General features: G+C 45.3%; 1 long non-coding RNA gene across 1 annotated transcript; it reads right to left on the minus strand.

The window, feature by feature from the left end:
* Window positions 1-35,902: 35,902 nt before the first annotated feature.
* LOC119977900 lies at window positions 35,903-53,498 on the minus strand. The gene is made up of 3 exons (XR_005463315.1): window positions 53,414-53,498; window positions 43,413-43,493; window positions 35,903-37,174 (listed from the first exon to the last, which is right to left on the minus strand). It is a non-coding gene; the product is annotated as an uncharacterized LOC119977900 (long non-coding RNA).
* Between the last annotated feature and the right edge of the window lie 18,591 nt (window positions 53,499-72,089).

A 72,089-nucleotide genomic window follows, 5' to 3' on the forward strand; every position in this document is an offset into this window, starting at 1 on the left:
AAGTGTCTATAGGGGAAGGAAGTGGCAGAGTTGAAATCGGCAGGTTCAACAGTGGTTGCCGAGACAGGCCCACTCAAGTATTAGCCCACCTCTGAACTCCCACCTCCGCTTTGTCCGATTAGGCGACAGACCCATCCCTACGCTCATTCAGGACATGGCCGCATGAGAAATGAAATGAAAATCGCTTATTGTCACGAGTAGGCTTCAAATGAAGTTACTGTGAAAAGCCCCTAGTCGCCACATTCCGGCGCCTGTTCGGGGAGGCTGTTACGGGAATCGAACCGTGCTACTGGCTTGCTTTGGTCTGCTTTCAAAGCCAGCGATTAGCCCTGTGAGCTAAACAGCCCCTGGTTGTCACGCCTGGTTCCAGTTTTCCGTATTTCTTGGTTGCATTCCATTCCTTACCGGAAAGAGTGGTCTAGTGACTTGCTCCCATAGTCTCTCAATGTCACTCTAGAACCAGTGTTAACAGATACCTGCACCTGGATTGCTCGCCCTCTGGCTCGAGGTCTCCAATTAGCGTCTCCACTTTTTGGCGTGGCTAATATTAACAAACTCACCTAGCAGGAAACTGTGAGCTTCTATGCCACAGAACATTGGAGCATACATGCTCTGTGTCTGTGCAATTCAAATGCCTGTGACAATATAATTGGTCTAGTGAGGATTCTGGCATAACTCCCCGAGAGTAACCCCTGACCCTCTATCATTCCAACTGAAGTGAATTCTGGATAAAACAAAAATCTGCACAGCCACGAGACCTATCATGCAGGAAATCAACACTTATTATTGTCATAATTAGAGCTATTCCAGCAGACTCCACACAGCACCATTGAAAAGAGCAAGTTACTCAAATATGAGAAAATAGGGTGGGTAAATTAAATGGCGGGTAAATTAATTATGGCAGTGTGCTTTGATTAATTCTTTTTTAACCTGCATCAGGGGAATAGGGACCACATCTAGGTCCCTGATCTCAACAGCAGTACTGCAACACCACATAAGGATGAATCCTGTCACCAGGAGATATGATCCAGTGTTAGATTAGTAAATACAATTCCATGAATGAGTAATAAAAAGAAAACAGTCAGCTGTAGCTACCAGAATGGCTGTGCCATCCTGCAATCCGAGGTAAGTTAGTGGAAATGTCGAATCGCCTATGGATGGCCTACCAATGTACAGCTCGGCCTTGATCCACATTTCAGTCCTACCATCTAGAGCCAAGCAGCAGCCTGACATTGTCATGTCATAAGCATTGAGTAATACCTACATCCCAGACTTCTCCATCATGCCTGAGCATCTCTTGTCCCACCAACAGGACAGACCCACCAGAGGTGGTGACACACAGGTGGTCAAGATGGAGTGGCCCTGGGAGTCCTCAATATTGACACCAGGTCCCATGAAGTTTCTGGGATAAGGTCAAACATGGGCAAAGAAACATCCGGCTGATTGGCATCTATTGATCTTCACAATACAAATGTATGTACATGTGAAATAGGTACACAAGTAAGCCATTCAGCCCCTCCACCTTGCTACGTCATTTGATAAGATCATGGCTGATCTGTTTGCGTTTCAAGTTCTACGTTCCCATTTACCCCCGATATCCTTTGATTCCCTTGTCTAACAAGAAGCTGTCTACCTCCACCTTAAAAGTATTCAGTGGCCCCGCCCCCACTACCTTCTGAGGCAGAGTTCCAAAGCTGCACAAGCCTCTGAGAGAATTTCTCTTCAGCTCTGTCCTTAAAGGATGACCCCTAATCTTAAAATAGTGCCCACTGGTCCTGGACTCACCCACAACAAGAAACATTGTTTCCATGTTCACCTTGTCAAGACCATTCAAGATCGCATCTACTTCAATCATGTCACTCATTACCTTTCCAAACTCCAGTGGAAACAAGCCCAGTCTGTCTAACCATTCGTGCGGCAACCTGCTCATTTCAGGTATCGATCGAGTAAAGCTCCTCTGAAATGCCTCAACGCATTTACACCCTTCCTTAAATAAGGAGACCAAAACTGCACACAACATTCGAGATGTGCCTCACCAATGCCCTGTATAACTGAAGCATAATTCCTCTCATAATATTTCATAAATTTAATTTGCCTTCTTAATTACTTGTTGTAGCTGCATACTAACTTTTTGTGACTCATGTGCATGAATACCTAGATCCCTCTGCACTTTGGAATTCTGCAACCATTCTCCATTTAAGTAATACTTTGGGCGGGATTCTCTGACCCCAGGCCGGGTCGGAGAATGGGGGGGGTAGTGTTTCATACATTGATCAATTGTTCTGGTTCATGGCAAATTTTGTGTTCAGTGAATCGCCCCCCCCCCCCCCCCCCCCCCCCCCCCCACCATCCCAACTCCAGTCCACCTATTCTTCGGTGACCAAAGAATTGGCGGCATTGGCCCCGGCGCGGTTGGCGTGGCGCTGGTTGGGGGCGGCTCTATGCGCCCCCCCGGGCGATTCTCCGTGCGGGATGGGCCGAGTGCCCGCTGAGATAGGCCGAGTCACACCGGCATGTGGTCCTACCCAGTGGGACCTTGGCGTACATCCTGCGCGGGGGGGGGGGGGGGGGGGGGGGGGGCGCGGCCTGGTGGGGGGGGGAGGGGGATCCGACTCCGGAGGGGGGGGGCCTTCACTGTGGCCTGCCACGTGATCAGGGCCTACCAATCGGCAGGCTGGCTTCTCCTGGTGGGGCCTCTTTTACTCCACGCTGGGCCCCTGTAGCTCGACGCCTTGCGTCGGGGCTGGCGCTGAGAAGGCAAGTAGTGCGCAAACACGAGTTTGCGCTGGTCACAACTCACATGCACAGACCTGCGGCGCCCTTTTGGCGCTGGTATCGGCAGCTGGAGCCGTGTGAGTTGCTCCAGTGCCGTGCTGGCCTCCTGCAGGGCTCAGGATCGCTGCTCCTGGGGGCAATTTGTCACCGTCGTAAAATGCGACGGCGTTAATGACGGCGTCAGCACTTAACCTCAGGATCAGACAATCCCGCCCTTTGCTTTTTTATTCTTCCTGCCAAAGTGAGCAAGTTCACATTTTCCCACATTGTACTCCATCTTCCAGATTTGTACCCACTCACTCAACCTACCCTCTTCCACCTGCAAACTCATTCTGTCCACTTCTCAAAATACTTTCTGACTTATCTTTGTGTCATCTGCAAATTTAGTTGCCATGTCTTCACTCCCCTTATCTAATTGATGTACAACATAAAAGGCTGAGGACCCTGCACAGACATCTGAGGGACTCCACTCATCACATCCGGCCAATCAGAAAAAGATCCATTTATGCATACTCTCTGTTTTCTGCTAGCCAATCTCTATTTATGTTAATATGTTACCCATACTCCATGAGCTATTAATTTCCAATATAATGTTTGATGTGGCACCTTATCGAATGTTTTCTGAAAACCCAAGTACAGCACATCAACAGGCTTCCCTTTATCCACTATGCATGTTCCTCCTTCAGCGAACCTGAATAAATTGGTAAAACGTGCGATTTTCTAAGTGCCTAGCTATAACTTCCTTAATTATAGGTTGTAATCCCATCCCCACAACAGATGTCAAGCTAACTGGCCTATAATTTCCTGTTTCCTGCCTCCCTCCCTTCTTGAATATTTGTTACTTTCCATTCTGATGGAATTCAGTTACATTTTCCATATCAAACACCACTCGGAAAAAGCACCGAGGATATCACGGGTAAATAATGTCGCTCTGGGTGGGACACTTCAATGCCCACCAGCAATAGTTTCACCACTAACTGAGCTGACCAAACGTGAAGGAGACAGCTGCCAGACTGGACTTGAGGTAAGTGGTGAGCGAACAACAACAAGGGAAAACCCTACACTACAAAGCATTGGAAAGCATTACAGAGTGTTACATAGTTCTAACTGAACAGGCACAGGTTATTCAGACCAGTCGTCCATGTTGGGGTTTATATTCCACATTAGTCTCAACCTCTCTACTTCATCTCATCAATACGCTCCTTTGTGCGTTTATCGAGCTTCCCCTTGAATGCATTTCTGCTATTCACCTTAACTGCCCCTTGTTATAGCGAGAATCCCGTTCTAACCACTGGAAAGGTAGTATCTCCTGAATCTCCTATTGGATTCATTAGTGACCATCTAATATAGATCCAAGTTTCCACACCAGCCCTCAGACTAAGTGGGCGGCACAGTTGTTAGCACTGCTGCCTCACGCCACCAGGGACCCGGGTTCAATTCCGGCCTCGGGTGACCATGTGGAGTTTGTATGTTCTCTCCGTGACTGCGTGGGTTTCCTTCGGGTGCTCCAGTTTCCTCCCACAGTCCAAAGATGTGTAGGCTAAGTGGACTGGCCTTGTTAAATTACCCCTTAGTCTCCAAAAGGATTCATAGGGTTACTGGGTTACAGAGATAGGGTGGAGGCATTGGTCTAGGTAGGGTGCTCTTTCAGAGAGTCGGTACAGATCTGATGGGCTGAATGGCCTCTTTCTGTACTGTAGGGATTCTATGATTCGATCTATATATCGCAGATATATCTGACAATGGCAACACTGATAGGAGTGATTGCTACACAGTCCTTGTGTAACCAAAGGCCCACCTTCACAATGAAGATGGGCTGAATGACTTATTTCTAAGCTAATTAACTTGATGATTATATTTGCAGCTAGTAAAAATGTTGATGTCAGTGCTGTACTGTGATGAATGTAGAAATTGGTATATATTATTTTTCATATGTACGGCAGTAATGTTATTAAAACTCTGGTTTAACATACAAACAGGCAGTATGTCTGCTAAAGCTGCATAGGAGTCATAAAAGGTGAGGCGATCATTCTTTCCAACCACTTACTTAGTTAAAGATAAAGGCCTAATGGAATTGTGTTTTGATTGCTGGAGATTCCCTGGAGTGGAGATAATTTATGAGGGAGTGGTGTTTAGTCCCAGCTAAGCAGGTCATGGAATACTTTTGTGTACACTTAGTAGGATACAGGTAATGTAATTAATGGAAGGAACCAGGTCCGTCTGTAATTTTGCAGTCTGAATATTTGAAGTGGAACAGCAGTGCGCCATAGTATTTGTACCTGAGAAGACAGAAGTGTACTGGATCTGTTCTTGAAAGAATCTCCCTCCAAAAGTCACTACATAGCTAAGCAAGTACTCTGTTTTGTTAACTTTATTCCTAAGTGGTATTTGAATGATATTGGGTTGCTTAATTGGAGTTGGTAGCAGGTAGAGATAGTAAGTTCAAGTTTTTTTCTTTTTATTTAACAACTGTTTAACTGATAATCGTAAATATATTTATTTGCTATTAATGTGGTTAATTCTATGTTTGCCTATTGGTCAGACTCATCAGTCCTGTGTGAAGTAGTTGAAATATTTTTTCAATTACTTATGGATCCCATCCGATATCCTAATAAATTTTGGAGCCTGGTCCAGTATCCTAACAATACAAGTAATACTGTTAATGTTAAAATACTTCATTTTATCGTTAATTATTTTTTATACAGTGGCTCCCACACCCCCACTACTGATACTTTTAATTGCTTGTGAGCTCCTTAATAGTTATTGTTATTTCTTAATCACAATATATGTTCAGAGCGTATAAGGATGCAAAAATATCACTGAATATTTTATATTATGTCTGAGCAAAACTTCTGTTAATATCGCTGAACTGAAAATAAACAAGTCATCCTGCATTGAGCAGTGATGTATGTAGCTTGCTTTGATATTCTGTTCCTGGCTTAGACAAGAGGTGGACGAGGGATTTTATTTTATTGTTTCACGTCCTCCTCAACCGGGCTTGACCTTTTAAGTCTGCTTGTCATCGAAAACAATGGTTTAACTTACCCTCTTATTGTGCCACCCACTTCCACAAATTTATATATAAACCGGGACAATTCCAGTTAACTGAGATGAAAATTGCCGTGTGAGAGTAGATAAACATTGTAAAGTTCAATGTCAAACCACCGTGAACACTTCTATCTTTAATATTTTGCTTCTGTGATAGAACTGTGGCTGTGGTAGTAGGAATGCTTAACATGCTGTCCAACTTCTTCCTGTTGTCCCTATATTAGATCAAAGAAAAAGACAATCCAAACCAGCTTGGTAGTTGTTTAACATAGCCTCTTAAAGGTACAAATATAAGAAACAGAAGCAGGAATAGGACATTCGGCCCCTCAAGCCTGCTCTGCCATTCAACTGGATCATGCCTGATCTGTTAGCTCAACACCATTTTCCTCACACTATTCACATATCCCTTGATACCTTTAGTGTTTGGAATATGCTATGTATACATATATGTATGTGCATATAAATGTGCATGTGTTTTATATATATATATATACAGGGCGGGATTCTCCGACCCCGCGCCAGTTCGGAGAATTGCCGGCCGGCCGCGCGAATCGCGCTACGCCGCCCCGATGCTAGCACGCGATTCTCCGCGGCGCCATCAGCACCAGCGTGGTTGTTCGGCACCGGTTGCAGGCCATTCTAAGCGGCTGGCCCGCCGATTCTCTGGCCCGGAGGGCTGAGCGGCCTTAGATTCTCCGCGGCGCCGTTCTAACCTGCTCTGGGCCGGCGGGATCTCGGCGTGTAAGGGTCGGGTGGCGGCCTGTGGGAGGGGGTGGGGGGGTCCAACCCGGGGAGGGGGGCATCCAATGTGGCCTGGCCCGAGATCGGGATCCACCGATCGGCGGGTCGGCCTCTGTGGCTGGTGGCCTCCTTTCCTATGCGCCGGCCCCTGTAGGACTGCACCATGTTGCGTCGGGGCCAGCGCATTGAAGGAGGCCATTGCACATGTGCGCGTTTGTGCCGGCTCCACTGCGCATGTCTCATTGGCGCCGGTGCAACTGCGCATGCACGGATACGGCGGCGCCCATTTCATGCCGGGATCTGCAGCTGGAGAGGCGCGAACCGCTCCAGCGCCGTGCTTGCCCCCTGTAGGGGCCAGAATTAGAGGTGGGCACGGCCCATTCACGTCGTCATAAAACGCGACAGTGTTTACGATAGCATGGACACTCTGCCGCGGGATTGGAGAATCCCACCCATAATGTATATCTATGGACATGTGTGCATTTTATACATAATGTATATGCTGGTTTAGCTCACTGAGCTAAATTGCTAGCTTTTAAAGCAGACCAAGCAGGCCAGCAGCACGGTTCGATTCCCATACCAGCCTCCCCGGACAGGCGCCGGAATGTGGCGACTAGGGGCTTTTCACAGTAACTTCATTGAAGCCTACTCATGACAATAAGTGATTTTCATTTCATTTCATTTCATATTATATGTGTGTGTATATCCATATATAGGTTATAGGTTCAAGTCCCACATAAATAAAGGCTAATACTCCAGTACTGAGGGAGTGCTATATTGCACTGTTGGAGATGCTGTCTTTCAAATGAAACATTAAACTGTCTGCTCTGGTGAATATAAAATAACTCGTGGCACTATTTCGAAGAAGGGCAGAAAGGTATTCCAGGTGTCCTGGCCAACATTCATCCTCAATCAACATCAGAAGAACAGATTATCTGGACGTTATGACATTGCTGTTTGCGGGGGGCTTGCCATGCGCAGATTGGCCGTTGTGTTTCCCACATTACAACAGTGGCTACCCTTGAAAGGTACTTCATCGGCTGTCTAGTGCCTCGAGCGCTCCGGTGATCATGGTCCAAATGCAAGTCTTTTTTTTCTCTCGATTTCATGTCTGTGGTGAATGTAATATATGAATGTATATATACTAATTCACACTGTTATTGTAAGCGCAGTAGCGCCATCCTACCACTAGGGGGAGTAGCGCTGGGAGCACTTAGGAACTTGTACTGGGCTCCACCCTTGGTTCCGCCCACGACTCCTCCCCCTAGCGCAGCTGCATAAGTATCCGTGTCCAGAGTCAGCCTGGGTCACTACGAGTTCATCGACAGGTATCAGGCTGGCTCTGAAGTAAGTCGATTAAAGACTAGATTCACATCGGAAACACGTGTCTGGTGAATTGATGGTTCCATCAATGTCCAAATCACATGAAACAAACTGAAAAATAATGTAGTCCTTCCCAGCCAATGACCTATTTCACTGATCAGCATCAATTGAGAATGCAGTAAAGATACGTTGACTGAGCTGGGTGGTTGGAGATGGAAGGTCACATGATGACCAGGAATATGATCCACCAGCATTGGTAACATGAAACCTCTCGATTTGAGACCCGTTTTGAAATGTCAGTAACTAAAAATCTTGAAGTCACTTGGATTCTCAAATTATTCTTACCAGGCAGAATGAAAAGAAACAGAAAAACTGACGGCTAAGTTATTTGTTTATACAACAGGCATTAAAGCTTTTAAAAGAAATTCAAGGGATATGCACCTCACTGGCCAGGCCAGTTTTCATTGCCCATCCCTAACTGCACCTGGCGGTGAGCCATCTTCTTGAACGGCTGCAATCCATATGTAGGTACATCCCCAGTGCTGTTAGGGAGGAAGTCCAAAGACTTTGAACCAGGGACAGTGAAGGAACGGCAATATGGGCGCGATTCTCCGCTGCCCACGATGGGTCGGAGAATAGCTGGAGGGCGTCCCCGACATTTTTCACGCCCTCCCGCTATTCCGCCTCCCCCCATGGCCGCCCCATGACACAAATCGCTGCTCGCCATTTTTTACGGCGAACAGCGATTCTCCCCAGGCCGATGGGCCGAGTTCCCAGGCCTTTACGGATGTTTTTACGGCAGCAAACACACCTGCTTTTTGCTGTCGTAAACAGCTGCAAAATGCCCGTTCTGGGCATCCAGGGCCCCGATTGGCACGGCAGTACCACGGCCGTGCCAAGGGGAGCATGGGCCCACGATCGGTGCCCACCGATCGCGGGCAGTGCGTCCGTAACGGACGCACTCTTTCTCGCCACGCCGCCCCGCAAGATCAGTCCGCGGGGCGACCGACGGAGATGACGGCCCCGCGCATGCGCGGGTTGGAGCCGTCCAATCCGCGCATGCGCGGCTGACGTCATCGTGCGCGTCAGCCGGCGTGACGCTTGGCGAGCGGACTTAGCGACGGTCGCTAAGGCCGCAATGCCGTGCTTCACGGGGCCCCACTGCTAGCCCCGCCCCGGGGAGGGGGGAGAATCGGGTCCCGGGATGGGGCGCGGAGGCTGCCGTGAAACTGGCTGTGTTTTGCGGAGAATCGTGCCCTAGTTCCCAGTCATGCATGAAGTAATGCATATCTTAGCAAATGTTACAGGAATGAGAGTGGAAGCTGTGTTAATTCAGGGTTTATATTGTAAGGGACACAATAATTCCAAAATGATATTAAACTCATCAAGTCTGCTTTGGAAGGATGGTAACAATGAAAGCGTACGTCGGGATATTGGCAAAACATTGCTGCACACTGGTTTCAACCTCTGTGTATTTCTTTTTAAGAATCCATTGCTTCAGGATAATCTAACTGTTTACACGGTCTGTTATGATTTATGCCTTTTTTTCATATTGAAGAACAGCCCAGTCGAGCCCCTATCAGCAAATAGAGTTCAGGGCTGTTGGGTTTAGGAATGCATCATGATGTTCCTGCGTGAATTTGAATGGGCAAGCTCGATGGTCCAAAGATCTTTGGCGCCTGCAATTATGACTATGATCAAATTGCATTTCAACTTTTAATGCCACCACAGTGCATCATTATCTGCAAATGACAGGTGGCTTCACGGAGTGAAAGTCAACAGATTATAAGTGTCCTTGTTTCCCAGGATTGCAACCACTTATGCCGGTGATGGAGTTTCCCAGTAAATCGTCTGCCGAATATTGTTTGAGCAACTTGCAACTACTTCACAATTGGAACGTTTTCATGCATCAATAAGATGGAACACATCATTGATCATTGCTGAGAAATGTTGTTCAGATCGAAACAGCGCAAGAACAGATAAAAAAACCTTTATAATTGATGCAAATTGCAAATGAACTGCGGAGCGAACTGCCCTGTAAAGTCATCAGGGGGAGAAAGAATTACATTTATATAGTGCCTTTCACAAGCCCTGCAAAATCCCAAAACATTTCATAGGAACAAAATACTTTGGAAGTTTGTTGACTGTTCTAAGGTAGGAAATGGCAGCTTGCGTACAGCACAGTTCCACACGTGCCAATGTGATAATGATCTGTTTCTCGGATGTTGGTTGAGGGATGAATATTGACCAGGACCTCATAGATGAACCCTTAACTCTTCTTCAAAATGGTGTCATGGGACATTTTTTTTTTTGAAAGACAACAGGCGGGATTCTCCGTTGCCCTGGGAACCTGGCCATTACAATATTGTAATCGGAGATCGGGCGTAGATTCCACTCCAACGGCCAAATCGGGACTGCTGCCGGTTTGACTCCGGTCAGCCATGCTCCGCCCTCTAGGAAGTGGCCTAATTGCGTTGCGCGCACACGCCATTGCATCGACGTTGGCGCATCATCGGCAGGCCCTCCCGCGATGCTCTGCCCCCGATGGGCCGTGTTCCCGACCCCGCGCGTGACGTGTAGTTTGAGAAGTCTGGAACCCGGTGTGGCAGCCGCGGACTGTGTCCAGCTCTGCCACACTCGGCCAGGATCCATGCCGGGGGGGACTTCCGTGAGGGCTGGGGGACTAGTGGAGGGTGGACAGGGGGTGACCTGTGGGGTTGCGGATGGCGGTTCAGGTCCGCGCACGGCCGGCGCCATGTTGTATGGCGCAACCGCTGTAGGGCGTCAGCCGTGCGCATGCGGGATAGGGACCTGGCCATTCAGCGGCCAATTTTGGCACAGGAGCCGGGTGTTTCACCTTGCGCCAGTGCTAGCCCCTCACCGGTGCCGGAATCAGTGAGCGTTCAGCACGATTCACGCCCGTGAATTCTCTGTTTGAGCCGGCACTTAGCCATTGAAATGGAGAATCCAGCCCAGCATCTGTGACAATCCAACACTCGCTCAGTGCTTGACTGGAAGGTTAACCTTGATTTTAGTTCCCGGCGGACTTCTACAAAAAATTTGCGACAGCGCTGGCCCCGCACCTGCGGGAGATGTTCACAGACTCGCTAGCTAGGGGCACGTTGCCACCCACGTTAGCACAGGCCTCAATCTCGCTGATACCTAAGAAAGACAAAGACCCAACGGAATGTGGGTCATACAGACCCATATCTCTGCTGAATGCAGACGCCAAAATACTGGCCAAAATCCTAGCCAAGAGGCTAGAAGACTGTGTACCTGAGGTGGTCACAGAGGACCAGACGGGCTTTGTCAAAGGTAGACAGCTTACCGCGAACATCAGGCGCCTGCTGAACGTGATAATGACCCCCTCCGGGGAGAGAACACAAGAGGTGATCGTCTCCCTGGACGCAGAAGAAAGGCCTTCGACAGAGTCGAGTGGAAATACCTCATAGAGGTACTGGAGCGGTTCGGGCTTGGAACAGGGTTCACCGCTTGGGTAAAGCTCCTGTACAACGCTCCCATGGCGAGTGTACAGACCAACAATACCAACTCCCAATACTTCCAGCTGCACAGGGGCACCAGACAAGGATGCCCACTGTCCCCGCTGCTGTTCGCACTAGCAATTGAACCGCTAGCAATCGCGCTCAGGGCAGCAAAAATTGGAGGGGGATCCGAAGGGGAGGTAGAGAGCACAGAGTCTCACTCTATGCGGATGATCTGCTCCTCTATATCTCGGACCCACAAAGCAGCATGGACGGAATCATCGCGCTCCTGAAAGAGTTTGGAGCCTTCTCGGGCTACAAACTCAACATGAGCAAAAGTGAGATCTTCCCAGTACACCCGCAAGGGGGGGGGGGGGGGGGGGGGGGGGTGGGCAGCACTAAAGGGGCTGCCGTTCAATCAAGCCCGACATAAATTCCGCTACCTGGGGATCCAAATAGCCCATGACTGGAAAGGGATCCACAAATGGAACCTCACCAGCCTGACGGAGGAAGTTAAAAAGGACCTGCAAAGATGGAACACACTCCCGCTCTCCCTCGCGGGGAGAGTTCAGACGATCAAAATGAACGTACTGCCCAGGTTCCTCTTCCTGTTTAGATCCATTCCGATCTACATCCCCAAGGCCTTTTTCAAAGCGCTGGACAAACTCATCATGGCGTTCGTATGGGGGGTAAAAATGCTAGGATCCCAAAGAAGGTCTTACAAAAAACAAAAACCAGGGGAGGGCTAGCCCTCCCGAATCTACAATTCTACCACTGGGCAGCAACAGCCGAGCGAGTAAGGGGATGGATCCAGGAGCCAGAAGCTGAGTGGGTGCGTGCGGAGGAGGCCTCCTGCATGGGAACCTCCCTCCGGGCCCTCGCCACGGCAGCACTCCCATCCCCACCCAAAAAACACTCCAGCAGCCCAGTGGTGACAGCCACCCTCCAATCCTGGAACCAACTGCGGCAGCAACTTGGCCTGACCAAATGTCGAACAGGGCTCCCATCTGCAACAACCATAGGTTCACACCAGCACTGACTGACGCCACCTTCAAAAGGTGGAGGCAGGACGGGGGGACACTGACAGTCAGGGACCTATACACGGACGACAGGATCGCAACACTGGACGAACTGACAGAGAAATTTCAGCTAGCTGGGGGGAACGAGCTACGGTACCTGCAGCTCAAAAACTTCCTACGAAAGGAGACAAGGACGTACCCACAACCGCCACGACAGACACTACTGGAAGACCTACTGGACGCAAGTGTCCTAGAGAAAGGGAACTGTAGTGACATGTATGACCGACTGGTAGATAGGGACGACACCGTACTGGACGCAACAAGAAGGAAATGGGAGGACGACCTGGGGATGGAGATAGGGTGGGAACTCTGGAGCGAAGCACTGCATAGGGTCAACTCCACCTCCACGTGCGCAAGGCTCAGCCTGACGCAACTAAAAGTGGTACATAGAGCCCACTTAACAAGAACCCGTATGAGTAGGTTCTTCCCGGAGGTGGAAGACAGATGTGAACGGTGCCAAAGAGGCCCGGCCAACCACGCCCACATGTTCTGGTCTTGCCCCAGACTCGTGGAGTACTGGACAGCCTTCTTCGAGGTTATGTCCAAAGTGGTGGGAGTGAGGGTGGAGCCATGCCCGATAGTGGCGGTCTTCGGGGTTTCAGAACAGCCAGATCTATTCCTGGGGAGGAGGGCGGACGCCCTTGCCTTTGCCTCCCTGATCGCCCGCCGTAGAATCCTGTTTGGCTGGCGGTCAGCAGCACCGCCCAGAGCTGCGGACTGGCTGTCCGACCTCTCGGAATCTCTCCAAATGGAGAAAATCAAATTTGCCATCCGAGGGTCGGACGACGGCTTCCACAGAACGTGGGAGCCATTCATGCAACTGTTCCGGGACCTATTTGTGGCCAATGTACAAGAGGAAGAATAGTCGGGGGAAGGTAGCGGGAGGGGGGGGGGGGGCTACAGGTTCGGTACGGGGGTTCGATGGCTAGCTAAGGCCCAAAACCAAACTAAATAAACATGTTGAGGGGGGGGGGGGGGGGGCGGGCGCAGTTACTACTACGAAGATGCTTACCTGTAAATATGTATGTTAATTTTTGCGTGTTTGTTTGTTTTTTTTTTTTTTTTCTCTCCTAACAATTTGTAATTTGTTCAATATAAAATATGAAAACTGAATAAAAACATTTATAAAAAAAAAACCTTGATTTTAGTACTTATAGGACTATAACCTGCTGCCTCTAAAGGTGAGAGTGCGAACTGGCTTAAAATATCTGGCTTAAAAACTTATCGTAAGGGTTCAGGACTTACAACAATTCATCAAAGTCTTTCCATTCCAAATTATGGCGTAGATTAGTTCTTCCATTGGGTTTTTGGGTGGTTTCCAGCAACTCTTTTAGCTCTTGTGGCAGGTCATGGACATTTTGATGGGCAATGGACATTTTAAAAAGTACCTCTCCGGGGGAAACCTACTAGATCTGGGCCTCCAGAATTAAACAAGGTGTAGGATTCAATCAGTGTGCAGGTAATGCACACCTCAAGGTGGGGTACATCACATTTAATTGAACTGTGAGGTGCATTTTATTGATCCTATTGGGCTCAAAAGTGGAATAATAACATTCTGATTTTTGCTGTATGATATCAGTTTGACTTTTACTGAATTAAGACTCAAGATAGCCATTAAAAATTAGCAATAAATTATGCTAGTTTTTTTATAATTCATTAGAACTTAATATGAACTCATTTATTCTGAAACTATTTCAAGTCATAAATGTCCAATTAATTTACATATAATGGAATAAAATAAACCTCCTCGAGTTAGAGCTGATTCAAACTGCAAATCGTTTTTAATTCTTCCTCTGTCCTTGTAGAGATCCATTGACAGCAACTTATCTCCATGTTAATGGGCAATTGTGCAGACTCCAGAACTTGCTGTTACTTTCAGAGGACTGATGATGGAAAGCCCAATAGTTACAGTCATAGAGTCAGAGAATTTTACAGCATGAAAACAGGCACTTCGGCCCAACTTATCCATGCTGCCCAGTTTTCACTACTAAGCTAGTCCCAATTTCCTGCATTTAGCCCATATCCCTCCACACCCATCTTTCCTACATAACTCTAAATGCTTTTCAAGAGATAAAATTGTGTCTGCCTCTACTACTTTCTCTGGCAGTTCATTCCAGACACTCACCACCCTCTGTGTGAAATAATTGCCCCTCTGGACCCTTTTGTATCTCTCTCCTCTCACCTTAAACCTATGCCCTCTAGTGTTAGACTCCCTAACCTTTTGGAAAAGATGCTGACTATCTGCCTTATCTATAACCCTCATTATTTTATAGACCTCGATAAGATCACCCCATAACCTACTACGAACCAGGGAAAAAAGTCGCAGACTATCCAGCCTCTCCTTATAACTCAAACCATCAAGTCCAGGTAGCATCCTAGTAAATATTTTATGCAATCCTTCTAGTTTAATAATATCCTTTCTATAATAGGGTGACCAGAACTGTACATAGCGTACCAAGTGTGGCCTTACTAATGTCTTGCACAACTTCAGCAAGATGTCCCAGTTGCTGCATCCAATATTATGACTAATGAAACCAAGCATGGCAAATGTCCTGTCCACCTTGACTCCACTTTCAAGGAACTTTGAACCTGTACTCCTCAATATCTTTGTTCTGTAACTCTCCCCAACATCCTACCATTAACCGAGTAGGTCCTGCCCCGACTCGACCTCCAAAATGCATCGTCTCACATTTATCTAAATTAAACTCCATCTGCCATTCATCGACCCTCTGGCCCAATTGATTAAGTACTCATTGCAGTCCTAGATAACCTTCTTCACTGTCCACTATGCCACCAAACTTAGTGTCATCTGCAAACTTACTTACGTGCCTCCTAAATCCTCATCCATATCATTAATATAAATAACAAATAACAGTGGACCCAGCACTGATCCCTGAGGCACACTGCTGGTCACAGGCCCCCAGTTTGAAAAACAACCCTCTGCAAGATGGGCTTTTTGGATGGTATGGACCAGTTTGGGCCGAAAAGCCTGTCTCCGTGCCATGGATTCTATGATTCTCACCACACTTTGACTTCTGCCGGCAAGCCAATTTTGTATCTGATTGGCTACCTCACCCTGGATCCAGTGAGTTTAACCTTATGCAACAATCTCCCATGCAGTACCTTGCCAAAAGCCTTGCTAAAGTCCATGTAGACAACGTCGACTGCACTACTCTCATTTATCTCCTTGGTTACCGCTTCAAATCAAATTTGTGACACATGATTTTCCACTCACGAAGCCCATCTGACTGACCCCAATCAGTCCTTGCCTCTCTAAATGCTTGTAGATCCTGTCTCTTAGAATACCTTATAACATCTTACCCACCACAGACATTAGGCCCACTGATCTGTACTTCCCAGGATTTTCCCTGCGGCCCTTCTTAAACAAAGGCACAGCATTTGCGACCCTCCAATCTTCAGGCACCTCACTTGTGACTGTCGACGATTCAAATATCTCTGCTACGAGTCCTGCAATTTCCTGCTTAGCCGCCCACAATGTCCTGAGATATATTTCATCAGGTCCTGGGGATTTATCTACCTTGATGCGCTATAAGACTTCCAGCATCTCCTTCTCTATAATATGTACACTCTTCAAGAGATCACTATTTATTTCCTCAAGTTCCCTAACATTCATGCCTTTCTCAACAGTAAATACCGATAAGATATATTCATTTATGATCTACCCATCCTTTGTGGATCCGCACATAGATTACCTTGTAGATCCTTAAGAGGACCTTCTCCCTCCCTTGTTACTCTTTGATGCGACCATCAATTCACACGAAACAAGGAGTAGAAGTAAACAGTGGCTTTAACCGACTAGAACAGTGCCTGCCTGCAACTGCTCTGCTACTGAGAGCCGCCTACAGGGCTACTGCTCTTTATACCTCCCCTCAAGGGGTGGAGCCAGGGGCGGAGCCCACAAAGGCACCAACATGATACATTCCAGGTAACACCTTACAATGGTCCATAGGTGGAGCCCTCATGGGCAACAGTGTGATACAGTTATATACATGGTGAATGGTTAATGCAATACATTCACCACACTCTTTTGCCCTCTATAATAATAATAATCTTTATTGCCACAAGTAGGCTTTCATTAACTACAATGAAGTTACTGTGAAAAGCCCTTAGTCACCACACTCCAGCGCCTGTTCGGGTACACAGAGGGAGAATTCAGACTGTCCAAATTACCTAACAGCACGTCTTTCGGGATTTATGGGAGGAAACTGGAGCACCTGGAGGAAACCCACACAGACATGGGGAGAACGTACAGACAGTGACCCAAGCCAAGAATCAAACCTTGGACCCTGGAGCTGTGAAGCAACAGTGCTACCCACTGTGCTACCTTGTTGCCCTATATTTATGTATTTGTGGAAGCTCTTTGGATTCTCCTTTGCCTTATCTGCCAAATAAATATCATGCCCCCTTTTTGCCCTCCTGATTTCTCTCTTAACTCTACTCCAGTTGCCTACGCATGTCATATGCCTCCTTCTTCTTTTTGACACGTGGCTCAATATCCCGAGTCATCCAGAGTTCTCTACTTCTACCAGCCTTGTCCTTCACTCTAAAAGGAATGTGCTTATCCTGAACCCTGGTTAACACACTTTTGAAAGCCTCCCACTTACCAGCTGGTCCTTTGCCCGCCAACAGACTCCCCCAATCAACTTTTGAAAGTTCCTGTCTAATATCATCAAAATTGGACCTTGCGCCAATTTAGAATTTAACTTTTGTGCTCGGCCTATATTTCTCCATGGCTGTCTTAAAACTAATGGAATTATGGTCACTGGTCCCAAAGTGATCCCTCACTAACACTTCTGTCACCTGTCCTTCCTTATTTCCCAAGAGGGGGGTCAAGTTTTGCCCCCTGTCTTGTCGGGCCATCCACATACTGAATGAGAAATTCCTCCTGAATACACTCAACAAATTTCTCTCCATCCAAGTCCCTAATGCTATGGCTGACACAGGAATTGTTGAGAAAGTTAAAGTCTCCAACTATTACCACTCTATTTTTCTTGCAGTTATCTGTAATCTCCTTACATATTTCCTCTTCAATTTCCCGCTGTCTATTTGGGGGCCTGTCGTACAATCCTGTCAAAGTGATCTCCCCCTTCTTATTTTTAAGTTCTACCCATACAGATTCAGTGGGCAAGCCATCGGATATATCCTCTCTCAATACTGCCGTGATAGTACCCTCATCAAAAATGCAACTCGTCCTCCTCTTTTACCTCCTGTTCTATCTTTTCTATAGCATCTGTACCCCGGAACATTGAGCTGCCAGTCCTATCCTTCCCTTAACCATTTTAGGGGCTGGTTTAGCACAGGGCTAAATCGTTGGCTTTGAAAGCAGACCAAGGCAGGCCAGCAGCACGGTTCAATTCCTGTACCAGCCTCCCCGAACAGGATGAATGTGGCGACTAGGGGCTTTTCACAGTAACTTCATTTGAAGCCTACTTGTGACAATAAGCAATTTTCATTTTCATTTCATTTAGTAATAGCTATAATATCCCAGTCCCATGTACCCATCCATGCTCTGAGTTTATCTGCCTTGCCTGTCAATCCTCTTGCATTGAAATAAGTGCAGTTTAATCTGGACTTCCTTTGCTCTCTGCCCTGCTTCCTCAGACCACCTGTCCGGTCATGTTTTGTGCACTCCCCCTGTGTTTTATTTCTCTTAGCCTGACTGGACCCATTCACTGAGTTCTCCAGTCTCTGTACTCTGGTCCTTTTTGATTTTTGTCTTTGCTTTCTCTGCCATTCACTTTTCCCCTTACTGCCTTTTGTTTCCGTCCCCATTTTAATTCCCTCTGACTTCCTGCTGCGGTTCCCATTCCCCCAGCCACATTAGTTTAAACCCTCCCCAACAGTGCTAGCAAACACTCCCCATCTTACTACTGCAAGATCTGGTCCATTCTTCCACGAACATACCAAAGAAAGATTCTGCCAGCAGGCTAAAACTCCCATTCTCTTTTGTGTGAATGGCTATGTATGAAAATAAACCACGTAATGCTTGTTTTATCTGCTCCACTGAGTGTGTGGCAATCTGGTTTGCAAATTCTTGACAACGAAATACTATCTGGTGCGGTTTAGACCCATCAGAAAACATACACAACTATTTATCTTTCTTTAATAATAATCGTTGCCGCAATGGTTAGCACCGCTGCATATGGTGCTGAGGACTTAGGTTCGATCCCGGCCCTGGGTCACTGTCCGTGTGGAGTTTGCACATTCTCCCCGTGTCTGCATGGGTCTCACCACCCACAACCAAAAAGATGTGCAGTGTAGGTGAATTGGTCACACTAAATTACCCCTTAATGGAAGCAAATAATTGGGTACTCTAAATTTACAATAATAATAATAACAATCTTTATTGTCACAAGTGGGTTTACATTACCACTGCAATGAGGTAATTGTGAAAAGCCCTTAGTCGGCACATTCCGGCGCCTGTTCGGGTACACAGAGGGAGAATTCAGAATGTCCAATTCACCTAACCGCACGTCTTTCGGGACTTGTGGGAGGAAACCGGAGCATCCGGAGGAAACCCACGCAGACATGGGGAGAACCTGCATGTCTTGTTATGCTCGCGACGCAGCATAAGCTGCTTCCTTGATGTGCACGCTGACAAAGGAAGGTTCCGACTTGGAGATAGCTTTAACACATCTCGAGTCTATCTAGTCTACGTGTATTTACATTAACCCTTTGTGCATTTACAGTGATGCATATCACCACAGTACAGACTCCACACAGACCGAAGCCAAGAATCGAACCTGGGACCCTGGGACTGTGAAGCAATAGCGCTAACCACTGTGCTACTACTGTGCCACTCATTTATAGGAAGCACATTCAATATTAAGAATTAGATATTGGTAGACAGTGTATTTCCAAGTGTTATTCATTTGTGAACTGAGACAGAATGTCACACGGCTATTTTGACTTTGATTGGTACAACTGATCCTGAGTCACTCCTTATTCAGTAGATGCTATCTCCCTGGCTCCACAATCAACACTCAAACACCTCGACAACAAAGACACTTACGTGAGACTGCTGTTCATGGACTACAGCTCCGCCTTCAACGCCATTATCCTGACAACACTTTTTTTTTCTTTTAATAAACATTTTATTGAGGTATATTTTGGTTTTACAGGAAGTGCCTCATCCCCTCCGGCCCCGTTGGGGGTTCCGACCCATACAGCCTACTGTAAAACTCCTTAAACGCCTTATTCACCCCTGCTGAGTCTCCAACCAGGTTCCCATCTCCATCCTTTATTTTCCCTATCTCCCTGGCTGCCTCCCTCTTTCTAAGCTGCTGTGCAAGCATTCTGCTGGCCTTCTCTCCATGCTCAATCCCTATAACTGTAACCTCTTTTCGTGGAAATTTAGCATATCCAATCAACCCAACCTGCACATCTTTCGACTGTGGGGGGAAATAGGAGCATCCAGAGGAAACCCACGCAGACACGAGAACAATGTGTAAACTCCACACAGACTGTCACCCAAGGTCGGAATTGAACCTGGCGCTCTGAGGCAGCAGTGCTAACCACTGTGCCACCGTGCCGCACCGTGCGTTCATCAATAGACACACCAGAACTTAATTTAACCTCAGCATGGTTCCTGAAGTCTGCCCACAGTGGATACTGGGTGAGTCGACATGCCAGATGTAAGGGATGGTGGGTGGGTGGGTTGACATTAAGTTGGAATCCCAACCGCGCCCCCTCCCACTGCCAGAACAAAAAATGGAATTTCCTGAATTTCATTCAGGAGTCGGGTTCATGGAGCTGTGAATTCTCCCCATTCTATGTGAGAACGAAAGTTCAGACCATGCTGTTTTGATTGAATTTAATGCCTCAACTGCAGTGTGCAACACGCAGCTGGCATCGAAGTGGAAACCACAGCATTCTCTTGAGGCTGACTATTCAACGCACAGCTGCTACACCCATTCAGCTGCAGTGTTGCGAAGAAGCATGCAGAATAGTTGCAAGGGGGATTTGCATTGTAAAGTTCAGCGGATTAAATCACTTACTAAATGCAGAATAATTCCCGATAGGCGTGCAAGCCTTCAAGAAGCATTTTCTTCCATGTAACATGTGCACAATCATTCTTCAAGTCTCCAATGGTGGATGAAACGTGATTATAAAGTTACTGCAATTTGAAGCAGGCAATGCAACTTGCAGTTTGCAGTGGAAATTGTGCAGGTTCAAATGTTTCTTGAGATTATTGTGGTTGCTGGTTTCACCTTCAGGGTGGGGGACATACTGGACCGTACCCCTGATTTGTAACCTTCATAAAATTAATCTGAAAGCTACAGCAGGACTGTTCACTAATTAAACTAGATGCGGAAATGCCACCATTATTGAATGCATTTCCTGCAGCCCACAACAAATGTCCTCCTTGCTCTGCAATTGAAATGTGATTGTTTTTAATCAATCAAAGAGGTCAAGGAGCAGCTCCTGTCTACGTTTTTAATGGAGAGGTCAAGTGGGATTCATTTAAATCATTCTGGCTGCCTGTGCATAAGAACGGCCTCTCTCAATGGCAATGTAATTACTTGTATTCACCCAGTTTCTCTGTTAATTCAGATGGCCGTAAATTCCAGTTTAGTTCTATCACGGCTGGCTGGTTTAAAAAATACTATTCACACTTTGTGATTGTTTTAAAGAGGCATTTGTTTAATTGGTGCAGTTTGTCATGGATTCCAGTTGTGACAGTTTTTTTTTTGTAACATGGTGCATTAAGCGTGCATCTCAACCTATTAATGAAGTATTTGGATTTGTACTCCAGCTTAAAAGCAAAACAGTGATGCACGGTCCCCATTACAAGGTGCTTTCAGCGTCCTTTCCAAACTACATGTATGCTATTTCTGCTACATTCATCAAAGGTAGGCAGCACGGTAGCACAGTGGGTAGCACTGTTGCTTCACAGCTCCAGGGTTCCAGGTTCGATTCCCGGCTTGGGTCACAATCCGTGCGGAGTCTGCACATTCTCCCTGTGTTTGTGTGGGTTTCCTCCGGGTGCTCCGGTTTCCTCGCACAAGTCCCAAAGTACGTGCTGTTAGGTGAATTGGATATTCTGAATTCTCCCTCCGTGTACCCGAACAGGCGCCGGAATGTAGCGACTAGGGGCTTTTCACAGTAATTTCATTGCAGTGTTAATGTAAGTCTACTTGTGACAATAAAGATTATTATTATATAAACAGTTTCAAACCTTATAACATAGTTTGTAACTTGACCTCTGTTGCTTAATGATCTCACACAATTCTGAGGAAGACAATGGCAGTGAAATGACCAACAATTTTTCTATATAATACATGTTGCATTTTGCATATTTTGGATGCTGGAAAGAAATGAACTTCCAGTTATCCTAGAGCATCAATCAAGTTTCTTCAAGAAATAAATTATATTTTTTCCACCAAATATTTCTTGTAAGTTTCCTCCTATCCTGTCTTGAATTAGCTTCCTGAAACACCGCCGCCTGCCAGTTCCCCATCCAAACCACTCACCATCCTGTCTTGGGACTATATTGTTGTTCCTTCACTGTCACCGGGTCAAATGCCTGGAGCTCCGTCCCTGACAGCACTGTGGGTGTACCTAAACCACGTGGACTTGCACTGGTTCACCACCAGCTTCTCAAGAACAATTAGGGATAGGTAACAAATGCTGGGCCAAGCAATACATTTTTTAAAATGATACAGATCGAGGCAAGCTACCAGGATGATGCACTATCAATTACGACGAGACGAGAGTAGAATGTAATCGAGGCTTTTTACACAGAGATGTGTGGCCTCCTACAGCAGCTGACGAAATGGCTGCTGTACGGAGAGCACACATATTTATACTCCGCCTACTGGGCGGAGCCTGCAGGCAGGCATCTACCCCCATACCTGCAGTACAGCGGCCTTACCGTAAAACCCATAATATATACAGTATAATACATCAGTGGTGACTACCGCATTCACCCCTTGTTAAAAATGAGTCCAGCGAGGGTGGTGGTGAACTATATACAGACAAGTTGCTTTTAAAAAATCACAGCAAATATTTTTTTTTATAAATGTTTTTATTCAGTTTTCATATTTTATATTGAACAAATTACAAATTGTTAGGAGAAAGAAAAAAGAAAAAAAACAAACACGCAAAAATTAACATACATATTTACAGGTAAGCATCTTCGTAGTAGTAACTGCCCCCCCCCCCCCCCCCCCCCTCAACATGTTTATTTAGTTTGGTTTTGGGCCTTAGCTAGCCATCGAACCCCCGTAACGAACCTGTAGCCCCCCCCCCCTCCCGCTACCTTCCCCCGACTATTCTTCCTCTTGTACATTGGCCACAAATAGGTCCCGGAACAGTTGCATGAATGGCTCCCACGTTCTGTGGAAGCCGTCGTCCGACCCTCGGATGGCAAATTTGATTTTCTCCATTTGGAGAGATTCCGAGAGGTCGGACAGCCAGTCCGCAGCTCTGGGCGGTGCTGCTGACCGCCAGCCAAACAGGATTCTACGGCGGGCGATCAGGGAGGCAAAGGCAAGGGCGTCTGCCCTCCTCCCCAGGAATAGATCTGGCTGTTCTGAAACCCCGAAGACCGCCACTATCGGGCATGGCTCCACCCTCACTCCCACCACTTTGGACATTACCTCGAAGAAGGCTGTCCAGTACTCCACGAGTCTGGGGCAAGACCAGAACATGTGGGCGTGGTTGGCCGGGCCTCTTTGGCACCGTTCACATCTGTCTTCCACCTCCGGGAAGAACCTACTCATACGGGTTCTTGTTAAGTGGGCTCTATGTACCACTTTTAGTTGCGTCAGGCTGAGCCTTGCGCACGTGGAGGTGGAGTTGACCCTATGCAGTGCTTCGCTCCAGAGTCCCCACCCGATCTCCATCCCCAGGTTGTCCTCCCATTTCCTCCTTGTTGCGTCCTGTACGGTGTCGTCCCTATCTACCAGTCGGTCATACATGTCACTACAGTTCCCTTTCTCTAGGATACTTGCGTCCAGTAGGTCTTCCAGTAGTGTCTGTCGTGGCGGTTGTGGGTACGTCCTTGTCTCCTTTCGTAGGAAGTTTTTGAGCTGCAGGTACCGTAGCTCGTTCCCCCCAGCTAGCTGAAATTTCTCTGTCAGTTCGTCCAGTGTTGCGATCCTGTCGTCCGTGTATAGGTCCCTGACTGTCAGTGTCCCCCCGTCCTGCCTCCACCTTTTGAAGGTGGCGTCGGTCAGTGCTGGTTTGAACCTATGGTTGTTGCAGATGGGAGCCCTGTTCGACATTTTGGTCAGGCCAAGTTGCTGCCGCAGTTGGTTCCAGGATTGGAGGGTGGCTGTCACCACTGGGCTGCTGGAGTGTTTTTTGGGTGGGGATGGGAGTGCTGCCGTGGCGAGGGCCCGGAGGGAGGTTCCCATGCAGGAGGCCTCCTCCGCACGCACCCACTCAGCTTCTGGCTCCTGGATCCATCCCCTTACTCGCTCGGCTGTTGCTGCCCAGTGGTAGAATTGTAGATTCGGGAGGGCTAACCCTCCCTGGTTTTTGTTTTTTGTAAGACCTTCTTTGGGATCCTAGCATTTTTACCCCCCCATACGAACGCCATGATGAGTTTGTCCAGCGCTTTGAAAAAGGCCTTGGGGATGTAGATCGGAATGGATCTAAACAGGAAGAGGAACCTGGGCAGTACGTTCATTTTGATCGTCTGAACTCTCCCCGCGAGGGAGAGCGGGAGTGTGTTCCATCTTTGCAGGTCCTTTTTAACTTCCTCCGTCAGGCTGGTGAGGTTCCATTTGTGGATCCCTTTCCAGTCATGGGCTATTTGGATCCCCAGGTAGCGGAATTTATGTCGGGCTTGTTTGAACGGCAGCCCCTTTAGTGCTGCCCCCCCCCCTTGCGGGTGTACTGGGAAGATCTCACTTTTGCTCATGTTGAGTTTGTAGCCCGAGAAGGCTCCAAACTCTTTCAGGAGCGCGATGATTCCGTCCATGCTGCTTTGTGGGTCCGAGATATAGAGGAGCAGATCATCCGCATAGAGTGAGACTCTGTGCTAATCACAGCAAATATTACAAATTTAGGCGGTCCGATGCCTTGATCTGTTGTTGAGATCGCCGCAATGCTGGTGGTGACTCCGGCGTCGGCTTGGTCTTCGGTGACTCCGGGAGCGTGTCAAAATCCTCTTCATCCCCGGGTGGGAGCAAGGGGAGGACGGATTGCCCTGGAGCGGGGGCTACGGTGGGGTGCGCCGGGGAAAGGGAGGGTGGCACCAGGGCGGGGGGGGGGGGGGTGTGGGCAACCAGCTGGTGCCAGGTCCCTGTGGGAGACTGTGCCTTGGCGGCCGTCGGGGTACGCTATGTAAGCGTACTGCGGGTTGGTGTGGAGTAGCTGTACCCTCTCAACCAACGGGTCCGCCTTGTGGAGTCGCACGTGTCTACGGAGGAGAACGGGTCCTGGAGCTACCAGCTATGTTGGGAGGTGGACTTCCTGGGGAAGGCAAAGAGACGTTCATGGTGGGTTTCGTTAGTCATGGTGCACACGAGCGACCGAATGGAGTGAAGTGCGTTGGCGAGGATTTCCTGCCAGTGGGAGGCTGGGAGATTTCTGGACCTTAAGGCCAGCTGGACGGCCCTCCAGACCGTCCCATTCTCCTGCTCCACTGCCCTTTGCCCCTGGGGTTGTAGCTGGTCATCCTGCTCGAGGCAATGCCCCTGTTGAGCAGGAACTGGCGCAGCTCATCGCTCATAAATGAGGATCCCCGGTCTCTGTGGACTTGGCGGGGAAACCGAACAGAGTGAAGATGGTGTTGAGGGCTTTGATGACGGTGGCAGACGTCATATCAGGCCATGGGATGTCAAAGGGGAATCGTGAATATTCGTTGACCACACTGAGAAAGTATGTGTTTCGGTCGGTGGAGGGGAGGACCCTTTGAAGTCCACGCTGAAGCGTTCAAAGGGGTGGGAGGCCTTCACCAGGCGCGTTTACACTCCGCGCAGACCTGGCAGTCTCTGGTGATAGCCCTGACTTCCTCAATGGAGTAGGGCAGATTCCGGGCCTTAATGAAGTGGTAAAAATGGGTGACTCCTGGGTGACAGAGATTGTCGTGCAGAGTCCGGAGTTGGTCCACTTGCACGCTGGCACATGTACCTCGGGAGAGGGCACCAGGGGCTCATTGAGCTTACCGGGGCAATACAAAATCTCGTAGTTGTAGGTGGAGAGCTCGACCACCCACCTCAAGATTTTATCGTTTTTGATCTTGCCCTGCTGTGTGTTATTGAACATGAAGGCAACCGACCGTTGGTCAGTGAGGAGAGTGAATCTCCTGCCGGACAGGTGCCTCCAATGTCGCACAGCTTCAACGATGGCTTGGGCCTCCTTTTCGACGGAGGAGTGCCGAATTTCGGAGGCACGGAGGGTGCGGGAAAAGAATGCCACGGGCATGGCTGCCTGGTTGAGGGTGGCGGCCAGATGCATCGTTCTCGACTTGGAAAGGGAGCGTCTCGTCGACCACGTGCATCGCGGCCTTGGCAATGTCGGCCTTGATACGGTTGAAGGCCTGGTGAGCCTCGGCCATCAGTGGGAAAACGGTGGATTGAATGAGAGGGCGGGCCTTGTCCGGATAGTTTGGGACCCACTGGGCGTAGTACGAGAAGAACCCCAGGCATCGTTTGAGGGCCTTGGGGCAGTGGGGGAGGGGGAGTTCCATGAGGGGGCGTATGCGATTGGGGTCGGGCCCCAGAACTCCGTTCTGGACCACATAGCCGAGGATGGCTAATCGGTTTATGCTGAACACACACTTCTCCTTGTTGTAAGTGAGGTTGAGGAGAGTGGCGGTGTGGAGAAATTTGGAAAGGTTAGCGTCGTGGTCCTGCTGGTTGTGGCTGCAGATGGTGACGTTATCCAGGTACGGGAAAGTGGCCCGCAGTCCGTACCGGTCAACCATTCAGTCCACGAATATTTCTGGATATTTTTTCAGTAACGTAATTCGAATGAAAAATATAGGACAGGACAATGGGGGAAGAGCCTTCCCTGCACTTTTCCCCATAGAGCAAGGCAGTTAATTCGCATAACACTGTGGCACACCTAGTGTACATTGGATGAGATGCTTGGAATGCGCCAGAGTCAGTGCCACCATTATAACTGCCCTGTTTCCAAAGAGGGAATATTGATTACATTTGTTCAACCAAGCATCGCTGTACTCACAGATGCACCTTCAGAAGATTTGCTGTAGGGAGGAGACCTTTTACGGAATGGTGTGTGCTCACTTCCTCCTGCCAGGAATGGTACTGACAGAGTCTGGGGAAATAATTAATTTGGTTGCCCCACAATTCTTCAGTGGTTATGCCAGTGCCCTGCTGATTAGCCATGGAGAATGGCTGAGATGAGGTTTCTCCAGGCTCCATCACCCATGCATCAATAGGGGCCGGTACGTGAAGGTGTGCAAATGCCCACAATATCAGACGTGGGCACCGTCAGTGGGCTCCATGCCACAGAAGCATGTGGAGAGGATTGTTGTGGACTTTTTGGTGCAGGAACGTAGTCAAAACTATGAAAGCTAGTCTGAAGGTCTCTTTGAACTGACGGGTAGGTTTGGCAGCCATCACTGCTATTGTGGATTCGGGTCAACTTCTGCAGTTGGTTGAGGGGCTTTCTCTAACCATGCCGTTGTATTTCTTCCTGGCTGGGAAAAGTTGAACATGGCGCAACAGACTACAATGGCTTTTAACATTTTGGTTGGTTGGTCAGGATGCAATGCAAAACTCTGACTGTGGCACGGAAACAATTATTTAACTCGCTGATGATCTACATCATCAAACTATTAGTAGCCATGTGTATTTCACTGAAGTCACGACAGAAGATGCTGGGATACATGATACCGATCTCGGCAGTTCCAGTGGCAAGAAAACCTAAGGCTGCAGCCACCTTGGCAGTTATTACCAAAATTGGCCTTGTTTGGCCAGTGGTTTATTGAAACATAGAATCATAGAACAGACAGGAGCAGGAATAGACCATTCAGCCCTTTACCTGTACCGCCATTCATTGTAATCATGGCTGATCATCCAACTCAGGAACCTGTTCTCGCTTTCCTCCCACATACTTTAATCCCTTTAGCCCCCAAGAGCCACATCGAACTCCTCTTGAAAACATACAATATTTTGGTCTCAACTACTTTCTGTGGTAGCGCACTCCACCGGTTCATCACTTTCTGGGTGAAGTAATTTATCCTAATTTCAGTATTGAATGGTATCCTCAGACTGTGACCCCTGGATCAGGGCTCCCCCACCACCAGGAACATCCTTCTTGCTTCTACCCTGTCTAGGCCTGTGAGAATTTTATATATTTCTATGAGATCCCCTCCCCTTATTTTTCTGAACTCTGGAAAATATGACCCTAACCGACTCAATCACCCCTCATATGCCAGTTTCCCCCCACCCCAGGAATCAGCCTTGTAAACCTTCTCTGCACTCCCTCTGGAGCAAGAACATCCTTCCTCAGATAAGGGGAACAAAACTTCACACAATATTCCAGCTGTGGCCTCACCAAGGCCCTTTATAATTGCAACAAGACAACCCTGCTCCTGCACTCGAACCCTCTCGCTATGAAGGCCACCATACTATTTGCCTTCTTTACTGCCTACTGCACCTGCATGTTTACCTTCAGCGACTGGTGTATGAGGATACCCAGGTCTCATTGCATATTCCACTCTCTCAATTTATAGCCATTCAGATAATAATCTGCCTTCCTGTTTTTGCTACGAAAGTGGTCAACCTCACATTTATCCACATTATACTGCATCTGCCATGCATGTGCCCACTCACACAACTTGTCCAAATCACACTGAAGCATCTCTGCATCCTCCTCACAGCTCACCCTCCCATCCAGCCTTTTGTCATCTGGAGGTATTTACATTTAGTTCCCTCATCTAAATCATTAATACATATTGTGAAAAGCTGGGGTCCCAGCATTGATGTCTCAGGTCATGTTCTTGAAGACTGTATAGCTCTATTACCACCTTGATCCTCCTTAGATCTGTTCCCTCTCTGGCGCTGAAATATCAGCAGGCATATTGCAGAAATCCTGTTTACACGTGCAAAACAAGGTTTCCACTGTCCTTACCGTGAATATACAGTGACCCCAACGAAATTCCAACATTCCTAGTTTCCTTATTAATTATACGCACGCTCAATGATTTTCTCAGACATGCTGAGCTAGTGTGCACAGATTACATAGTGTGGGCAGTAACTTCTTGTGCACGTAAGGTGGAAATGCATTTTCCTTGCATGCTTCCGTTGATTCTTTACTCATTTCTTTCGAAGCAGTAGATGGAGTCATATCGCCATGAATATCTGTATGTGCCTGGACAGTGAGAGTAATATTGTCAATCACCCATTGCTGAGGGATGGGATGTAGTTGTAAGATAGCAAAAATGAAATCAAATAAACAGACATTTTAGAAATTATCTTTATGGTAATCTGAAAGATTTACTGAGAGGCAGTCTCACCTCCGGTGATGCATGAGGCAGGCCCGTATGTGCTAATGTCTGGTTTTCCTGCAACGGGTCACTTGGCTTTAAGGGCACCAGGGTTGACCAGGAGATTCTCCTGCTTTTACCATCTACCAGAGGTGTAATGGAAGGATTTGCAGGTTGATACACGCATTGGACACAACTTCTGTGGCCTTCAAGTCATGAAGGACGGTTTGAACCAGGAGCTTTCGGTTCAGAGGTAGGGACGTTACCCATTGTACCGCAAGATTTCTCCCGATAAATAGAGAGGGCCCAAAATTTGCTGATTGGCAGTTTCCATTTTATGTGGATGCCAATGGACAGGAAAGAATTTCAAGACCTCTGGCCCTGCCAATGGGCTATCGGTTTATTTAAAATATTTTGCGCCCCTCGATGAGTTTGGGATGTTAGGTGAGGAGGCCTTTAGTGCCATGTGGGCTCAGATATTGTGGCGAAGGAACGGCCCTCGCAGTTCACTACACTGAAACGTTCCCACAGAATTCCCATGGGCTTTTGAGCAGCAACCGGCTGTTATCAGGCATCTGACCAAGTACAGCACCCTCTACAGGTGAACTGTGGCATGTGTGAACAAGGCAGCAGCAGTGCGTCTCTTCAACCAATCAGGTTGACAAATTCTCAGTGAGGCACGCAGAGTCTAATCCAGGAAGTATAAACCAAGAAGTAGAAATTAGATTGTGTACACAAAACAAAATGAAGAGCGGGGAAGAGAGAGGTGGGGTTAAAAGAGACGGAGAGTAAAAGTAAAGATAAATCTTATTATTTTAGATCTCTGATTAAAACACTAACTAAATTCAGAAGCACTGATACGTCACACTTGTAAAATTAAAGTTTTTGTGCAGGGTGGTTGTTTGGAAGTTTTCATTCAATTTACTCTGTCATTTTAGTGAAAGACGATAGCCTCTCTGTTATTACCAACATAAAATCTGGTCCAAGCACTTGCTGGTCTCGATATGGAACTGGGCAGAACAGCCTTAAAGACAGACTGTCCACACATCCGGGTCACTTGCATCCAACGGGCATCGTTGTAGCCAATGCCAATCACCCACTGAATCAAGCCTGCCTGCTATTTTTGTGCAGGTTTAATTCTATAAACAGACAATATCGAAATGAGCTACAACTGTAACAGCCAGTTACTGATTGTCATCATAACAACTTTGCTGTAATAAGATCCTGCAGGCTGGTATTTAACATCCTTTGCACAGCCTCACCCAGGCTCTATTTATACTAAATTAACAATGTAGCCTTGTTATTTAATCAATATCAGATCTGTGTGCAAACTGAAGGAAAAGTCTGAAGGTTGAGTTCATCAATCATCCTAGCCATCATCAATTTTTAACAGTACAAGGTACATTACTGCCATTTAATCACTCATTGAAAATGTTTAGCTTTCAGTTAAGCATTTTTAGCGTTAAAAGTTACTTTTAAAACATACTGTGTCTTTTTTGGTGATAGTATTCCATCTGTGTGCACAGTAACATGAATATATTTTCACAAGATCTCACAATTTGAGTATATTTGTTGGCTATATTTCAGCATTCAAATGGCAGCTCGTCAGTGTAGCAAATGATGTAAGTGCAGCCTTGGCGACACGTTCCACACCAATGCCAAAAGAAACTACAGAGTCCTGTTAGATAGCGGGATTGTTCTCAGCGCTGTAGGCACCGAGAAATACCCCGCTATACGTGCCCAAAAGGGGGCTCTCTATTTTTCATGTTAAATTGCGTCTGATGTGTTTAAATTAGTTCTGTAACTTCAGTATTGTATAGTTATATTAAAAAGAACTGAACTTCCAACCCTCACGTCTCCATCGCAATCACTACCCACTTCCACCTCTGTAACATCACTCACCTCCAGCTCTAACTCAACCCATCCATCAATTAAACCCTCACACAAACAAGTGTTACCTCCAGGCTAGAATGCGCAACGGTCACCTCAGCTGTCCATTCTCCACCCTGTTCATATTCTTTCCTGCATTAAATCCCACTGGTCTATCATCCCTATCCTTGCTGACCTACATTAACTCCCAGTCTCCCAACATCGCAGTGTTAAAATTGCCATTCTTGAGGTTAAACCTCTTGTTGGCCTTGGCCCTCCCTATCTCAATCATTTCCTCCAGCCCGACAGCCTCCCATCCCCACCAAACTCACATTTTTTCTTAGTCTGATCTTTTGCACTAACCCCTCCCCCCCCCCACCCCAATCTTTATCTCACAACTGTGACCATGTCACCAGCTTATCGCCACGCTCCTGCCAAACCTCCCCACCTCTCTACCACTCTTACTTCCTTTAAAGTGCCCTGTGGAACCCACCCCACTCAGTGTTCATGACGGTCTGATTATGCCTGTGAAGTGATCGTAGAATCCCCACAGTGCGGAACGAAGCCATTCGGCCCATCGAGTCTGCACCCACCCTCTGAAAGAGCACTTCACCCAAGCCCTCTTCCCGCCCTGACTCAAGAACCCCTTGACCTAACCTACATATCTTTGGACACCAAGAGACAATGTAGCATTGGCCAATCCACTGAACCTGCCCATCTTTGGACTTGGATTACTGATGCTTTCAAAATTAAAGTAACTGTATAAACTCAATATTTCATTGACTGCGACAGTAATACTGCCTATTACTATCTTCATCAGAAAAATAGAATCCATGTTAAATGATGAGGCCTTCATAAAAATATGGATTAACACTGCTATCCCACATTCCTGGCAGCGATCCACACCTGCAGGGAGCACTAAAGGTAAACGGCATTTGCTTTTCAATGCATGTTGCTATAATCTATGTGCTGCCAGCATACTCTGTACGTGACTGATATCTGAATCCGGGGACTAATTGATTTTGTCTCATTTTCACCCATGAACTGAAATCATTTGTCCATTTTCCTCCTATTTTAGTGTCTATTTTTCTGTTTACAAATCTGACGCTGCCTTAGCTCTGCCTGAAGCCCTTTATTACCACCTTTTTGGTGTTATTAAGCCGCTTTCTGCAGCCCGCTAGATTGCTTTTGATTTCTGAAAGGTTATTTATTTTGTGGATGCTGATAGCCCCAGCCATTTCGAGAATCAGTAGCTGTAGTTAAATGGCTTTTGGCACTCATGATATCTCTCCTCGTTTAATGAATTCCTTCAGTAAAATATGAAGCTCGTGCTCTCTGAAACGTGACTTAGATCTTCGTGCGGTTGAGTAAGTCATTTTCGTTCAGTTACATCACAACAGAATAAGTTACACTCATTAACAAAGGTCAGGCAGGTCAGTTCCAGTTGTTAATCTATTTAATATGTATTATTACATCTTGTGTTCCATTGGGTGGTTTAACTTGCAGTTAACATGCAGAAAAGCAGAAAATGGCATTTTAACAATTGGATAGTAACTGTGGGTAATTACCATGCGTTAACTGCCCAAATAGTCTTAACGGCGACAGACTGGAAGATCCAGCTGCCTTATAAAAAAATATTAAAAGTGCTGGAGATGAGACTCACCTTAAAATAAGAGACTGGAAATGTAACACAAATGCACTGGACATTTCACTGGAACATACAGTTATCATTATTGGGACGGCAAGGTGGCACAGTGGTTATCACTGCTGCCTCACAGCTCCAGGGTCCCGGGTTCAATTCCGGCCTCGGGTCACTGTCTGTGCAGTTTGCACTTTTTCCCCATGTCTGCGTGGGTTTCCTCCGGCTGCTCCGGTTTCCTTTCACAGCCCAATGATGTGCAGGTGAGGCGGAATGGCCATGCTAAATTGCCCGTAGTGTCCAAAAAGGTTAGGTCGGGTTACGGGGATCGGGTAGAGGCGTGGGCTTGGGTGGGGTGCTCTTTCCAAGAGCCGGTGCAGACTCGATGGGCCAAATGGCCTCTTTCTGCACTGTAAATTCTATGAGCCAGCATATTTCAAAAAGCACTGCATTTTCTATTAAAATCATACAATTAAATATTCAACTGATGAATACGGCTGTTTGAAAGATCGTGGTTGAAGGGTAAATGTCGGCCAGGCTTTACTCCAACCCTTTTTCAAATGAGAGGGTAGATGGGGGTCTTACTTTTAAAGCTCATCTGAAAATGGCATCTCCAGCAGTGCAGCATTCCCTTCGAGTTACCCTGGGGCATCATTCTGGGTAATGTACTCCTCTCTCCAGAGTGGGGTCTGAACCCACAGCCTTCCGAGAGCTATCATCCAGCTACAACACCATTTTGAGAAATCCAAGCGTGTCTGCGGTGATGCAAATGTATTCACAGCAAAAAAGCCACTTGATGCTCCTTGATGTTTAGAAGGGGGCAAATTTAGCTGGAGAGTGAGGAACAGGCGTGCAGAATAGCTAAATGTCAGCAGCACAAAATTGGTCCCTTTTTCTTTATTCGCATGGCTGGGGGAAGCAGTTCTCATTTGATGTGGAAGTTAACAATCCACTCAGTCGGCTTCAGCTAACTGGGATAACTATGGCTCACCAGCTAGACGAGAACCTCTTCCAAGTTAGCTGGGTGTGCAGCTTCTGTCTACCCTGTTATCAATACACCATCCAAGTGTACTACTGTAGTACACGTGGCAATCTTTACAACAAACCTTCCGTCATTCTCTGGAACGACATGCCGAAAGGCAGATGTGTATACAAACCGTTGTGTGTGTTAATTGTAACATAACTTAGGGAAGCATCGTCCAACTCTAGCTGCTGGTAAGCATGGCTCAGGTCTAACTTGCTATACGATTGGCCTCCGGCCAGCTTTGCATTGTTGCTCTTTTATAACCACAGTGTGTGTTTAACCCGTATACGATGTACAAATGATCGCATTAGTTTGTTCAGTACAACGATAGTTTACACAAGATTGTTTACTTAATTAATCACACATTAATTCCCATTGGACTATAACTAACACACTTAAATGACCTTAATTTAACTTCCAGGTGACCGGCAGATACAGAATATATAAGGCCTTATCTGGTTCTAGAAGTCTGGCGGAGACTGCAGTTCTGGTAGATAGTCTGTGTACTCTGTTGTCATCCTTCTGTGGATGGCGTGGGCTCTTGGTCTTGGCTGTTGGTGGTAGCTGTCAATGCTGCAGTCGATATGGTGGCACCAGGTGAAGGTCCAATGGATCGCTAGGGTCTCGCTCACCCTGATCGATCCTGACCAATTGGGGGTGGACACCTTGATGGCTGGGCGGGTCCCGGTCGACCATGATGTGGAGATGCTGGCATTGGACTGGAGTGAGCACAGTAAGAAGTCTTACAACACCAGGTTAAAGTCCAACATGTTTGTTTCAAACATTGTTTCAAATTCACCTGAGGAAGGAGCAGTGCTCTGAAAGCTAGTGTTTGAAACAAACCTGTTGGACTTTAACCTGGTGTTATCACACGTCTTACTGCAATCAAAGCTCCATTAAGCATGAAATGGCAGCAGCCTCGCGGAGTTGGAAGGGATGCATTTCCCACCGATCACAATCAAGAAAATTCCAACCTTGGATAATGTAAAATTAATCCATTGTCATACCCAACATTCTTAATTGTGTCTAATTTACAAAGAAAATTGCCCAAATGTTGGCCCTGAGTTTTCGATTCCAAAAAGGTAAACTGTGAAGGGTAGAAATGTAGCCTAACCTTTAATTACTTTACAAACTTTTATTTGCAAAGATGGACATATCGAACACGCACCAACTAATTCAACAACCGCAATTTCAACCTGTTCTTATTTCGAGGAGCAAAAGTGAATCCCCCAGTTTATACCCCACCACCTGAATACAATTAAGCACCAAATTAATTTACAATTAACACTAGGCACCTTGAAATAGAAATATGTAAATGTCTTATGCTCAAGATCATAACCTACGGATTGAGATAGGGTGGGGACTCTGGAGCGAAGCACTGCATAGGGTCAACTCCACCTCCACATGCGCAAGGCTCAGCCTGACGCAACTAAAAATGGTACATAGAGCCCACTTAACAAGAAACCGTATGAGTAGGTTCTTCCCGGAGGTGGAGAACAGATGTGAACGGTGCCAAAGAGGCCCGGCCAACCACGCCCACATGTTCTGGTCTTGCCCCAGACTTGTGGAGTACTGGACAGCCTTCTTCGAGGCTATGTCCAAAGTGGTGGGGGTGAGGGTGGAGCCATGCCCGATAGTGGCGGTCTTCGGGGTTTCAGACCAGCCAGATCTATTCCTGGGGAGGAGGGCGGATGCCCTTGCCTTTGCCTCCCTGATTGCCCGCCGTAGAATCCTGTTTGGCTGGCGGTCAGCAGCACCACCCAGAGCTGCAGACTGGCTGTCCGACCTCTCGGAATCTCTCCAAATGGAGAAAATTAAATTCGCCATCCGAGGGTCAGACGACGGCTTCTACAGAACGTGGGAGCCATTCATGTAATTGTTCCGGGACCTGTTTGTGGCCAACGAACAAGAGGAAGAATAGTCGGGTGGCCAAAAATCAGGGGAAAATGGACGGGTATCGGGGGAAGGTAGTCGGGGGGGTGGTGGTGGGGGTGGGGGGGGGGGGGGGGTGGGTGGCTATGGGTTCGTTATGGGAGTTTGTTCTCATGGTTTTATGCTTATTTATTTTTCTTGTTAATTTATTGTTTTTGTATTGGAGGGGAGGGGTTACTGTTTTTCTCTGTTGTGATAAAATTTGTTGTTGAAAACTTGAATCAAAATTATTCCAAAAAAAAGGAAGGACAAAGCTGCAAGCGACAGTCTGATTGCTAGCTAAGGCCCAAAACCAAATTGTAAATAAATGCCTATAAACATGTGCCTCGGCCATATTGGGGAATGTAAAATATGTATGCCCGTTAAAGGGGGCGGCCACAGTTGTTATTATGAAGATGCTTGCCTGTAAATATACATGTTAATTTTTGCGTGTTTTTTTTCTAATAATTTGTAATTTGTTGGATATAAAATATGAAAACTCAATAAAAAACATTTCCCAAAAAAGATCATAACCTACAATAACTGAGCCGCCTAAGACGAAACAATCATCAAAATAATGCATTCAAGTTTCAAAGCTTTAATCATGTACAATACTGCTTGCAATTTAGATGAAAGTTTTATTAGGCAATGTTCTTCCATCCTTTACAAATAGCAAAGACAATTTTAATTTCCTACAGTCGTTTGGTAGTACAGAGCTTGAGTATTTCTCCAAAAAGAGACACGCCAAAGTTTTTCATCTTGCACTCATCATGACTCTTCACAAAAATTCCAGGATAAGGGAAGAACAATAATTTATACTGTATGAGACAAGAATTGCCAAGGGGACTCTGATTGGCCAAGGTATTGCCACGGATAATGCGCCAGTTGATGGTTACTGACAGGTATCTGCCCAGCATTGTTTGAGATTTAAACCAGGCAGACTGATTCTGACTGGTCAAGGCATAGCCCTCGACTGGTCAAGGCATTGAATGAATCAGGGAATGGACGTCACTTATTTTGTTTGTGAAACAGTTGCAATGTGTGCACATGTTCTTTCTGTCTGCAAAGAACAGGTCCTTGAGTCTAAACTTGTTTGCACTTGTTGAGTGCAAGATGAAAAGTTTCAACATGTCCTTTTTTTCATCAAGACTAATTTCCTAGTCGTTTAAACTGACAATAGCAATATATCCACTGACTTGCAAGGAAATTGTGCTGTCTAATCTATTATGACCCCGTAGGGACGTATAACTTTTAAAAAGAGATTAGCACTTCCAGTTGATAGCTGAAAGGATGGCACAACATGATTTAACGTTTTAAAAGTTTTAGCACATAAAAATGACTAAAAGCAGTTTTAACTAATCATTATTTTCTTTTCTATAAGCATCTCACACTTTAAACTACAGCGAGGAGCCTTCTCCTTTTATACTTACCATAAGTTGCACACGACAAAGACTTACTGTCCTTTTAATAGACAGTTCACAGTTGCTCCCAGCTCCCACTGGGTTCCCATGTCCCTGTTTCAGCAAGTAGCAACTTCAAGTGACCATCTCCAAGCAGTTTCTTCAGATTTCGGAGATTTCCTTAAACCCACCATGAGAAATCAAGCCTATTCCAAAGGTTTTTCTTCTTCCTGAACATGCCAGAACAAATTTCCCGGAATCTGTAGAAGGCTGAAGGTTGTGTCTCTTTGATGGGAGGCCGTCTCCTGTCCACACTCGGCTGTCATAGCTCACAAAGTCAAGCAGCCCTTTCTCTCAGCTGAGCACACAGAACTGTTCTCTCGCTGTGATGTCCATTGATTCATTGAGACGCCTCTAGCCTGAAACCTCAAAATGGTTTGCTCTGCCCTTTTCCCTGAAGCAAAATGAAACAAATTAACCTTGTAACGAGGTAGAAATGTTAAGCAGCTATCATTGATCCCAATTCCCTTTCACCTTAGAAGTATATAGACAGTTTACAACAAACTTGTTTACAACCGGATGCCTTCAATATGTTTCTGGGACTTTTGAGACAGAGTCTACTCATTGCAAACCCAGAGACGCATGTCATTGACTCTAACTGTAAATACCATGTGCCTTCTTCTTAGTTAAGCAACCAAAGCCTTCCTTTGATCATTAACAATCAAACCACCCAAGTCAGACAGATTCTGAAATAGGTTATAAGACCCTCTTCATTTCTCTAAACTTAAAGTTACAATCTCAAAATGAAATCATAGATCATAGAATTTACAGTGCAGAAGGAGGCTATTCGGCCCATTGAGTCTGTACTGGCCCTTACAAATAGCACCCAAATGAAGCCCACATATCTACCCTATCTCCATAACCCAGTAACCCCCAGTTAACATTTTTTGGACACTAAGGGTAATTATGCATGGCCAATCCACCTAACCTGCAAATCTTTCGACTGTGGGAGGAAACCGGAGCACCCGGAGGAAACCCACGCAGACACGGGGAAAATGTGCAGACTCCGCACGGACAGTGACAATGACCCAGCCAGAATCGAACCTGAGACCCTGGAGCTGTGAAGCAACTGTGCTAACCACTATGCTACCGTGCCACCCCAATGATCATCTTAACCTCATAATTGTACCAAATCCACGAGTACCAATTGAGATTACCTTGAAGGTACATCTGTGAGGAATACTGGGCTGGATTCTACAATCCCCCAGCCATATTTATCTTGACCACGTGCCATTCGCTGGTCATGGGATTCTATCTATCTGCCACTTGTTGATGGGATTTCCCATTGTGACCACGCCACACCGCCGTGAAACCCACTGGCGGGTGTGCGCTGCTGGCAGGAAAAGAGAATCCCAACGACGGAGAATTCCGGTCACTGTATACAGTATGTATAGTGGAAGAAAATCCCCTCCAAATTCCCATTTTATGAATCTATTCTGTTTCCGTTTTTCTTCATTACAAGCTATTTTGCAATAAAATGCCCCAGGCATCTATTTAAATATTACTTTTACTATGTTTCACTTCAGATACTGACAGCTGGTATATCTAGCTGTTAGGGTCAGTATATAATTTAGGTGGAGCACGGTAGCATAGTGGTTAGCATATTTACTTCACAGCTCCAGGGTCCCAGGTTCGATTCCCGGCTTGGGTCATTGTCTGTGCGGAGTCTGCACATTCTCCCTGTGTCTGCGTGGGTTTCCTTCGGGTGCTCCAGTTTCCTCCCACAGTCCAAAGATGTGCAGGTTAGGTGGATTGGCCATGATAAATTGCCCTTAGTGTCCAAAATTGCCCTTAGTGTTGGCTGGGGTTACTGGGTGTTGGGGATCGGGTGGAGGTGTGGGCTTGGGTAGGGTGCTCTTTCAAAGAGCCGGTGCAAACTCGATGGGCTGAATGGCCTCCTTCTGCACTGTAAATTCTATGATTCTTTGATCCTATGATCTCAAAAGTGTACAAATACAGACTTACACTGGTATAAAAGGAGCATTGAGGTGCTATTTATTGCTATAACATTATGAGCCCATACTGGATGAAGTTACCTTTCATCTCCAATACCAAAGATTGCTAAAAGAACAGCATTCTGGAATGCTTAACTTGAAAGCGTGTTAGTATCAGCAATTTACAAAGGTAAATAATATCCACAATTTAGATCATTGGTTCCATGTCAAACATAAACTGGACCTTGCAATGATGGTGTTTTTAACAAAGCAAGATGCCTAGGTGTTTTACAAATTGAAGTGGAAAGTTGCTACCAAGGAGACATTATTAGATCAGGTTAGCAGAAAGTACAAAGATAAATTATAAGGTGAGGTGGAAAGTGATGGGCTGAACTGAAAAGATGTGGGGCACGAATTCAAGAGGCTGGAACTTATCTAGTTGAAGACATGATGACCAATAAAGGGTCAAAAGGAGAGGAGCACAGAAGACACCAGGGTCAGTGGAATAGAGAACTGGTTGAATCGAAGCAGAGATTGCAAACAGGATGGGTGATGGCAGGAGAGAGGGAAGGAGTTCATAGGTACAGTGAGTGGTGAGTGCACGGAGGAAAGGAAGATACTAATTTGAATGCTGTCTGGAGTTTAAGAAAAATTATTGTTTGTTATTTCACTTTGTTCACATAAGCCTTGCCATTGCTTGATTAGTGCTGCATGACTGATTTCATAATAGTCCATTATCGCTGTAGATGCCCATCATTTCACAGTTTGATTGACAGTTCAAAGTGGTTATGGACACTTTGAAGTGGGGCTGTGAGTTCCAATCTTATTTTTATCAGGATTATGTAATTGAATGAAATGTATTTGTTAATTATAGTTCAAGGAATGTAAATGTAATAAATGGGTTTTTATGAATGAGAATTGTTTTTAGAGTGAAATAAAGTTTGCAATGGTGATGGGACTTTATTTAATCTCAGTATGGGTCCTGGGATCTGTCCATGGTGGATACCTGGTGATTTGGCATGGTAGGTGTAAGGGTGGTGGGTGGGTGAGTATGGGTTTGCATGAGTTAGCAGCAAGTTGGCACGGGGACTATAAAGGGTCATGGGGAGTGGGTGGGGGCTATTGGTTGGCATGGAGGTTAGGAGAGCCATGGGGACTGGGTAGAGGGGCATATATTGGTATGGAGGGTATGAGGGACCATGAAGGGTGGGCCATTGATTAACATGGGTTGGCATGGATGAGGGCGTGGGGAATGTATAGAAGGCATGGTGTCAGGGGACTTGAGAGATGAGGGCAGGAGAAAATTAGTTTGCTTTTCTGGCTTTAAAAAACACTTTGATTCCGTGCTGGTGCACAGAGGTAGGCCTTCCAGCCAGCCGACCCCACACTCAGCATCCTTCATGTTTGTTCCAGAGCTGCCCAGACTGTACCAATACCCTTGAATGAAAATCTAAACTTCAATCAGCCATTTTTTAGAAAACTGTGTGCACCTGATGTGCGGACAAAAATCTAGGCCTATATCTCAAAAATTAATCGGTTGAGTTGACTTTTCTTTTAAGAATGTAGTAGTTGGTTTAGTTAGAATGCTGTTGATTGTTTTATAATGTTGTGGTTTGGTTCAGCTGCTGAGGTGGAATTGGCCACAGCTGTCAAAGTGTGAGCAGAGTTTTCAGAGCAAGTTGTTTGATGTGGATTGGACTCAGTGCGTGAGTTGGAAGCTCTTACTAAAAATATTTTTTCATCTTTGTCGTTACAGAGCATCAACCATCCAGGCAGGGAAAAAGGATCAAAGAAGAGCTGCAAAAAACATTTTTGAGTTCACGCACCATGGCGGAGGTATGTCCTCTACCAGTGCCCCATTCACTTGTTCTAAATATATCCATTCTCAACTGTCAGCACATTTCAGTGTGCCTTAAGATTTGTACTCGTTTTACCCTCTGCGACTTTTCTCATGCTCCAACGTTACTGTTCAACCCAAATATGAACTGCTGAATGAATTCTGTGGAATTGTCTATGGGGCTTACATTTTGCTCATCCGCGCTTTTAGAAGTGGAAGTTACGAAAAAGGTCAAGAATCTAGGATTTATTTAAAAGAAAATTATTTGGGATTGTTGGATGATTTATGTCAATCGGCAGTTATTCTGAAGATCGGGACACTCCTTTTCACACTGGGAAGAGTGAAAGGCATCAACGCTTCTGTCAAGTGTTTCATGAGTGAGGCCCAAGTTGCATTTCGACCCATCAAAACCACAGGGGTTGTTTGCTAATCATAGTAACGCTTGCCTAGATATCTGTTGAGCCACTCTAGTTTTTCAGGCATCAAACTGGCACCTAAGTGTTCAATATGCGGCCTGCATGTGCACATTTCTCATTGGATGCTTGCCATCTATCATATTCGGAATATTTCCAATATTAGAGTCCAGAACTGCACGGCTGCCTACGGCGCTGAGGACCCAGGTTCGAATCCCGGCCCTGGGTCACTGTCTGTGTGGGGTTTGCACATTCTCCCCGAGTCTGCGTGGGCCATACCCCCACAAGCCAAAGATGTGGAGGTTAGGTGGATTGGCCACGCTAAATTGCCCCTTAATTGGAAAAAAAATAATTGGGTGCTTATTTATACATTATTTTAAATTTAAAAAAATTAGAGCCCAGAACTCACAGGGCAGAAGCTCTGAGTAGTTTAAATAAATTCAGCTGGTAAGTCTGGAAATGGGCGCATGCAACCTCGTTTACTGTGTAAAGTCTTGGGAGGTTTATGCTTCGGAGTTGACCTCACAAATGCTATGCTAGGAGCCTCAAACCCATTAACTAACAACAAATGCTCTTGATGCTATGTTGAAGCTGTACCCCCTTCACCCCCCCCCCCCCCCCCCCCCCCCCCCTCCCCAACCATCCCCTAACCACCCCACCAGTGACAAGCTCACAATTGGAGGCAGAAGCACCAATATGAGCTTGGATTTTATTATTTAAGTGAAGCTGACACTGGGACATTTGTTGGGCCATCACTGGTTCATTACAGTGAGAACTGGCAACGATGGCGCAATCAGTAAAAGTGGCCATAAAACATTTTCATTTTTGGAAAAACTCCAACTGATCCTCTCATGGCCTTTCGGGAAGAAAGCCTGTTGCCCTTTCCTGGTTTGACTAATTCGAGACTCCAGTCCTACAACAATGCCGCTGACTCTTAATCATCACTCCTAGGTGGTCCTGCAAGACACTCGGAAGAATGTAGACAGCAGCAGTTCAGGAAGACATCCCACTTCCACTACCGCAACCAACTGTAAAAACGGACAATAAACGACAGCCTTATCGACAATGTCCACATTCAAAGACTGAATTGAAAAACAAAATCAATCCAATTTGTGCTTTCGTGAAAATTGTGTATCTATTTTATATTTCATAGTGATGGTGTTTGAAAGCACACAATTGTTTTCCAATTCTGGTTTATTCCAATTTTCTCCAACCCGAAACAAAGGCAAGCAAAAGACATTTAAAGAGAATGTTTTTCAATTAATGCACTATTGATCATACATCAGATCATAATCAGTCACAAAAATCAATGTTTACTTGTACAGCAACTTTCACCATTTTTACTTTAAATATCTACAAATCCTAGGCAAACGCCAATAGAGTGAGATCGACTCGCAATTCATTGCGAGCGCTGCTTGGAAGTCAAGCAGTTCAAAATGATAAAAGTCAATGTAATGCAACGCAGCACAATTGCAGTTTAATGCTTTAAGTGGAGGACAGTGATCAAATTAATCTCTTGCCGCAGCATTTCCAATTCTCAAGTTTGCTCGAGAAAGGAATCTTTTGCAGCAACAAATCCAAATCAAGATACTCACGTTTCAGCTAAATTTCTTTCCGCTAGAGTGGGAGCAATAAAGCTTCTTGTGAACATCCACAGCAGGAGGAATTTGAAAATGCTGTTGTATCAGTAGCTTTTATGTATTGGTTAACTGCGCTCTGGAGACCTGCAAACTATGTATTAATATAGCAAGCAATCTCAGTGCGGGAATCTCATAATTCTGGTTCATGGACTATAAGGTTATTGATTTTGCAATTAAATCATATGGCATTAAGAAAATCAAGCTTAAGACGGGAGATCTATGGCAGCACAAAAGGATATAATGTCACCTTTTGCGTTCCCCTGATTACAGTTTGCTTAATGTCTGGCAGAATTGTTGCATTGAAAAGTTTACAAACCCTCAAGGAGATATAAGAAAGTTAACATGCAGAAAACTTTCGTCCAGAAATGTCTTGTTCACTAAATCCTATTTAGCAGCACAGGCAGATAATCCATGTATGGTTTATTCCTTGACACATTTAATACAATTTAGCTTCTTTTTTTGGCCCTAATAAGGGTTAGACAGCACACTTGTACATTAGCATTTACATAGGAAATTTGTCAGCCACCAAATTGAGTGTCTGCTGTTTTATGTACAGCAGATCTGCCAAAGGCAGATGTTCACTCAATGCCATGGTCATTTCAAGGACTTTGAAGCAATGTTGTCATATTAACCGTGCCAAATATCATTTGGATACATGATAATCACAACATGTATGCAAACATTGTTGATTGCTATTCCACTTCGCATTGTAACTCCTTTTATGCCACTCTTGTCCCCTGTACAGTCGTAAAAATGCATAATACTGTAATTTAATCTTCGGAAGGTACCAAATTGTTTCGTAACTCACCATCAGAAACAGCCTGGGGTCCAGTGAAATTCTTGGTCATGAACATCATATTGAGTAAACTCTTCCGTTTTTGCAGAACACCTTTAAATTAATTTATCAGTGAAAATAATTAAGCCAACTAAATAATGTATTTCAACAAAGTGCCTACAACTGTGACTATATTTCAAAAGTACTTCACTGGCCGTAAAAGTTTTGGGACATCCTGATGCAATGAGAGGCGCTATAAAAATGTAGGTCTTTTCTTTTTAGGAAATCATGCACAAAGCTGTGATTGTGGAAATTTAATGTAATATAGCATCATTAGAACATTCGGCCACTGCACCATTCTTCATACCTCACTGTTCATTGCCAACAGCCACTCAGTAGCTGCTTTTTAAAGTATTTTGACATTTCATACTTTTGACAATCACTTTACAATGTGCCTTTTAATATGTGTGCGCTGCACAGTTATTTGGAGAGTTTCCACGCAGATTTTTACAATAATTGAAACAATCTATAGTGGGTAACTAGCCATTGTGATAACTGTAGGTAACTACCTGATTATATTTGAACTATTTGAGGTTATTCATGAAGGCCCAACCTTCTCAACCTTGCCCCTTGCCAGAGATGTGGTAATCCTCAGGTTAAATCACCGCCAGTCAGCTCCCCCCCCTCAAAGGGGAAAGCAGCCTATGGTCATCTGGGACTACGGCGACTTTACCTAGATAACTATTTGAATGCTGGAGAAGTAAATGTGAGTTAGTAAAGGGAGAGAGAATGACAGCCCTACATTTTCCACATTGATTATAAAGTAGACTATAAATAATGCATCTGACAATATGGTGCTTCACTGGGGACGATGCAGAATTTATAACAAAATAGGACAACAGCTGGAACAGTAGCAAGTGAAAAATAAATCAAGTGGCTTTTAAGAACAGACACATCAATATCAAATTTTCTTTTCCACATTTTATTAAATCTTATTGTAACGAGGTTCACAAACGTTAATCAGGCAGATATTTAAAGATTGCCTAAGGTCATCAGATACTTTAAAATAAAGTCTCGCAAATTTAATGCTCTTGATATGAATGATGGCCCCAATTAACAATCTTTATATGCTGTCTATAAAACTCTTAGCTACAATTTCTGTTGTTGCAGGAATAATGAATTGTGCCTTATATAACTAACATTCGCAAAATATAAATTAAATAACTACTACAATTAGATTGATGTAATACCCAAATCATCAAATGCAATAATACAAATGGCATTTTGGTTAAAAAGCTTATGTTGACGTGGAACATATGGGGAGTTTTAAAGATTTATTATGTTTGTTCAATTCATTTTTCCATTGCTTTAGCAAGAATTAAGTGTTGAAAAGCAACCTATGAGTAACAGTTAAACAATGGCAAAAGACGTCGGTTACATTTTTTGAAAATTTTCAGGTGTTGCATAAAATGGTGACCCAATCTGCATTCTGATAGAACAAAATAAAACCGTCCCATTCTGATAGGATGAAAGCCGGGAAAATGCTGAAAATACTCTGCAGGTCAGGCAGCATCTTGGGGAGAGAAATAACGTTAGGATTTCAGTTTGATGACCTTTCATCAGGATAGGATGAAGATTCCGCCCTCTCTTGCCTCCTTTAAGATGAACTAAGATGGTCATAATCAAGGTGTAGCCATCTGGGATGGCCACTTCCAACTAGGTACAGAGAAACTCGCAAAGGCTGATGGGTAAAATGGACAAGCCAAGAATCAGACAGGCTCAGAGCCTGAAATGAATATTTGCCAGCAAAAGTCCAGACGGTATCGAAACTCCGGCCCATTAGCATGTTAATCAAGCCGATTAACAGGTGATGGCCCATCTCCGCCAAAACAAAGGACTGGTACTCAAGCAGCCGGGACAGTCCCAGACATTTTGGCGCCACTCCCTGTCCAAGGGAAACGCAAACAACGGAGTCAGTTCCTGCTTGGGACATGCCCAGCCATCTAGCTCCCCACCCACATATTGGCTAAGAAATCATTCAGAGTGATCAGGGATCACCCAATTAGTAAGGCCCAAATCGAAGGACCGCCTAAAAGAGAGTGAAACCCCTCGAGTATAAAGGAAGTGTTCGCCATATGTTCGCGCTCTCTTGGCCTTGGTACCCCGGTCACGGCCATCGCCAACTGCAGCAACACCAGAAGCGATTTTGAGTTCAACGCCCGCTACCAGACAGATGAGCCCAGCTGAGCAGCAGTTACCACTTCGAACCCAAGAGATCCAGAATTGAACAGCGGCCACTGTTTCCTGACCTAAGCCGGGTGCCCGAAGTTAAGTACAGGTTGTCTTAGTTTATAGGTGTAGTTAACTAGTAGTGTTTATGTTGCATGACTGATTGTTTGTAAATAAAGTACCCTTGACCTTGAACTAACTAACTGGTGTTTGGCTCTTTGATCGATAGCAGGTTGAAACTTGTAGTGGTATACCTGGCGATACGTGGCGACTCTAAGCATCCGGACATAGACAATATAGAAAGAAGGCAAATTCACTGATTGCTCTAATTGGAACAGAGCCACAGAAAAGGCCAAGTAGTAGAGAAAACGCACAACAAAGGTACTTGTGCATGCAAATTCATGGCACAAGTCACCCCATAATTTGCAGGCACAGATATCCAAATGGCTATCCCCATTAGTGGATAGGAAAACAATGGAAATATCACGTTTAGTCAATGGCAGTACAGCGCTTGAGTACTGCTGAAAGAAACAATTTAATATGTTTTTCCTCCTATATGCATCAGAAACAGATTTTGAAGTGACCAACAATTTACAACGCATGAGAAGTGGCTGCTGATTGGTTCGCAAATTGGCTCTTATTGGTCACGTGTTCCATGGTGAATGCACCAGGAAGCACATCTGTTCGGTTGTTCACAATAGGCACAGTACTGATTGTACTGAACCAAGATGGGCTTACAAACCTAAGAACATAACGTCTAATGTTAAATTTGATTCCCCATTTGGGCAGTACTTAATGAACAACCGCAAGTGTGTTAAGAATTACACTAACAACCAATTTAAGATTTTCAGTTGGGCTGACAATGTGGCTCACTTATGCTTGCGAGAGGCTACATATATCCATTGGCAGGGATCATTCTCTGCAGGCAAAAAGAATATGTGAAACATTGCAACTCTTTTGAATAAACAACAGTTTAGTTCCCTTGTGTTCTTCTGAGATTGACATTAAAGCACATTCATCCCGAAATCTCTACTTTCTTGACAAAAACTCTTACCTATATATTTTTGAGTTGATTTATTTTCATAATGCGACCTTGATGTGGCCAGAATATGACACAGTATGATGTCTACCTCCATAGCAAGTTAGATTAAATCATGTTCTCATCTTGCATTTAAATGGGGGTCACTCAGATCAAAACTCACCATTCTGATCCATATCCCCATCCAAGTCCCCATACTGTGACGTTCCTTAAGCATGTGCATATAAATGTTCTTCCTGTTCAGCCTTTTGTTGGTGAACATTTCCCATTGAGTGTCACCTGATAAGATCATATTCCACCGATTGAACTGCGGAGATGCGTAACACAACTGGCTGACAGCAATAAAAAGAATGAAAAATTATGGGTTGGGAGTGGTGGCGTTTGTGAAGTCAGCCGATTATGTTTCATGCTTTGGTGAAGATCCCAAACCAGTTGCTTACTTCACAAGACTGACACTGTACTGGAGACAGAATTGGAGCACAGATAGTATTTCACTTCCATCAAAACAGATTAAGGCAGTGGGTGAGGTCAAAATATTGTTTCAATGAAACAGAGACGAAATAGAAATTGTCTTGTAGCAAAGCGAGGCTTGCTCTTGTTAAGAATCGTGTCCAACCTCATTGTGATGGGAACTGACAATGCTAGAGGCAGTGAGAGATGTATCTATGTTATGCTCAGCCAGCTACTATATAATAGAACATTCAAGTTGAGCTTTAGGAATGCAAGTTTTTTTTTAGCACAGCCAAATCTTGATTCCATACTGTGAACAAATGCATTTTCTCTTTAAAAGCAATCCAAATGCCTTAACTGTCCTGGTGTAGCATTCAGCCCCATTTCACACCGCAAGTAATGGAACCTTTGAAGTTGCCATATGAATGGCCTATAAAACAGAAATGTTCAGAGGAGCTAGTTATGTATTTATTTTTAGTCAATGTGCAATCACGGGGTAGATAATGGTCTCAAAATCTGATCATGTTACGTTTGTTTTACAGGCATACGTCTATGCCTATGGCTCCAACATAACTGGCAGCGTGACTCCATTAATTTTGCAGCAAAAGTGCACCGCTCATTTTATTGGTTTGGGCTGCTTCTTCAGCACCCCAAGTGCATGTTAGAAGTCCCAAAAGGACTGATTAGTACATAAAAATAAGTGTCCTCTTGCCCCCCCCCCCCCCCCCCCCACCCTTTGTCAAGGTATCGTGTGCCTGACTCTCGCTGCGATCGACTCATCCAGTAAATGATGGCGCTAGCAGCCAGAAAGGATCCAGCTGTTTAAAGGGCCCACACAGACTAGTTTCTGGTTTGGTTTCTCAGGCTGCTGGTCACTACCGGGACTCTTTTGTTTATTTTCTTCATTCCAAAAGTGAATGCTGAATTCTAGGAACAACCCTGTGCTAGTGGTTGATGGTTTTCATGTGCTTTTGAGACAATGAATCCCAATGAGAGGATATAGACATAGAACTTACAGTGCAGAAGGAGGCCATTCGGCCCATCGGGTCTGCACCGGCATTTGGAAAGAGCACTTTACCTAAGCCACCTATCCCCGTAACCCAGCAACTCCACCGAACCTTTTTAGGACACTAGGGGTAATTTAGCATGGCCAATCCACCTAACCTGCACATCTTTGACCTGTGGGAGGAAACCGGAGCACCCGGAGGAAACCCACACAGACACGAGGAGAATATGCAGACTCCGTACAGACAGTGACCCAAGCCGGAATCGAACCTGGGACCTTCGAGCTGTGAAGGAACTGTGCTAACCATTGTGCTTCCGTGCATTGTGGTAGTATTACTTGGGTAGTAATCCCAGATGCATGAGTTCAAATTGAGTTGATGTACAGCAAGATATGTAGCTTGTGTTCTACAAGCATTGAAATTCCCTGGTACCTTGGAAGAACCTAATATTTTTAAACCCACCTTTCCCTTCTTGTGGGACCTGTACAAGCAGGACGGGTTGCATCTGAACCAGAGGGGCACCAATATCCTGGGGGGGGGAGGTTTTCTAGTACTCTTCGGGAGGGTTTAAACTAATTTGGCAGGGGAATGGGAACCGGATCTGTAGTCCAGCAACTAAGGAAGACGATAGTCAGGACGCCAAAGCACGTAGTGATGCAGTGGGGAAGGTAACAATGACAAAGGAGAGTACTTGCAGGCAAGGAGATGGGTTGAAGTGCGTATACTTTAATGCAAGAAGCATCAGGATTAAGGTGGGTGAACTTAAGGCATGGATCGGTACTTGGGACTACGATGTGGTGGCCATCACGGAAACTTGGATAGAAGAGGAGCAGAAATGGTTGTTGGAGGTCCCTGGTTATAGATGTTTCAACAAGATTAGGGAGAATGGTAAAAGAGGTGGGGGGGGGGCATTGTTAATTAGAGATAGTATAACAGCTGCAGAAAGGCAGTTCGAGGGGGATCTGCCTACTGAGGTAATATGAGTTGAAGTCAGAAATAGGAAAGGAGCAGTCACCTTGTTGGGAGTTTTCTATAGGCCCCCCAATAGCAGCAGAGATGTGGAGGAACAGATTGGGAAACAGATTTTGGAAAGTTGCAGAAGTCACAGGGTAGTAGTCATGGGTGACTTCAACTTCCCAAACATTGAGTGGAAACTCTTTAGATCAAATAGTTTGGATGGGGTAGTGTTTGTGCAGTGTGTCCAGGAAGCTTTCCTAACACAGTATGTAGATTGTCCGACCAGAGGGGAGGCCATATTGGATTTAGTACTTGGTAATGAACCAGGGCAGGAGATTGATTTGTTAGTGGGGGAGCATTTTGGAGGTAGTGACCACAATTCTGTGACTTTCACTTTAGTAATGGAGAGGGATAGGTGCGAGCAACAGGGCAAGGTTTATAATTGGGGGAAGGGTAAATACAATGCTGTCAGACAAGAATTGAAGTGTAGAAGTTGGGAACATAGGCTGTCAGGGAAGGACACAAGTGAAATGTGGAACTTGTTCAAGGAACAGGTACTGCGTGTCTTTGATATGTATGTCCCTGTCAGGCAGGGAAGAGATGGTCGAGTGAGGGAACCATGGTTGACAAGAGAGTTTGAATGTCTTGATAAGAGGAAGAAGGAGACTTATGTAAGGCTGAAGAAACAAGGTTCAGACAGGGCGCTGGAGGGATACAAGATAGCCAGGAGGGAACTGAAGAAAGGGATTAGGAGAGCTAAGAGAGGGCATGAAAAATCTTTGGTGGGTAGGATCAAGGAAAACCCCAAGGCCTTTTACACATATGTGAGAAATATGAAAATGACTAGAGCGAGGGTAGGTCCGATTAAGGACAGTAGCGGGAGATTGTGTATTGAGTCTGAAGAGATAGGAGAGGTCTTGAACAAGTATTTTTCTTCAGTATTTACAAACGAGAGGGACCATATTGTTGGAGAGGACAGCGTGAAGCAGACTGATAAGCTTGAGGAGATACTTGTCAGGAAGGAAGATGTGTTGCGCGTTTTGAAAAACTTGAGGATAGACAAGTCCCCCGGGCCTGACGGGATATATCCAAGGATTCTATGGGAAGCAGGAAATGAAATTGCAGAGCCGTTGGCAATGATCTTTTCGTCCTCGCTGTCAACAGGGGTGGTACCAGAGGATTGGAGAGTGGCGAATGTCGTGCCCCTGTTCAAAAAAGGGAATAGGGATAACCCTGGGAATTACAGGCCAGTTAGTCTTCCTTCGGTGGTAGGCAAAGTAATGGAAAGGGTACTGAGGGATAGGATTTCTGAGCATCTGGAAAGGCATTGCTTGATTAGAGATAGTCAGCACAGATTTGTGAGGGGTAGGTCTTGCCTTACAAGTCTTATTGACTTCTTTGAGGAGGTGACCAAGCATGTGGATGAAGGTAAAGCAGTGGATGTAGTGTACATGGATTTTAGTAAGACATTTGATAAGGTTCCCCATGGTAGGCTTATGCAGAAAGTAAGGAGGCATGGGATAGTGGGAAATTTGGCCAGTTCGATAACAAACTGGCTAACCGATAGAAGACAGAGAGTGGTGGTGGATGGCAAATATTCAGCCTGGAGCCCAGTTATCAGTGGCGTACCGCAGGGATCAGTTCTGGGTCCTCTGCTGTTTGTGATTTTCATTAACGACTTGGATGAGGGAGTTGAAGGGTGGGTCAGTAAATTTGCAGATGATACGAAGATTGGTGGAGTTGTGGATAGTGAGGAGGGCTGTTGTCGGCTTCAAAGAGACATAGATAGAATGCAGAGCTGGGCTGAGAAGTGGCAGATGGAGTTTAACCCTGACAAGTGTGAGGTTGTCCATTTTGGAAGGACAAATATGAATGCGGAATACAGGGTTAATGGTAGGGTTCTTGACAATGTGGAGGAGCAGAGAGATCTTGGGGTCTATGTTCATAGATCTTTGAAAGTTGCCACTCAAGTGGATAGAGCTGTGAAGAAGGCCTATGGTGTGCTAGCGTTCATTAGCAGAGGGATTGAATTTAAGAGCTGTGAGGTGATGATGCAGCTGTACAAAACCTTGGTCAGGCCACATTTGGAGTACTGTGTGCAGTTCTGGTCACCTCATTTTAGGAAGGATGTGGAAGCTTTGGAAAAGGTGCAAAGGAGATTTACCAGGATGTTGCCTGGAATGGAGAGTAGGTCATACGAGGAAAGGTTGAGGGTGCTAGGCCTTTTCTCATTAGAACGGAGAAGGATGAGGGGCGACTTGATAGAGGTTTATAAGATCATTAGGGGAATAGATAGAGTAGACAGTCAGAGACTTTTTCCCCAGGTGGAACACACCATTACAAGGGGACATAAATTTAAGATAAATGGTGGAAGATATAGAGGGGATGTCAGAGGTAGGTTCTTTACCCAGAGAGTAGTGGGGGCATGGAATGCACTGCCTGTGGAAGTAGTTGAGTCAGAAAAGTTAGGGACCTTCAAGCGGCTATTGGATAGGTACATGGATTAGGGTAGAATAATGGAGTGTAGATTAACTTCTTAAGGGCAGCACGGTAGCATTGTGGATAGCACAATTGCTTCACAGCTCCAGGGTCCCAAATTCGATTTCGACTTGGGTCGCTGTCTGTGTGGAGTCTGCACATCCTCCCCGTGACTGCGTGGGTTTCCTCCGGGTACTCCGGTTTCCTCCCACAGTCCAAAGATGTGCAGGTTGGGTGGATTGGCCATGAAAAATTGTCCAAAATTCTATGATTAACCTAGGACAACATTTCGGCGCAACATCGTGGGCCGAAGGGCCTGTTCTGTGCTGTATTTCTCTATCTATCTCATGCAGTTTATTGTAAATGATGATAGGTATGACCTAGTCACCCATCAGCCCTGTGCTCACTGGTCGACATTGATCAAGCAACCACTCAATTTTTTAAAAATCTTGTTTGTTTACAAAGCCCTCCATGACCTTGTCCATCTCTATCTCTGTTGTCCCTTCCAGCCTCTCAATCGTCTAAGATACCCGCATTTACCTAATTTTAAAACCATGGGCGGGATTCTCCAATAATTGGGCTATGTCCCCAAGCCCGTGAGAAAACGAGCGCGAATCACTCTGGACTTTTTTCGGGAAAGTCTGGGGTGATTCTCTGTTTTTAAGGGGGTTTGCAGGTCCCTGGAGTGCTCCACACAGCTCCGGCTGCCGATACGCGCATGCACACGGCGGCTGCCTCCGGCGCCGGCCCCACGCAACATGGCAGACCCACACAGCGGGCCAGCACCGAAGTAGCACCTCCACCCCAGATCGCGCGCGCCCGCCGATCGGTGGCCCCCGATCACGGGCCTGGCCATCATGGAGGCCCCCCCCGTGACAGATCCCCCCACTCCCCACCGGGACGGCCATCGCAGCCGCGACTCCGAGCTCCTGCCAGGTGGAGCCACACGTGAACCACGCCGGTGGGATCTCGGCCGGTCGTCCACGGAGAATCGCCGCGTGGGCCTCTTTAAACGGTCCCCAACCGGCGTCACGTTGACCGCGTGCACGTGACTGCCAGCGATTCTCCGGTCGCTGGAGGCTCGGAGATTGCGGCGCGGAGGTGCGGAGATTCCCAGCCCATATATTCTTCCACAAGTTGTGGGTGTAACTGGCAATATCAGAATTTATTACCCATCCTTAATTGCCTTTGAGAAGGTGGTGGTGGTGAGCTGCTTTCCTGAACCATGTGGTGTGGGTATGCTCACAGTGCTGTTAGGGAGACAGTTCCAGGATTTTGATCCAGGAACAGTGAAGGACCTTTGACACATTTGGAGTTTGGGATATTCCTTGAACATTTTAGAAGATTTTTCATTTTAATCCTTTGGAGATGCCCTATCATTCTTCCTCAGCCGAGAGCAATCAAGAGATCCTGATGACGCCCACTAAAAGTGCAGCTTCAACAAAATCTTTTTTGCCCTCGCAAGTTAACGAAGCGCTGTTTAGATGCAGCAACATCTTCCCATTTTCCCAGACTTTGCACATAAATCTTCCATAATACAAAAAACTAATTAAGGACGTGTTTAGCTTCCACGTGAGACCCCTACAGGCAAATTGCGAGGCCGATTAGGTCCTGCTGTGCCAAATCGCATGACACTTATTTAATGTAACAATAATCCTGCCGAAACAAGCCTTGCAATACGATACAAACCAGCAAACACGATGAAACGCTGAAGGTAGAGCATCTGAAATGAAGTAATGAGGAAAATGGAATAAAATACAGTCGCTATTTTCAACCATCTGAAAAAATTAATCAACAATGACTTTAGCGAGCCACATTCTATACCTACGAACCGGAATAAAGAGCTTCCCTCATTTTGCGGAACCCCACTCAGTTACCTGAAGAATTTTGAATATTTTCAGTTCTGTCCAGTTCATATTTAAAGCAAGTTCTTGGATAGCTGAACAACTACATTGAAGTGTGAAGTGGGATTTTGCAATATGAACACACAAATGACATTTGACTTGTGCGTAGGGATGTCTGCACATGCATTGACAATTGTTCAAGTGAAGCACAATTGGTCCGACATTTTCTGTACTTATTCTATGCATGCAGATGCAATCTGCGCCCTATGTGTTTTGCCTGAAATGCATCCACCTGGTTAATACTTTTTGTGAGGGTATATTCCAGCCCATTCACCAGCCATAGCACTGGGCCGGGATTCTCTGAAAATGGGGCTATGTCCCCACAGCCACCGGAAAACGGGCGCGAATCACTCCAGACTTTTTCCGGTTTTAAGAGGGATAGCGATTCTCCAGTCCGCAGAGAATCGCATCCCGGTACGCGGGTCTGAGACCCCATTCTCCGCATAATTCAGTACACATCATCAGAGGAAGTGATGCAATCTAACATGTAATATGAATGTTGGAACAGCGTTGTTCGACAGGAAACATGAATGAAGCGTTGTCCTGGACTCCTGTCAGTTTTCAATAAAGAACCCTTTGTTTGGATTACCAAGCATTGCCCGAGCGCTTGGGGTGTTCCTGTTAAGAGCCAACAACACAACAAGAGTAATCCTAGGTTCCTCAATCTCTCCACATAAATGAAATCCATCATCCCTGGTACCATTCTAATAAATTGCTTCTTCATTCTGCTTCACTTGTATGCTTTACTAAATAGGAATTTTGGGAAAATGCAAAGGAATATATTCCATTCTCAGCTCTGATTGCTCACTGTTTACTGGAGGTAGATGTCAGCCTGCATTCATTTATGAGCCTTACCTTCATCGGACTTGTTTTTGATCAGAGGATCTATCAGCGACAATTGAAACCTTGAGGTTGAAACATATCAATGGTTGCAACTGATCGGAATGCACTGTGACCTCTCCATTGGTCAGAAACATCAGTTGTCTGAAACTCTTTGAGCAGAAACAAACAACTCAGCACACTATTTCAGGAGAAGAAACTTGCCAGTGCTGAGATTATATTTCTTTTATTGCTGCTCTTAGACTAAAACACCCATTCCCTCCCCTCATTATTTGTAATTAGTGGGGTTTTGGAAAGGGAGGTGCGTGTCAACCTCTTAATCCCCCTTGAATAAGTAGTCAATTTGAATACCAGTAGCAAACATTTGTGGGTTTACATAAAGAGGATTATTTATTCACGCATTCGACCCCAAAATCTAAACACTTTACATCACTCACTCAGTGCTCAGCACTTAGATACTCACACTCAAGAAAAAAAATACAGTTAAAGAAAATAGCACACTTTTACTTTTTTTGAAAAATAAATTTAGAGTACCCAATTAATTTCTTTTCCAATTGAGGTGCAATTTGGTGTGGTTAATCCACCTACCCTGCACATCTTTGGGTCGTGGGTGTGAAGTCCACACAGACACTGGAAGAATGTGCAAACTCCACGCGGACAGTGACCCAGGGCCGAGATCGAACCCGGGTCTTCAGCGCCGTAGGCAGCAGGGCTAATAGCACACTTTTACAAGGTATAAAAAAAAGAATAGTTCATAGTTTACATACCTGGCTTGTTGTAGAACAGTTGTTCCAGGCCTGGTAAAGAATTAATTACTTTCCAGGCTTGAGCTGTAGTTTAGATTAATTCAAATCACTGGAGTCAGATTTTAGGATTATTGCAGGGTTCTCCGATGGCTTCTCAGCAGATCCCGAGATTGGTTCCTTGTGGCTTCCTTACCAGGAAGTCATGCATTTTACTGATGGACTTGTTGAGAGAACCAAGAGACCAAGAGACTTTCTGATTTTTCACAGCTTCCATGTTCGTAAAGACAAACATGACATGTTCCTGTTTTGCGGTTTTTGGTGGTCTCTATCGACTGCCCTGAAAGGCATTTTTTTTTAAAAAGGTGTCCAATTTAGCTGTCAACCATGTGGTCCCTCACAACTCTCTTCTAAATCTCATGTGTGAATCCAGGTAGTCAACTGCAACCTGGGTCTTTGTGGCCACGGACATCCTCCCCCTGAGGTTTTGAAACCACCATCAGCTTGGTCTCAGAATGACCCATTCAAGTCACAAAGACAGTCAGAATGGTTTCACGACATGGGCCGAGAAGACATGAAGGAAATCCAAATTGTGTCCATCTGATTTTATTCTTTGTGCTATTTTTAAATGGATTTTTTTTGCCGAATCACAAGATGGCTGCGCTGGGTCACATGATTCAAAAGATTAGCCATCTGTTCCAGAAGCTTCCATCAGCGATTACCAGAACAGCAGAGCCCTATTCTCATCCATTGCCCAAGTTCACACCCCATTGTAAGGCCACATTATAATCATGAAAGCAAACGACTAACAGGCGAACTGACTCCCCCAGTTGGGACGAAAACAAAGGCAAAGAGGTCGAAACTCGTTATACCCAAAGAAGTGTTCACAACCAACATTTTGCTCCTTAGGAAAACAATGGATTTTGATCAGAAGCACATAAATGGTTTGCGAGGCTGCAATAAAATAATTAGTGGACCATATCGTGTAAACCCATGTTTATCGCGTTTTCGATCATTTTAATATTAAATTTCGAGCCTCGCAAACCTAAGAGGAAAGAAAGGCGAACCACAGGAGGGGGGGGGGAGGCAGAAGTGGGGCGGGGGGGGGGGGGGGGGGGGAAAGAGGGAAGAGACAGGAAACAAGAGAGGAGAACCAGGGAGGTGGGGGGGGGGAGGCAGGGAAATGATAGCTGGAAGGAGGGCAGGGGAAACAATAATAAACTTGGCATCTACAGGAACAGAGAACAACGAGAATACAGGCGAAAGACAGGAGGAACGGCTGAAGCGGAGATGAACGTGAGACAACGGCAGCGAGATCCGTCCGGGAGAAGCAAGCGACAACACCAACACCAGACCCATTCGAGTATTCCCACTGTAATTGTTTTTCCAGCACCTAAATGTATATCTACCCCCCCCCCCAGTCTCCACCCGCCCTCCCCCCCCCCCACAAACAGTTGCCTACTTATGTGTTGTAAATAATTTTGCCAGTTGTACAGAGTTGCTGTAGTTGAGATGGTGCATAATACCCTACCAGTTATTTTATTTTATTTTTTGTTTTATTTTTTATTATTACTTTTTTTTGGGGTATATTTGTGTGTGCCCTTCTTTTCTATATATATATATATTATTCTGTGTACATAAACGGTAAATTTACTTTGTTCAAAAACCCAATAAAAAAACATTTATTAAAAAGATTTCTCGCCTCACAGCTTCGTCTTCTGCTTTATCACCAACTGGACAGAATTCTGGAAGCTCCTGCCTAATCAAGCAGCTGACCACCATCGCTCAACTCCTTGAAGCCTTTTTGATTTCAAAAGTCTCAGATTATACCTTGCCGAGCAGCCGGAGCACACAAACCCCATAGTGCTGCAGTGTAACTTGTTGCAAACATTTTTGTGTTGTTGTCTCCGATCGAAAAAGGTAAGGCCCTCTGGACTTTGACAACTCTGACTTTGAAAGTCACGTGAACTAATATTAATTCCTGCAGTTCTTTTACTGCCTTTGCTCATAGGTTTAAGTCCTCCTGTTCTCTATTCCACCTTACTGTATATATGTGTGCATGAGGTTTTGAACACTACCACCACTCCCCCCCCCCCCCCCCCCCAACGCCCTTCCCACGTCCGCAGCCCAGGGTTTGAATGTGAATAAACTAACCTTCTGAGTTGATCATAAGGTGAGTTTCTCGCATGCTATTTTTAAATTGGATCATGCCAACCAAGAGTTGGGGGAAACACGTCATGGCCTACTTTAAAACGACATCAAAACCAGCTCTGGTGACAGGCAGACAGGGAGAGGATAAAGAAGCTCTGTTTCTTTTTCTCCTGCCTGTAACTCTATTCACGTCTTTTTTTTTATGGAATGTCCCCTTGCCTTGTCAAGATGGAGTGGCAGTATTTTTCCCCTGGAATCTCCAGGCTGAGAGTCAGGGGACCCTTCAACAGCCATCTTGTACCGACTAACTGTGCCCATTTTCAAAAGTAAAGGTGGCCCCAGGAGCTTCCACACAAACACACGCTTGGCATTGATGGGGCATGCCTCCATTGGTCATGGCACTGCTTTATAATGTTTTTTGAGGTGAGAGATTGTATGCTCGGGTAAATATTTATATCTATGGTCTTGTAATTGCAGTGGAGATTCGACATCCTAATGTCATTCTACATTCCAGAAAAATTCAAAATCCAGAAATGGCTGTGTCTCAAGCACTCTAGACTGGAAAGCTTGCAGTGTGTTGGAATTTGCTTCAATATTGTGCATAAAGCTAAAACAAATATGGCTTGAGGATTTGTCTACATCTCTGGCCTGTGAATATGGAGAAAGAAACAGGCTCCCTTAGCGAAACATATAGTTTACATAGCCTGCAAAAGTACAGTACATCATTACAATGATCAATGGGAGGTGATGGTAGATAGAATGTAACTTTAATGTTGTCAGTTATGTTTAATATGAATAAATCTTCAAAGTTGCTACTAAATGTCACTATTCTGATGATCACTTGGAGAAACGATAAAATCAGAGAGTGTGGTAATTGGAAATGTCATGCTACTGAAGCTTAGGGTTAATGTGTATTATAAGGGGCAACGCACAGTCAGCTTTTGAAATTGACCAGACCTGTGTTAAACAATTACTGAGGGTAATTAATGGAGTCATTGTGGGGTCAGTGCCCTGGCCCTCAGCAATCTCTCACCTCAAAAGGCAAATAAGCACAAATGACAAGATCATTACAAACAAAGTTAGAGAAAAAGTTTTTTAAAAAAAGATTTAACACCTTAATTTCAAAATATGCCGACTTGATTGAATGACTTCAATGATATTTGTTTCCCCATGTGGGAGAGACCAGAACTAGGGAACACAGTTTAAAAAATGAGTGGGGCGGGATTCTCCGAGCCCCGCGCCGGGCTGGATAATCACCTCAACCGCGCCACGCCGCCCCGATGCCGGCACGCGATTCTCCGAGGAGCAGAGAATCAGTGCCATTCATTTGGCGCGGTGCCGGTTGTGGGCCGCCATCTGCGGCCAGGCGGCCGATTCTCCGTCCTTGATGGGCCGAGCGGCCGCGTGGAAACGGCAGAGTCCTGCTGGCGCCATCCACACCTGCTCGCAGCCGGCGGGAATTCTGCGCGCAGGGTTGGGGGGTGGCCTCTGCGGGTGGGGGGGGGACCGGGGGAGTCCTCTGATGGGGTCTGGACAACGATCGGGGCCCTCACCGATCGGCGGGACGGCCTCTTCAATCCTGGCCCTATTTTGTTACGCGGCCGACCCCCGAACCTCGTCGCCATGTTGTGTCGGGGCCGGCGCGTTGAGGAGGTTCCCTGCGCATGCGCGGATTGGCACGGTGCCACTACACATGCACGGGTTAGCATGGCACCCAGTTGGCTCCGGGAAGGGTGACTGGAGCGGCGTGAACCGCTCCAGTGCCATGCTGGCCCCTGTGGGGGCCACAAACGGTAGTGCCCGTGCCCATTTCGCACCATCATGAAATGCAATGGCGTTCACGACGGCGCGGACACTCTGCCTCCATTTCAGAGTATACCGCCCGGGGTCTTCCTTTTAAGATGGAGATGAGGAGAACTTTCTTCTCTCTGAAGGTCGTGAGTCTGTGGAACGCTCCTCCCCAGAAAGCGGCAGAGGGATGGTCATTGGGCGGGATATTCCGGTCCCTCCCACCCTGGGAACCGTCGCATGCGGGACGGAACATTTGATGGGCTGGCAAGAGGTCCGCTGACTTTGGGCAGGAATTTCCAGTTCCACAACGGGTGAGAAAAGGAATGGAAACCCCCCACTGCTGCCTACAGCGCTGAGGAACCGAGTTCGATCCCGGCTCTGGGTCACTGTCCGTATGGAGTTTGCACATTCCCCCCGTGTCTGTGTGGGTTTCGCCCCCACAACCCACAGATGTGCAGGGTAGGCAGATTGGCTACGCTAAATTGTCCCTTAATTGGAAAAAATTATTGAGTACTCTAAATTTAAAAAAAACATCGTTCTTGAAGGGACCTGCAAGATTTGGTGAGATTCTGACCGATTGTCTAACTTTTCCCTTTGAAACAGACCCAAATTTTGAAACACAAACAATAAATTAATTTTTAATCTGTAATGTGTGTCGATAGTTCTAGGATTCTTTTTGTTGGACAGAAAATAGATCAATAATTTGAATCAGTTGGTTTAATTTGGTCTATGAAAATGTGGTGCATTATTCTTCCCAAAGATGACGTGAGAATCATCTGTTGATGTTTTATTCCATGGTGGGGTTACTTAGGATTCATGGGCTTCAACTGGTTCTTTTTACACCTCACAACAATAGGCCTCTCTGTGTGGAAAGTCATTCAACTTGAGTGATTGAAGTGTTGGGCACTGTGGACCCGTAAAGCAGACATATGCCACCAACACTGAAGAAAGTTCAACACTCTTTTGTTAACTCTTATAAAATACTAGACATACTATAACTGTGGGTTTACACAATGTTAGTTTAACTAGAGACCTGTACCTGTCCGAACCAGTTGAATCACTCAGCACGTGGTGAGAGTCTGTACTGTACTTGATGAGCTCTTGTGCTTGAGAGAGGCAGCATCCAGAATGAGCGGGAAAAGTGATGCCCTCTGTCTTTATAGTGCGTGTGTACTAACTGGTGATTGGCTGCGGTGTTTGTGCATGTTGATTGGTCCTAGTATATGTCCATCAGTGTGTGTCTGCACCATGATATACTGGTGTATATTATGACAGTGATCATACAAAATTTAGAATTTCAGCACTTCAATGAATGCATGAAAATATTTTTTGCTAATAATAAACCTATGCAGACACAGGGAGAATGTGCAGACTCCACACAGTGACCTAAGCCGGAAATCGACCCTGGGACACTGGCACTGTGAAGCAACAATGCTGACCACTGAGCTAACGTGATGTGCAGGCTTCGCAGGCTGACAACTCAAGACATTTGCAAAGGGCAATGATGTCACTTCCTCTGAGTGGGATTTTCAGGTCGCATCTGCCCCAAGACCAGGTCCTACCTGAGGTCAATGGACCTTTAAATGGTTTGTTGAAATTTTCTGTCCTGCCCATGACGATTCCTGCAGTGGATGATAACATTTACCCCTATATGTCACTGTCAATGGCTGTTAAACTTACAGAGGAATGCTGTGACAAAACTGTCAACTTTCTTTATATGCACGCTGAAGGATTTAGCTGCAATAGCACATTGGAGAAACCTTGATCTCCACTGGGGTAGGTTTTATACTCCGCTGGCAGTGAGATGGCAGACTGACAGGGTGACATAAAACTGGGCGACATTTACTGATGTGCCCGGCTCCCATCACACCAATATGCACAGTGAGGGAGCCTGCCCACCCATTGACCAATTGAGGCCTTTAAGTGTCGCCATAGTTTTGCCCTCAGTGTTCACCTAGTGGGAAACGCAGCTACTCTCACTGTTTGGGCTGGTGGCAGGCAAAGGCTGCAGGAAACTTACTTTATTTCCTCTACCCATCGGAGGCTCCCCGGTGGTAATTCTCCGTTTCCCCTCCTGCCCTGGCTTATCCACCCAATACCAACTCAGTAGGGGTCTGGCCCGCGATCGGTGCCCACCGATCGGCGGGCCAGCGTCTCTAAAGGACACACTCTTTTCCTCCGCCGCCCCGCAAGATCAATCCTCCATGTCTTGCGGGGCGCCCGCGGGGAGGACGGCAACCGCGCATGCGCGGGTGACGTCATTTACGCGACGCCGGCCGCGTAATTTTGGAGGCGCCGCTTTCACACGGCACCAAGGCCCGGCCCTCGTAATTGACACGGCGCCACTCCTAGCCGCCTGGGGGTGGGAGAATAGGTGGCGAGTAGCGGTCTCCGACGCCAGAGTGAAACACTCCTGTTTTCACTCCACCGTCGGCACTTAGTCTCCCGATGGAAGAATTTTGCCCAGTATATTACTCTTTTGAACCAGCCAAGTTGATGAAATGAACAATAGTCTTCTTGTAAAGATTAAATAATTTATTGAGTAATATAAATTATATTTGTGAGTTCTTTTCACTTAATACTCAACTAGTAAACAAATAAAATATAGTAAAGATAACTAACTATACAATATAATAATGAAATAACTTATAATTTATCCCTCTCTAGGTATTCCATGTCTTGTCTGTTCACTCCTGTTCACTCCTAGGTTCGATTCCCAGCTGGGTCACTGTCTGTGTGGAGTCTGCACGTCCTCCCCCTGTGTGCGTGGGTTTCCTCCGGGTGCTCCGGTTTCCTCCCACAGTCCAAAGATGTGCGGGTTAGGTGGATTGGCCATGCTAAATTGCCCGGAGTGTCCTAATAAAAAAAGTAAGGTTAAGGGGGGGGTTGTTGGGTTACGGGTATAGGGTGTATACGTGGGTTTGAGTAGGGTGATCATGGCTCGGCACAACATTGAGGGCCGAAGGGCCTGTTCTGTGCTGTACTGTTCTATGTTCTATGTTCTCCTGATGCACAGTCTCTTAGAAAGAGGGGGAAAATCCTTTTTTAGATCACCTGATAGTGCGACATCGAGTCTTGAATTGACTGTACTAATTTTACATACACTGGCCGTGTATGTTGATATACAGAAATCACAACATCCCCCTTTTTTAACATTTGCTTGCAAATATTAAAAGAAAATTTTACATGTGAAATGCAGTGTCTATATTGTAGAGCAATCACTAGAATTACGTAAAAGTTCACAAATTCAGACAATTTGGTCTTCTCCTTCTCCTTGCCGAACGCGGGCCAGACCCCTACTGAGTTGGTATTGGGTGGATAAGCCAGGGTAGGAGGGGAAACGGAGAATTACCACCGGGGAGCCTCCGATGGGTAGAGGAAATAAAAACCTTGCCGAACTTCTTGATGTCAAAGGTGATGAAGAAGTTTAAATGACTTTGTTGATCATCAAATTTGAATGCAGTTGCTGTTCAATTTGTTTCAAAATTGTGTGATTTAAATCAAGATCAGGAAAAATCTTTGCAGTATCTGTGACTTGCAGTAGATCTCTACGATTTCTTCTAAAAATGTTGCGATCTGAAGTTTTTATCAGATATGATCTTGGAGAGAATTGACTAATGATGCGAGCAATGTCAGACCAACCTCCTTCAGGAAGTCTTCATCTAACAGTATCATTCACAGATAAAGTAGAGAATCATTTTGAATGTAGATCAAAATACTGCTTTTGTTTCATTTTCTGTTGTTGAATTTTCTTTACAGTCCAATGTTGTTCAGGATCAGGAATACGTAACTGAGGTAGAGTTGTTCTTAAATTCCTGTTGTATAACATCTGAGATGGAGATAATCCTGTTGATTAAGGTGATATCTTGTAATTGAGTAAAGCTGGATAAAAATCAGATTGTGAATCTTTTGATTTGCTAAGTCGCTGTTTCATAACGTGGACACCTTTCTCAGCTTTTCCATTGGACAGTGGAAAATCAGGGCTTGAAGTTACATGTTCAAAATTGTAATTCGATGAGAATTCTTTCCATTCATGACTTGTAAAACCATTGTCAGACATGACGATAAGAGGAATACCATGCCTGGCAAATATTTCTCTGCATGCTTTTATGAGGAAGATTTGAAAAATAGTCAATGACGAGTAGATAATCCTTGCCAAATGAGTGAAAGAGATCAACACCAACCTTAATCCATGGTGATGTAACTATATAATGTGGTTGCATTGGTTTTTTGCATGGATAATTTTGATGTGACTGACACGTTGAACATGATGATATCATGTCCTAGATATCATTGTTGATACCTGGCCAATAGATATATTGTCTGGCACGACGTTTACATTTCTCAATGCCTAAATGACCCTGATGAAGTCTAGAAAGCATTTCAGACCTCATGCTGTGTGGAATCACAATGCGATCTTGTCTCAGCAAAATACCCTCCACAATAGTCAGTTGTGACTGAATGCTTTGGTATTGCAGACAATTACCTTTTGGCCAGCCATGTTGAAGATGACGTATGGCTTTCATCAAAGTAGCATCTTTCAGTGTTTCCATGCAAATTTGTTGTAGTTTTGAATCAGAGGCTCTCTGAATAATTGCAGTTGAGAATCAATATTGTTGGTCGATTCTTCAGTGTTGACTGATCTAGATAAAGTGTCAGCTATGACTAATTCTTTACCTGGAGTATATTGTGGAGTAAAATCATATCTTCTCAATTTCATCATCAGATACTGAAGTCTGGAAGTCATATCATTTAAATTTTTCTCAATTATGTTGACAAGTTGACGATGGTCAGTTTCTACTGTGAACTTGGTTAGATCAGAAACATAGGCGTGGAATTTGGTAATCACAGTAACTAGCCCAAGACACTCCTTTTCAATTTGGGTGTACCTACACTCAATCATAGCCATGGATCTTGACACGTAGGCAATAGGAACCCAATTATTGAAATGGTCTTGTTGAAGTAAAACAGCACCTATGCCATTTTGACTAGCATCCGTTGAGATTTTAGCAGGTCTCGTAGGATCAAAAAATGATAAGCACGGAGCTTGTATCAATTGTTGTTTTAGATTTGTCCATTCTTCAGTATGTTTTTCAGTCCAGGTGAAATCTGTATTCTTTCTGATCAGTTGACGTTGTGCAGTCGTTCTGTTAGCTAGATTTAAAATGAACTTTCCAAGAAAGTTGACAAATTATCCTAGAAAGCGTAAGACTGCCTTTTTGTCTTTTGGAATTTGCATTGCCTTAATGACTTGCACCTTATTTTCATCCGGCTTAATTCCATCAGTTGTAATGTTGTCACCTAAGAATTTCAAAGAGGAGGCGGCAAACATGTATTAGCCCGGTTAGGTTTCGGACCATATTCGTGTATCCTTTTGAATACTTTCCGAAGACATTTCATATTCTCTTCAAGTGTTGTTGACCAAACGATTATGTCATCAACATAAACACGAACACCTTCAATGTTCTCGGTCATTTGTTCCATTGAACAATGAAAAATTTACGGAGCTGATATAATTCCAAAGGCCATTCTGTAGAAACAATACCTTCCGAAAGGTGTGTTAAAGGTACAGAGGAATTTTCTGGAGTCCTTGAGTTGCATCTGCCAAAAACCTTGTGAGGCATCAGCTTTAGTAAAGATTCTGGCATTGGCCATTTCTGCAGTAATGCCTTCCTTCTTTGGTATGGGATAGTGTTCTCTTCTAATGTTGCGATTGAGATCTTTGGGATCCATACAGATTCTAATCTCACCTGTAGGTTTTATAACACAGACTAGGGAGCTAACCCAGTCAGTAGGTTGTGTAATATTCGACATGATGCCTTGAACTTGCAATCTTGTTAATTCAGCCTTTAATCTGTCTCAGAGAGGAGCAGGTAAACGTCTACGTGGATGGAGTACCGTTTGGCATTCTTTTTCCGTTGGATCTTGTATTGAAATGGTAACGTACCCATACCTTGAAATACATCAGGGTATTCTTGTAAGAGTTGCTGAATGTCGTCTTTGAGTATAGTCAACTGACAAGTATTAAGGAAAATTCTTTGAATGAGCTGTAAATTGTTACACGCTTGAGCACCAAGTAAAGAAGAATGAGCATCATTTACTATCTCGAATCTGATTTGTTTGTGAATGTCCCTGTTTGTGACACTCAGGTAACACGAACCATGTGAGAAAATTGGATTGCCATTATAATCTTTTAATGAACACACTGGAGGTTTCATCTCACAATGACCTTTAATCTTGGACAAGTCCAGGATTGCAACACTGGACAAACTGACAGAGAAATTCCAGCTAGCAAGGGGGAACAAGTTGAGGTATCTGCAACTCAAAAACTTCCTATGAAAGGAGACAAGGACGTACCCACAACAGACAGACATTACTGGAAGAGTTACTGGACGCAAGCATACTAGACAAAGGAAACTAGCGACATGTATGACCGACTGGTTGAAAGGGCCGACACTGTACTGGACGCGACAAGAAAGAAATGGGAGGAGGACCTGGGGATCAAGATAGGGTGGGGACTCTGGAGCGAAGCACTACATAGGGTCAACTCTACCTCCACCTGCGCAAGGCTCAGCCTGACGCAACTAAAAATGGTACATAGAGCCCACTTAACAAGAACCTGGATGAATAGGCTCTTCCTATGGGCAGCACGGTAGCATAGTGGCTAGCACAATTGCTTCACAGCTCCAGGGTTCCAAGTTCGATTCTGGCTTGGGTCACTGTCTGTGCGGAGTCTGCGCATCCTCCCCGTGTGTGCGTGGGTTTCCTCCGGGTGCTCCGGTTTCCTCCCACAGTCCAAAGATGTGCAGGTTAGGTGGATTGGACATGATAAATTGCCCTTAGTGTCCAAAATTGCCCTTAGTGTTGGGTGGGGTTACTGGGTTATGGGGATAGGGTGAAGGTGTTGACCTTCGGTAGGGTGCTCTTTCCAAGAGCCGGTGCAGACTCGATGGGCCGAATGGCCTCCTTCTGCACTGTAAATTCTATGAATTCCCAGAGGTGGAGGATAGTTGTGAACTGTGTCAAGGAGGCCCAGCCAACCACGCCCACATGTGGCAGGGAAATGATAGCTGGAAGGAGGGCACGGGACACGATAAAACACTTGGCATCTCCAAGAACAGAGAACAAGGAGAATACAGGTGCAAGACAGGATGAACGGCTGAAGCGGAGGTGAGCGCGAGACGACAACGGCAGTGACATCTGTCCGGGAGAAGCAAGTGACAACACCAACACCAGACCCATTTGAGTATTGCCCTCTGTAATTGTTTCACCAGCACCCAAATGTATATCTACCTCCCCAGTCTCCACCACACCCCCTCCCCGCCACAAACAGATGCCTACTTATGTGTTGTAAATAATATTGCCAATTGTACAGAGTTGCTGCTGTTGAGCTCGTGCATAATATCTTACCAATTACTTTATTTTATTTTTTATTATTACTTTTTTTGTGGTCTGTTTGTGTGTGCCCTTCTCTTATATATATATCTTAATCTGTGTACATAACGGTAAATATAGTTTGTTCAAAAACACAATAAAAAAAATTTATAAAATAAAACAAAAATAAAAATCTTGGACAAGTCCTTGGAATTCAGAAGATTCACTGAGGCACCTGTGTCAAGTTTGAATGAAATTGGGATTGTGTTAATATACAGTCGTCATCCATTCGTTGCTGACAACGTTGACTTATTGATCTTTTGTTGCTTGAAGATCCTTTTCATTTTCATGACGAGCTGGCTTTGTTGTTTGAATATTATTCTTGCTTGTTTGTGGATCACTCTTCATGGACGATTCAACAACATCAACAAAGAAAGTATTTTCTCACAAGAAAATGTCACCATCTTTCGTGAAATCTTCTTGTGTGTTGATTTCTTCATTTTATCCACAGCTCTCACTTTGTAGTATTTTTTCTGTGCAGGAGGAATGTAACTTGCAGGTGATTGACACTGAGAAGCATAATGACACCTATGACATGGAATCATGTTGTCGTCGTGATGTATTAATGATGTTTGTGCATGCGCAGACCTCTTCTTCGACGTCTAGCATTTCTGGGCGTAGTGTGCATGTCCTGAGCCCAAAAATGAGTGCAAGGGGTAGCTACCGTTCCTCACAGTTTTCTGCTTTGCCTGCAACACATTTTGATTTTCTCTACCTCAAGGGAGAGATTTGCGCTTTTTTCCTTGGGATAAATGCTAAATACTGACTTTTGGTCTATTCAACGGAGATGCACTTAGTTATTGTGATTTGCAACGTTAAATCATTTTGTCGAATTAAAACTTCTCTGACAGTTTATGACAGTATGCCATAAACAATTTGGTCTCTCACAAGCGAATCATGAAGATCTGCATAATTACACGTTTTAGCTAAGAGTTTGAGACCTGTGATGAAGTTATTCACCAGTTCACCAACTTTTTGAACTCTTTTATGAAATTTGAATCTTTCTAAAATGTCATTAGTTTGCATTTTGCAATGCTCATCGAACTTCCTGATTAATTGATCAAACTTCGATTTATCCTCACCAGCAGCAAAGTTAAACAAATTGAAGATTTTGATTGCTTGCTGTCCTGTCAGGGACAGAAGTAAAGCAATCCGCATTGCATCTGATGCAGCGCTTAAATCACTGGCTTCTAAAAAGAACGGGAACTGTTGTTTGAACAACTTCCAATTCAAATTAAGATTACCAGTGGTCTTTAGATGTCTGGGTGCTTGAACGTGGTCCATCGAAAAGTTGATTCCGTCGAAGAGTCTGATGTTGCGATGACCTCTGCAGTCGAATAGTTGAGTCTGATTTTTCTTGGTTTTTGTTCAAATGTTTTACTAGTCTTTCTTAAAAGCCTAAATCACTCCGGTACCATATTATATTACTTTGTGTAATATAATATATTACGCTTTTGAACCGGCCGAGTTGATGAAATGAACAGTAGTCTTCTTGTAAAGATAAACTAATTATTGAGTCATATAAATTATATTTGTGAATGCTTTTTACTTAATACTCAAATAGTAAACAAATAAAGTATAGTAAAGATAACTAACTATACAATATAATAATGAAATAACTTATAACTTCTCTCTCTCTAACTATTCCATGTCTTGTATGTTTACTCTCCTGATGCACAGTCTCTTAGAAAGAGCGGGAAAATGCTTTTTATATCACCTGATAGTGAGACATCTAGTCTTGAATTGACTGTATTAGTTTTACATACACTGATCATGTCTAATGATATACAGAGATAACTACAGAGGGGCACTGAATGGAAAGAAAATGGCTGGAGTGCGAAGTGATGAAGTAGTTGTGATAGTATGCATAAGCAATCATGTAAATAGTAATGTTTACGACCTCCAGCCAGCAGGTGGCAGTGGTAAACTAACATGTGACACAGTCAAGGACTAGGCGTTCTATTGTGCATGATTCCTATCAGCCCAGCACCAGAACGTAGACATCAGCAAAAGGCCTTGTTCTGCAATTGCTGCCATGTGAGAAAAGAGCTATTGGGTACAGTGAAGGCAATGGCAAGCGATGAGTGTTTCAAGACTGAGAATAAGAGGTGACAGATGTACAGTGTGATGGGCAATAAAGGATGTGTTAGGGCGGCATGTGGCGCAGGGGTTAGCACTGGGACTGCAGCGCTGAGGACCCAGGTTCGAATCCCAGCCCTGGGTCACTGTCCGTGTGGAGTTTGTCCATTCTCCCCATGTCTGCGTAGGTTTCACCCCCACAACCAAAAGATGTGTTGGTTAGGTGGATTGGCCACGCTAAAATTGCCCCTTAATTGGAAATGAAAAAATAATTGGCTACTCTAAATTATTTTTTTTAAAGTAAAGGATGTGTTATGGAGGAGAGAATTGTTCAGAGAGCTGGGGGAGGGGTTGGGGGGATTGTGGGAGGCGGTAGGAGAGGACTGCTTGAGTCATTGAGAGAGACAGAGAAATGAAGAGCTGAACTCACCACACACCCTTGCTGCTTTTGTGAGACAATGAAACGTTTCCTGTATTGCACCCAGATCCCAAGGTGAGATGCTCACAGAACTGATGACCTTAACCACCTCCCTTTAAGTCTGGTGAAGTGAAGTGCCATTTTTGACTTTATCACTTCCATCGGTCTGACATAAAACTGTCTACTTTGCCCTCACCACTTCCTTCAGGGAAGATTCAGAAAACCTCAGGTTTGCTTCATTTGACTGATCTTGTGTTTTACAGCACTAAAAAACATCAAAGTCAGAAAAGTGAATATGACGTTCATTTAAGAGACGCTTATCTGCTTTAAATAGATCTGTGGATCCTTTCTGTTCCTAAATAGGAATCCCCACCAAACTGAGTGTCCTGCTCAACCTTCCCAGGGGACAACCATGAGTGATGTTGTCAAGTAAACTTTTTTTTTCTCCTTATTAGCTGCCGTCCATGTCAATTTAATTTTTAATTTAGAGTATCCAATTATTTTTTTTTCCAATTAAGGGGCAATTTTGCATGGCCAATCCACATCTTTTTTGGGTTGTGTGGGGGTAAGACCCTCGCAAACACGGGGAGAATGTGCAAACTCCACACGGGACAGTGACCCAGAGCCGGGATCGAACCTGGATCCAAATTGGCAATTAGTGGCTGCGGGACAGGCTCACCATCCGAGTAAGGAGGCCAATATAAAAGTAAATTACTGCGGATGCTGGAATCTGAAACACAAACGGAACACACTGGACAATCACAGCAGGCCTGACGGCGTCTGTGGAGAGAGAAGGGAGCTAACGTTGCGAGTCTGGATGACTCTGTCAAGTGGGGATGCCAAGCGGATTCTCGAAGTTGGAGGGTTAATGCTGGCCCTCTGGCAGTGACAAAGTGTATGTTTGCCTTTCCGGGGTAACAGAGAGAGGCGGGGGGTGGGGGTGGGGTTGGGGGGGGGGGGGCAGTGGGGGGGGGGGACTACAAAATAGATGCGCTCTCTCATCAATTTTTTATTTAACTTTCGAATTTAAAAAATATCCCATCATCAGCCAGCTCACTATCTTGGAGGGGGGAGGCCATCGACTGGGAGGCCTCTGGCCACAGCGAAAACCAAGTAGGCAGTGAGGGCCTGTCGCCAGGAGGCTGCCTCCATTCAATTGGAGGACAGGAGTAAAGGAGTCTTGCTAAAATTGCACGGGTCTTTGGCGAGACCACATCTGGAATACTGCAAACAGTCTACATACTTAAGGAAGGACAAACTTTCACCAGAGGCTGCAAAGTGAAGGTTCACCAAATTGGCCTCTGGAACACACCTGTTGTCCTATAATGAAAGACTGAGTAAATTGGGCCTACATTCTCTGGAATTTAGAAGAATGAGAGGCGATCTCATTGAAATATGCAAGAGTCTGAGGGGGGCTTGATAGGGTGGAAGTGGAGAGATTGCTTCCGATGGTCAGGGATCAAAAGCACGGAGGCACAGTCTCGGGATAAGGGGCTGATCATTTAGGATTGGATTGGATTGGATTGGATTTGTTTATTGTCACGTGTACCGAGGTACATTGAAAAGTATTTTTTTGCGAGCAGCTCAACAGATCATTCAGTACATGGTAAGAAAAGGGACTGGGCTGAGTCAAAATTACTTTACTCAAAGCGTTGCAAACCTAAGGAATTCAGTATCCCGGAGGGTTGTGGTTGGTTCACCGTCAAGTACATTTAAGGCTGGGATTGACAGGCTTTTCGTTTCTCATGGAATCCAAGGATAAGTGGGCAGCACGGTAGCATGGTGGTTAGCATAAATGCTTCACAGCTCCAGGGTCCCAGGTTCGATTCCCGGCTGGGTCACTGTCTGTGTGGAGTCTGCACGTCCTCCCCGTGTGTGCGTGGGTTTCCTCCGGGTGCTCCGGTTTCCTCCCACAGTCCAAAGATGTGCGGGTTAGGTGGATTGGCCATGCTAAATTGCCCGTAGTGTCCTAATAGTAAGGTTAAGGGGGGAGTTGTTGGGTTGCGGGTAAAGGGTGGATACGTGGGTTTGAGTAGGGTGATCATGGCTCGGCACAACATCGAGGGCTGAAGGGCCTGTTCTGTGCTGTACTGTTCTATGATAAGGGGTGTGAGCAGGAAAGTGCCCCCACCGACTCATTTATTTTTTCTTTCTGGGTGGAGTTGAAGACCCTGATCAGCCAAGATCACATTGGATGGCAGAGCAGGTTCGACGAGCCACTCGGTCTACTCCTAATCCCATTCCTTGTGTTTAGAAAACCGGCATGTTTCTCAATCCCTTGGAGAGCCTCATAGCTGACGGAAAAGTTCCAATCAGCCTCTGGCAATAGACCTTCGACTGTCGATTAATAGTTATCAGCCCCTTGCACGAGGGAGCCTTGCCATCCCAGTTCTGGGAAAATGAACGAGGGACAGATTAGAGTTGGCAAACTGGCTGGCAGGGCACCTGCTCCTTCTAGCAAGCAGTCTTGTAAATAAAACTGTGATCAGAAAGCCACCTGCACCCCTGGGTTAATGGATCCCTGCAGAGCTATATAAATAAACAATCCAAATTTTCCCTTTGAAATTGCCTCAATCTGTCAATCAAAAAACTTTAAGCAGGCAATTGTGTGTGAAATTGAATGTGAACAATGTAGTTCAAAGCTTCTAGCCTTTTAGGCATACACACAGGCTTTGATACTTTAAAGGGCAATCAAATTGACTGTGAGAAAACCACTTTGAGGTTTTCCACCACCTCATTTACTTATTTACTTTTTTGTTTAATAAATTTAGTGTATCCAATTCTTTTTTTCCAATTAAGGACAATTTAGCCTGGCCAATCCACCTACCTGAACATCTTTGGATTGTGGGAGCGAGACCCATGCAGACACGGGGAGAATGTGCATTTTCCACCACTTTAGAAGGTTTACTTTTACCTTCATTTCACAGACCTTTTGAAGATGGAATACTGACAGACTTTTAAATGTTTTGGGGTACAGATAGCATCACTTTTACTTTATTATGGGAAAACTTCAATTTTTAGATGATGAGTGACTGTTTAATGGGTTTAAAGGCTGCAGATGGGAAGACCAGCATCATCTCAGGAAAGACCCCTGACCTGAACCCCTCCAGCCCAGCACAAGCCACCCATGATCCCCACTTCCCATGTAGGACCCCTCCCCTTACCATGCTGGAGTCAATTGCGAGGAGGATGT

Source organism: Scyliorhinus canicula, chromosome 14 (genome assembly GCF_902713615.1).
Source record: "Scyliorhinus canicula chromosome 14, sScyCan1.1, whole genome shotgun sequence".
Classification (NCBI taxonomy): Eukaryota; Metazoa; Chordata; class Chondrichthyes; order Carcharhiniformes; family Scyliorhinidae; genus Scyliorhinus; species Scyliorhinus canicula.